At 35.7% G+C, this 72,089-nt stretch overlaps 1 protein-coding gene across 1 annotated transcript; it reads right to left on the bottom strand.

The window, feature by feature from the left end:
• Nucleotides 1–27,188: 27,188 nt before the first annotated feature.
• On the bottom strand, nt 27,189–30,492 carry LOC101711952 (nuclear mitotic apparatus protein 1-like). Its single transcript, XM_013076685.3, is given in 4 exon segments — nt 27,189–27,268; nt 27,271–28,653; nt 28,656–28,860; nt 29,116–30,492. Coding segments are annotated over 4 exon segments (2,901 nt in total). The 5' UTR covers nt 30,349–30,492.
• Between the last annotated feature and the right edge of the window lie 41,597 nt (nt 30,493–72,089).

The raw sequence follows: 72,089 nt of genomic DNA, 5'->3' as shown, positions 1-72,089 counted from the left end.
AGCATGTGCATTTTAGCTGCAGTAAAGCTGAAATGCTATTTTTTCTTCTTCCCTCTCGTTGGTCCAGTCTCTGGTATAAGCCACAAAGTAGCTGCTGTCTGCTGTACTCACTGTCCATATGAGGTCTGCTTGGGAAGCTGTTTTCTGACATCAGTGTCTCAGAACTGAATCTCTCCCTTCATGTAACAAATGTGTACTGCACAGCTTCCCTCTGCAGAAGCTTGGTGGGGAACGAAGAATCAGTAGTAAGACTCTACTCATAGCTCAGTGAACTCACAGCTTAGGGGATAGAAACATGGATCAAATATCTATTTAAATTGATAAAATTATACATATAAGTGTACAGCTTGATGTTTTGAAATACACACTCCTTGTACAATGACTAAATCAAGGTAATTAACATACACATTACTTCACATATTTATTTTTGAGTTAAGAATACTTAAAATCTGCTCAGAGATTTTTCACAGCATTGCTATTTATTGAAGTGCTAGCATTTAAATAAGTTTTCTTAACATACTTAATATTTTATTTACTATATATATCACTATTCTAAGTGCCAGTGATAAAAGAGTAGAAAAAATATTGGCAAATTACCTATGTTGCAGGAAATTGCTTTCTGGTCCATAAAAAATCACAAACACTGATACATATGAGAAAGAAAATTGCAGAGTACAATTACCACATACACTAGGGGAATGCAACCTAAACTAGCAGTTCAAGATATTTTTGAATTATGATGACTAAACTGAGCCTTGTAAAAAAGATGTTAATTCAGTAAAGGGGATGAACAGAAGAAAACATTTTCCGTGGTGATAACACATATTAAGGATCTGAACGAATGAATAATTGTGGAAAAAATCCAAAGTAATTAAAATATTAGCAATGAATTTTGAATCCCTGACCAATTACAATTAATTAAGTGACCATGGAGCTTGTTTCTCTTGGGACTTTTTCCAACTTTCATTATGTTAAAACACACTTGCTGTATTCAAAAATTAATATTAATTAGGAATTCTGATCAAGAATAGGAAAATGTAGATTATATTTAGTATAAACTCAATGTAAGCAAACACTTTACGCTGTCGTAATTATATAATATTTCTTTAGGCTAAAGGATAATTTAACATTTCTACATTTTAAACTTAAATATAAAGAAAGCACTTTTTTGTGAGAGGGCATTCAGAGTTAAAACTATTATGACTTTTTATGATCCTATCAAAATACATCTTCATTGAGTAAAATTTGAGAGGTACAAAAACTATAAAAGTGGAAGTAGAAATTAGTAATTATGCACCAACCCAAGTAATATATACATTTTGTTGGATTCAACTTGTCAAATTAAAAACAATAAACATTTTTTTTTGGTACCAGGGATTGAACTCAGGACCTTGTGCTTGCCAGGGTGGCGCTGGAACCACTGAGCTACCCAGCTCCTAAAAACCATAAACATTTTAAAGTCTACATATATTTAAATTGAATTGCCCAGGTATAGAGAAAAATTAAAATCATACACTACATATGTTTGAATGTAGTGTATGTGTTTGTATTGTCTGCTTTTCTGTTACTGGACACAATATCCTATATCACAACTTAAAGCAGGAGAGTTTTAGTTTAGATTTTTTTGTTTATTTGTTTGTTTTTTTGGTACCAGGGATCGAACTCAGGACCATGTGCTTTAGACGCAGGCACTGCACCACTGAGCTAAATCCCCGGCCCAGGAGAGGTCTAATTTGAGTCATCTTTTAAAGGGATTCAGTCCATGGTTGGTTGGTCCCAAAACAGGAACATCATGAAAAAAGGGTGTGGTGGAGCAAAGCTGCTTGTTTCATGGTGGTTATGAAAGAGAGAAGGGGAATAGCACCAGTGAGGAAGGAGACGAGGACCATATACAGATCCCAAGGCCATGCCTTCCATACCCACCCACACACACCCAGAAGTGTACTCCACAAATCTTCCCAGGAAGATCACAAAGCCAATCAATTTGACACTCCACTTAACCTCCACAGTGTTAGCACGTTTTCCACTGCCAATAACACAATGCAACAAGCTGGGTAAGTGGTGAAAATCAGAGGTTTAGTTAGATCACAGTTCTGGTCCAAGGTCTAGGGGTGACTCCTGGGGATGACCTTCTTCCTGGCACCATATGGCAAGAGACAGAGAATGTGTATGTATGTTGGTGTCTCTCCTCATCTCTCTCTCTTACAAATCCACTGGAATTCAATCACAGGGGCTCTGCCCCAAGGACTTTATTTAATCCTAATAACTTTCCTAATGCTCCACCCTTAAACACTAGTCAGAGTAAGTTGTCACCCTTTTATTTCCTCACAAAATGCGTGACATTTCAAAGCATGAAACCTTGAAGAACATACTAAACCCATATCCAAGCTATAGCAGTGTGTTTATGGGTGCATAATTTAATTATTTACGTATATTTTATATAAGAAACTAGAAACACTGTCAGGTTTTCTTTTTCCTATTATTCTTTGGATTTAAATGATGACTGAAGTTTAGAAAATCAGAAAATTAAATTCTAAATCTGTCACTTTACTTTTTTGAAAACATAAGCATTCATATGAGTTTTCATTACAACAGTATTGTGAATTGAATTTCTAGTATTCTGATTATTCTTGAGGGTAATATAAAATATAATATTAGCCTTATATAATACATGGATGGTGCATTCATTACAGATATAAGATTTAATAGAATTGGCTGAGTAATTAATTATTCTTAGCGTAATTAATAATTCTTAGAATAACAATATTTAATTATACCACCTTTATTATATTCTGATTTCTTAATTTTTTTTTAGTTTCACTATAGTAGTTTGTTCTTCTTTACTTACACATGTTCATTTTTCCCCCTAAAGATACTCAATGGTCTAGGAGTCAAAAAGGAATCTATAAAATATGCAAGAATTTATGAGATGGCACCTAACATTTTCATTGATGACAATGGAGAAGATCACTTACTAAATTAAGAAACTTTCATGATGTGCTAAAGATGCTGTGTATAGGTAGTTTTATGATTTGGGTATGATTGATCATATTTCCCCACCTGCCTTTCTGCAGTGATGGATCCAGGTGACTGGTGTGTCATCCAAACAGGCTCAGCGTTGTTATTACTACCAATGTGGATATGGAGTGAGTTGTAAGTTATAAAGTTGACCCTTGGAGTTTCTACTGATTTTTTTTCTACCACATGGAGTAAGTCTGCCAAAGCATAAATAAATTTCAAGACAGAGTAGAACAAAATAGAAAAGAATGGTTTAGTGGTTTCAGGACAACACTTCAGCATTTGAAATCAGCAGAATTTGAACCCAATATATAATCTTGGACTTAGTTCTCCAAACCAATACAATTGTGTACATGTATGTATGTATGCGTGCATATATGTGTCTATTGTTAATCTAGCTTAGATAGGCTTCTGATAATTAAAACAAAGCTGAAAAGATTCCAAAGATCAGATCTATCAACTTTAGAGTAGCACATCATTTTTATACTACTTAACTTCTTTGGAGAAATAGAAATCATCTGAAGTTACCTTGACACAAAAATTTCCATAGTTTTCTTCAATTCTATTCCAGCTATGAAAATAGGCAAGTGTATTAAATATTAATCAACCTAGTAACTCATACGACTGATTCAATACCAGTTATGAATTTATTTTCCATACTAAGAATACATATGGTATCTAAGTCTGCTGGTTTAAGATAATTAAATGCTGTCTTGAACGATTGCTCCCTACTCAGCTCTGCTCTCTTGGGAATTACTTCATTCCTTGGGAGATTTACTTCATATGGCAGAAAAGATGGTCAACTGAAGCTTCACATATATATGTCACATATGTCAGCTTCAATCATAATTGAGAGAGGAAAGAGAGATATCATGTTTCATTGTACACTTATTTGTGTAGCAATAACAAAGCCTGAGCTTATTTTAATTATCCACAATTCACCTGGGTCAATCACTATGGGAATTTATTAACACAGTTAATTGAATTCATATCTAAGGAAGAAAATATTTCAATCATCTCCATAAATTTAAATTCCTATTAAAGGTAACTGCATTCTGGATTAGCAAAATATTAATTAAATGGAATGAGAAATTTCAGACATTATAAGAAATAGTTATCTTGAATTAATAGTAGTTTTATATTTTATGTTGAAAATTAAGAACATGTATATTCAATTCTAGAGCAAGAAAGTTTTTTTTTTGTAATTTAGACCACATTGAATGAAACACAAAATAAATAGTAGAAAAGATGAAAATCAGTATTGTTATTTTCAAACTACATATCTAACAGATGGAAAGCAAGGAATAGCCAAATCAAAAATTATTTGTTTGAAAAAAGAATAAATGAAAATAGTTACTGTTAAATAGTTTAAAAGTAGAATGAAAAAAGAGACTGCATTCACAATAGAATCTGCTTTATAAATCTCCCAGGAATAAATTTTAAAAAGTGTTTCCACAAGTTGAATACTGTCCACTTTCTATTGGACTACTTCCTAGAACTTTTATCACCAAACACACTGTAGTACACCGATTTTATTACTGCTTCTATTACTGACCCTGTGGGAGCCACATTGTATTTTGCATTACAGTTTAGCAGTGCCCTTCCATCCCACCTCTTGGCTCAGGCACGAGTCTTGTTTGGTGAACAGGAGGTTCATCAGTGAAAGGGCACAGCCTGCAGAGATTCTTACATGGCAGGACTTCCTTTCTTCTCTACCCCTGGTCTTGCCCTTTCCTGCTTTTCTGTGATTGCCATGGAAACATGCTTAGGATAGTAGAATGATATGAGTGATACATATTATATAAGAGACAGCCAGAAAAGAACTGAATTTTTCCAACCTAGGTAGCCCAGGCCACCCTGGGATCAACTGACCCCAAATATATGAGAAGGCTTAGTCAATGTCTAAGCAAGCACCTTCTACCCACACTGGGCTGATGTTGATGTCTGATTGAGTACATCCATGACCAGAAGGCAGTCTCGATGACCTGGAGACTTGCAAGCAATAGTAAACTCTTACTCTTTTAAATCACTGAGTTTTGAGTATTTCTAATACATTAGCAGCTAATTTATTATTCTGAAGTAAAACATTTGTTGGTACATTTTAGATATACATAATGAAAACATTCATCATAGGAATTTGTTCCTGTGCATGATATATCTTGCTTCTTACATTAAGAGCTAAACAGATGTATTGGAAAAAGAAATCTTTAGATTTTAAGGTGAGGGAAGAATGATTCTTTTAATATGTGATGATGGTTAATGATTTTGAAAATAAAGTGACAAGTCAATTAATCAAATTAGAAACATATCTCACACCTTAAAACACATTAAATTTTAGGTAAGTCAGAAATGTTGAAGGTTGGGAGCTTTCTTTCTTTTTTTTGGTACCGGGGATTGAACTCAGGACCTTGCACTTGCCAGGTAGGTGCAGCACCACTGAGCTACATCCCTGGCCCTGGAGCTTTCTTTGTAAGCATGATCTTACAGTAACAAATTGAGTAAAAAATATCATATTTGATTAAGTGATGAAATGACAAACTTCTACTCCACAAAATTGTCCTGGCCAGGGAAGGGTAATGGTGGAGTTTTCCCCTGTTTTGGAAAGTGCCCTGCTAAAAGCACTTCATCTATTGAACCTGAATGTTGAGCCTGACAAACTCATACCAAAGGGAGGAAATGGTATTTCAATAGTATATATACGGCCTGAAAGATTATACAAGTGTCAATTGATTATTTTTGGATGATGGCAATGAAGAGTTTGTTTTTCTTTACATCTTTGTGTATTTCTGCCCTTGATTTTAGCCCAAAGGCCTAGAAGTGATGTATTTCTGAAATGTTTCACAAGAGGTACATCTTGCTTTTGCTACCTTCTGTTTTTGGTATTTGCTACTTTCATAATCATTCAGTTGTAAATGACGTATTTTTTGTTTTTTTTCTTAATTTTTTGTGGGAGGAGCTAACTTCCAATATTTTTTAAAGAATGAATCTGAAACCAATGTATATGACAACACTTACTGGGCCTTGTGGAGACCACCAGGAGTGGCCTAATATGGAGCTGATTTAAAATTCCTTCCTTTGTTTCATGGGGAGTGATATACAGGACTCTCAATATCTCTACCGAATTAAGCTTATTAATAGCATTGCTCAAATCTTCCCTACCCTTGCTATTTTTGTCTGCTCTGTCCATCAGTTACTGAGAGCTGTGTGCCAATACATTCTGTTAATGGCTGTGCAGTTATCAAACTCATTGAAATTTCATCTGTCTTAGCTGTTTAAAAAGTATATTGCATAATTGTTATATATTCAGAAACTGTGCAGCACATACTTCTCATACCTCAAATTTTCACTACCAACTTTATTTCAGCTGCTATATTACTGAGAAAATAGAGACAATCAGAAGAGACATTCTACATTTTCTCTCCATTAAATCTTCAAAGTTAACTGGTATGGTAACTTGTCTTCCTTCATATCACAATGAGTCATTGTCCAACTTCCCCGGAACTGATAGTCACCCCACTAGAGAACACAAAGACTTGCCACTTTAATTCTATCTTTCCTTTACCATCAATTACTTCCTAGAGTTTTATTTTTTTCATACCTTAGAGTCTCCTGTTATTCTTTATGTGAATTATTTTCATTGCAATGAAGCCCTTGCCTTCTCTGCAGCCTTGAGCTAGATATGAATGGGTCTTACTGTGATTAACATTTTGCTGATTCTGGAGGTTTGGGATAGTTTGAGGGTTTTTTTTCTTGAAAAGGGCCAAAGGGTAAAATATCACAGTATGGTTCCCCTCTCACTTGAGTTTTCATTTCTAGTTATTGTGTTGCAAATACATAAAAGAAAACATACTTTTTCAACCAGAGAATTTATATTTTTTTAAAGACTACTGGATCAGGTTTATGTGAGGAAAGTTTATTCTTTCTGTAAAATACTTTCTTCCAAAAATGATAATGTTGACTTCACTATGTAAATGTGCACTACTTCTTGGATTAGTGTTCATTGGAAAGGCTTAGGACCTTAAGCAATGAGGATAGGACTGTCTTGAGGTATAGTCTCTTCTGAGCTGTTAATTTCTATGTTAGTAGAAGGAGGGATACATGCTAGTTAGGGACACACATCACACACGCATATATGCACACATGCATATGTAAATGGCTAAGGACTGGTGAAGAAAGTTGGAGTTGAGGAATTTTCAGTATCCTACATAAATTTGATGATTCTTAAACATTCAAGTTTTTTTTCTTAGTCTCTTAAAAATTGTTTTTCACCTAATCTGTTTTGAAGACCATGGCCATTGCTGATTTCTCTTCTTTCACTGATACTTAAAAAGAATTATTGATTTAATAGACTTTTCAGAGGTTAGCACTTGGTGAAGTATAATGATTGAACTAGCTTCTGAAGTTACATAAAGCTGGGTTCAAAATTTAATTTCTCCACTAACTGCATAATTTGAGTAAAGCTAGTTTCCATTATAGAAACAGGTCAATCTTGTTGATTGTAGAATTCTACCTGTAACAGTTTCATTAAAGAATTGCATGAATTAATAGACATATAGTGCCTAGCACCATGCTTGTTATACAATAAGGACTGTAGTAATGCTGTTTCACTTTTTTCTGCTGAGTATCTACAGAGACAAGAGGTAGAGCACAGAAGGGTCACATTAGGATCCCATTCAGGAGACTTGAAAAGTATCTGAGCCTTTTTCCTTTTCATTCCTCCCCACCTTGACTTCCTGTCTTCTTTCTCAAGTGACACAGTCAGTTAAGACTGTGTTAAGAGCCACCCTTCTTCCCTGTGTGCGCAGTTTCTATCCCAGTCCTTAAGTTTAAGGAATATGTTTGACACCTCAGCCTGTACTATGGGTCTCATTCAGACCCTTGTTTGATTAGAACAATTTTTGAGATTGCACTAATGGAGGAAATCTCTGTGTTCCATTTTGCTCCATCAAGCTGTCACAGTGTCATTTGTAGAAGGCCTATATCCAAAAGGGTACAGAATACTTTTCAAAGTATCCCATGTTTTTCTTTTCCCTTTGTGCAGTCTCATTTCTCCCATATTCCACAAGTTTAGGAAAGACATGAAGGCCACAAATCTAGACAGAAGTCTACATGTTGTCATTATAAGCTGTCATCTGGCAAAAGGGATCCCCTGCTCTTCTACATTGCTGCCCCATTGTGTGTCACAGCCCATCTAGCTGGCCCAAAACAGCAGCTGTTCTCTCCATCAGGTGTAGGACTGGGCTGTCTTTTTTATTGGCTTGCCCTAGCTGGAACTGCTGATCTGCAGAGCAGAGACATAGGATACAGTGCCTTCACTCCATCTTAGACAAAGAAGGAATTCTGTAGAGATAATGAAGACAGCCAGTCTCCTTACATCTATTTTGGAAGCTGTCACTAGTTCCAGGAGTTACACTAGAGGGAATATTTTAATAACTGGAAACCAGCTGGTAGGGGCTGTAATTGCTTATTTAGAATAGAGGTGTGAGATGAAAATTAGTGGTACATTGTTCTAACAATGTAACTATTAACCCCAAAAAGATTCCAATAGTTATGGTTGGTTCCTTTTCTTATCTTTGGACTTTCTAGACTGAGATAACATGTATTATTCTTGTTTGAAAAATAATCAAATTAATAGTTTTAAATTTTCCCCAGTTTAATAGTTTTCTGTGGTGGTTATAAAAATATTATAGGCTTGGTAGCTTAAGAATGCATTGTCTCATGGTTTTGGAGCCCTAGGAAAGTATCCTTCCTTGTCTCTGCCAGGATTCTGGGACTGCTGGCATTGTTGACTTGTGGCAACAACACTTCAGTTGCTTTCTGTGTTCTGTTCATATCTCTCTCTCTCTCTCTCTTTCTCTCTCTCTCTGGTTCTCTGAAAAGCAGCCCCACTCTGCTTCTCCTGTAAAAACACTTAGTATAGCATTTAGGGCACTCCCAGGTAATCTGGGACAACTTCCTTATCTCAACATCTTTAATTTGATCACATGTATAAAATTCAAATTTCCAAATAGGATAACATCATTTATAAATTCCAGGAATTAAGATTTGATGATGTCTTGGGGCCACTATGCTCTGTTAGTAGCACTGTTAAATGAAGGTAACTATGAGTCAGGATTTTAAATATGGTGCATTTAAAGAGAAAGAGAAGATAAATTTAAACTATGCCTTCAGGAAAATAGCAAAAATGTGTTTCAGTCCAGGAAAAAAATAAATTTGTGAATGAAGTTGTGAGAGATGGCAGCCAGCAGACAGAAGAGAAAGAAGATGCCAAGAATTGGGTTCTGAAAGCATTCAGATAATTCCCATTGCTAAGGAAACCACTTCACAATTTCCTGTCTCTCAGTTCTGAACAGCTGCTTTACTATTATAATTTGGTTTCACTGAAGAACTTTAATTGATAGGTGAAGAAAAACCAGACTACCAAAGTTAGAATGGAAAGAAAAATTATGGTGATGCAAACTACATAAAAACAAATTATTTAAAATAATTTATAAAACTGGTGCTTTAAAAAGGAGATTATTGCTCTTCTTTTTCTTCCTAAAAGTGCCTAAAGATGGTAGAAGTTACTGGAAGTGATTGCTTAAAACTGATGGTTTTAAGTTTTCTTTGGATGAAGTAAAAATTAAAGTGTTATATTAACCCATTTTTTTCAATCAGAACTACCAATGTCAAATGAATGTTTTATTTTTTGACCTTTTTCTTCTTCTCCTAAGCATCTAACTAAAAGAAATCAAAATGAATGTATTAAGAGAAACCTCAAAGTGCCTCCTAATGAATGGGAAGAAGTCTTCAAAGTTTGCTAGCACTGTCACAAGAATTTGCTGATTCTAAGAGAATATACTTTTACTTTGGGCTTTGTCAAGAAAAGTTCTATCAGGAGGTTTTTCTTCATTCTCCTTTTGCATTTTCTTTGTTTTGCTTGTGGAGCAGAAGGATTATATGTCCAGCAGCTTCCCACACTGCTGGGGACATGTTAGCCTCTTTCCTTTCCTTTTAACATAATTTTTACAAAGTAGAAGGTAGTTATTAAATTTAATCATTGTAGGGTATTTATAGATGCTCTCATGCATATATAATCCCAGACTAAAATCTGGAATTAACTTATCTTTTACTCAATGAAAATTCAAAGTATAGTACTCTGGTATAATCTCATCCAGTAACATTTTTCAATTGCAATGGGAAAATGATGGATCCAGTTACATACTGTACTGTCCATTACGATAGCCACCCTATTAAGCACTTAAAATGTAGTGGCTGATGTGACTGAGGAAATGACTTTTAAATTTTACTTAATCTTAACTAATTATGAGGTTTTACATGGGTCTCACCAATATTATTTTTATTTATTCTTATTCCACAGTATTAATGGCTGTGTTACTGCTGTCTACACCCATTGAGAGTAAGAAAAGAAAATGGATCCTTGTCTATTTTTTTTTGGTTTTTTTTGTACCAGGGATCGAATTTGGGACTTTGCACTTGTGAGGCAGGTGGCGGAACCACTGAGCTAAATCCCCAGCAGGATCCTTGTCTATCTTGAAGCCCAGTTTTAAAGCTTGAAAAAATTCAAAGTACATGTGTAAAGGGACCTCGGATGGTGCTGTGCACATACCTGATGAGATCATTTCTTAGGTAACAAACGTTGCAAAAGTATTTTAACAATGTGAAAGAAATGGTGTTATCATTTATTTAGTACTTGCCTGCACGCATTACTAATACATCTTGATAATTAAATTTGCCTTCTCAGTATCTCAGCTTTGTCCTTGCCAATGTTACCTGTGTAAGCCAGGACTTTAGGAAAAGGACAGCTACAAGCTAAGCAAGTAATCTTCAGTTCTGCTCTTGAGTATAGTGTGGGGTGGAGCTAAGCCCTAGAGTTCTGGAAATCCCAATAAGAAGCATGTCAACTTTACCTTGGCTTGTGCTCAGCCTCTTGTCCCTCTGTAGATATTCATCTGATGAATCTTTGCATTTCTATATTACCAAAAGTTACCCGAGCTATCACTATATCCTGTTCTGTGGTATAATGTTCTATTTTTTTTATTTAAATGGACCAGGATGGTCTAACATAGATTATAAACTTCTAGATGGTAGGGATCGCACTTCTCTCATAGTTTAAATTTAGTATCAACTTAAGCATCACAGAATTTTTCACACTGAAAATATCATGTTGCCCTCTTCTGCTGTGAGGAGTGGCACTCCAAGTTGCACAGGAGCAGCATTTTATTCCTACAATTGATATCCATTAAATGATCATGTCCAAAGTAACATGGAAAAACTTCAAATACTTTTTAGATTTAGAGTGTAGCAAATGAAAGAGAAATATTCTGTGGAGAAAGTAAAGCAAGAGGAATAAATGACAGAGAACATGTGGGTCCTTCCTACCTTGCCTTTAAAACAGTTTTAGTGCTAAATAATCTAAAAATCCAAATTTCCTAATCCGGATTCACTGGTTTACAGTGGTATATTCCTCCTTGGATCAAATTCACTATATATTATGAGGCTGACACAGTATGTTGCTTATTTTAAATTGTGACTATGATGCTGAGGGTGGGATATAAAAAAGAACTCAAGTGTTTTGAAAATAATTCATATCCACTTTTAAAATCTTAGGAACACCAGGCATCCCTCCACCCCCATTCCAGGGTCAGAATCCCCCCACTCTTTCACACCTGCAGTGTTCAGATTTAGAGGTGCCACTCTCAAATATCAGGCACTTGAATATTGGCATTTAGCTGTGGGGATTAATAAGAGAAGTGAAAATGAGTGTTAATTGATTCTCCATTTGAGAATTCCGAAAATAATTAATGAAAACCTTTTTCATAAGAAATATGAGATTACCAGTTAATTTTGTAAGAGAAATGAAGAGGCTGTCATATAATTCTTTGATTTGTTTTGTCCAGGTAATGGAGGATAAGTGACCTCTACCAGCATTTATATAAGGAAAAGAAAAACAATGGCAATATCTCAAGTTTCATTAAGAAGTAAAGAACTTACTTTAATATATATGTGAATTAACATGAAGCTTATAGTAAATGTTCATATCTAATTATTACTGTAAAGAAAGCCACAGAATCCTATTAAATAGCTTTTAATTTTCATTACTCAATGCATGTGCACTTGTACATACATAAATACATACATGTTTATATATAATTAGTATCTATGTTATGTGATACATTTTACATATAATAGATGTTTTATGTATTATATATATGTAGTATGTAGTAGTTTGCTAGGTTGGCTATAACAAAGTACTTAGAGTGAGTTGCTTAAACTACAGAAAAGTTTTCTTCTTAGTTCTGAGGCTGAAGTCTGACATGGTGCTGGCAGGGTTGGCTTTTTCTGAGGCCTCTTCTCTTAGTGAGCACATGGTTGCTTCCTTGCTGCATCTTCCCTTGCTTGTCTGGTGGTTCATATCTGTGTTTTCATCTCTTCCTTTCACAAGGACACCAGTCACATCAGATTAGGACTCAACCTAATGACCTCATTCTAACTTAATTACCGCTCTAAAGACTCAATCTTCAAATATAGTCACATTGTGAGGTACTAGATATTATATATTTAACATAAATTTTGGGGAGATACAAGGCAACACATAACATGTTTCCTCAAAATTTAGTTAGTTTAGAATTTTTTACCTTAAGAATTTTCTTATACTTTCATATGGGCAATATTTTGGAACAACAATTTAAAAAGCAGAAACAGAGTTTCTTTGATGAGCCATCAGGACTCATCCTCAAAGGCAGTCACAAGCTATTTATCAATAGCTTGTTTATTCTCTCAGAGATACAGATAGCTCTGTGTTTGTACCATGCTAAGTGAAAACAAGCAGTGTATCTAGTATGTTTCTGTTTGTATTTTTAAAGTAAAATACAAACATGCATGCACTTATATGCATAAATTATTTTGTCATGGTTTTAGAATTTTAAAAATTTGAATCTTTGACACATTTGGAATTTATTTATGAGAAGGTAAGAAGTTTGGATACGCCTTATATTGTTTTCCAAGTTCTTTTTTTTCTTAATTATATTGTATCAGCACTGTTTCTTGAGTAATCTATCTTTTCTTCATCATTAGAGAGTCTATCCTCATCATTTACTGAGCTTTCATATTCATATTCATCTTTATTATGATCATTCTTTTTTGCCCATTTGTGGAGAGGTGATTGTCTTGAATTTCTTCAGTAGGTCTCTGTGCATTGCCTGCCCTTACACCAGTTTAGACCTGTAACTTGTCTTTCTCACTGCAAGAAGAGTTAATGGGGTTTCACTGTTTCTAAGGTCTTCAGATGAATTTTGGGTAATGTGCAACTTGCCTGGCAGATGAAATTTGCATAGACCCCACAAGAATGAAGAGCAGCAGGGTAGTTCCAGCACATTCCACAGTAAAGTTCCAGCACATTCTACAGTAAAGTTCAACTGTGGCTAGCCATGTCTTCATTTCCATGAGGTTGTCATGAATTGTAATCACTCCACTCTCTTCCTGTGGTTTTCTGCTCTGTGATGGTCCCAGTAACAGCCCCAAACCTCCTCTTGACATCATTGACTTGGATTAAAATTAAGGATTTTGTTATTATAATTTTTTTTCTTCCTTCCTTCCTTCCTTCCTTCCTTCCTTCCTTCCTTCCTTCCTTCCTTTCTTTCTTTGGTACCAGGGATGGAACTCAGGTCCTTGTGTTTGCAAGATAGGCAGTGTAACCACTGAGCTAAAACCCCGGCCTCATTATTATAGGTTTTTAAGTGATATGTGTTAAAGTTAGTTTTCCCCTTATTTTTAAGATTTTCCTGTCTTTTACTTTTTTTCAGATTTTCCTACCTTCATTGGTTTTTCTCTTACATATCAAAGAACATTTTCCAAGTTTCAAGAACATTGTTATTTTTGAAATTGTTTTTACTGTATAGACCATTGTTTATTCTGTCAGTATAAGAGAAAGCTTACAAATTTGAGACTGACTCTTGTTAAGAGAAAAAGAAAAATAGAAGGGTGCGGCAGTGGCTGCCTTTACTTGCTAGGGGAGTAAAAAGGCCTGTCCTGGAAGATGTTTGTTCTCTAGATAACAGGACAGAGATACGGGTGTCTGGGGACCAGATGTAGATCTTGTCAAAGGGAGATTGCATGACATTATCTTAAAAGGAATCTCACTGAACAGTGCTGCTTGGAGAGCAGATGTGACCATAAGAATTGGGTTGTCAGGTGCCAAACCCCAAGAAAATGGTCATAGATTGTGAGTCAGAGGCAAGACACTGTCCTTATTCACACAGTGTGTCTGCAGTGGGTGCTTCCTGTTCCCTTATCACAAATGCGTTTTCGGGTCATCAGCCTCAGCTCTTATGTGCTCTACTGTTGTGCACTGGAAAAAGTAGGGCATTAGGGGAAAATGGTGGAGTCTTGTTGCACTTGCATAATTGTGTTTAGGATTTGGTTCCTCTCAAATCTTTCCTACTTGGAATGGTCTTGTAACTTTGCAGACAATCCTCTGCTGGAAACATTTGTTTGATATCCTTGCTTTCAGTCAAAAGGCAGGCACCACTTGACCACTTTTCAAGAGTGTGTAGAGGAACAGGTAAGAGGGTAAGGAAAGTAGGCAAGTACCCTTCAACCAACAAAGGCTTTCATAATCTAGGCATTGGTAAGCTGTAAACTGAAAACTTCATAACATTGGTGAATGTGATGTTCAAATTTCTAAAACTTGACTGATTAATCAATTACTAACTGATTAATCAAGACCTACATAAAAAAACTACCATATATTGATGGACTAGCATTTTTTCAACCCAAATGACTAAATTGGCTTCAGGAAATATAAAGAAACTGTTTATGTAGAAAAATTATTTTTATAAAGAATCAATAAAGCTGATGATGGCAGCGGTTTAAAAATTATTCAGGAAATTAAAATATAATGAATGGTTAAAATATCTTCATAAAATTATATGAGATTTATAGCAAAATCTAAAGAAAATAGACACAAAAATCTAGTCCAGTTTATATTTATGTAAAATGTTAAAACTAGCAAATAGTCCATTGACATATTAATTCATTCATGATGGAGTTACAAAGTAAACACATATTATAGAACTGAAAATACAACTCAATATTAGGAATAAAGTAATAAAAGTCATTGGAATAGATCAAAATAGAAAAACCAGAGATATATTTTAAAATTTATTTTAAATAAGAATGTTGATTTCCAGGCCTGGGGATGTAGCTCAGTGGCACCTTGCCTGCCTGGCAAGTGCAGTGTCCTGAGTTAGATCCCCCATACCAAAAAAGAAAAAAAAGAGTATTGATTTCCATGACAACTTATAATTAATTTATGTTAAATTGTGTATCTGTCATCTCTCTAAATTAATATTTGTTTTGCATTTTATAGGTTTTGCATTTTTATAGGTATATTTTATAATGTATCTATTGTACCCTCTAGAATTTTCTGTCACTTCTCTGTAGCATTTGAAAATTCATCCACTTTCAGGTATTAAAGATTCCAATCAAGTCTAATTTAGTTCAGTCTCATGTCTGATTTAAAAGTTCATGGGCCTACAGAGGAGCAGGTGGTAGAAAACTTGTTTGTCCTTCCACTCTTCTGTGCTCTTCCCTTCGACCTTCCCATTAGTTGGATACTTCTGAGTTTTTCTTTCTGTCTTGGATAATGTAAACTCCCAAGGTTGAACTCTAAGAACTTTTACTTACTTGATTTTGGTCCACAGGCATGAGAATAAGCTCTGCAGCCGTTCAGCAAGTGTCAACCCAGGATAGAAGTTGCAGAAAAACTTTATCTCTGTGTGGATCTCTGGAACTATCCTCTTATGAAGCTCAGTGGGAGGTGGGGCAAACCTGCTCCTCTTATCTTCATCCACAGGCCACCGAATAACCATGGCCACAGATTCATTGAAAAGCCCAATGTTTTACTGATGTGGGCTAGAGAAGGTGACAACCTACTTCTGGGCAGTCCTTAGAGAGATCTGATGGTTTCTTGTTCACTTCCTGCAGAATGTAGAATTCTGATCTACTATCTCTTCTTTGAGGAATTAGTCAACTTTCTAAAGTTTTCTAAGAAAAATCTCACTCTAACTTGCTGGGTTAAATTCATGGTTTTCTAGAGTTTAAACAAAAAATCATATTTATATTTTTTGGTCCTGATCTATGAGTTATCTTTTAGCCCATGGATAAAAATCTTACATTTTTCTGTCGCTTTGGGGTTATTCTGGCATACTTTAATAATTATGTAATTCTGGTAATTTCACAGTTTCAGTATCATCTTATTTAAAGCCTCCCACCCCCACAGCATGAGCAAATTCAAAGTCTTACACTCATGCCATGCAGAACAGGGGAAGGCAGGTCCCCCTATTGCTGCCGTCCCTCCCTTGCTCTGCTAGAGCAGGCTGCTTTAGCCAAAAGGGCAGGGGGTGGCAGGGCAGATCTTCAAGTGATCCTTCATAAAAGTCAGCCTGCGAGGCAAGAGGATTCCTAGTTCTATGAAGATATGGGATGAACAGCAGAGCCTTGAGCCTGGAGGGCAAATGATGAGAGGAAACTGCTCTCGTCAGGGAACTGCACAACGGAGAAAGGCTTGGGGAAGTCTGCAGGCACCAGAATTCAGTGAGAAGTCATCAAGAAAGAATCACTTTTAAGTGACATGCATTATGAAGTTGAAAAAAAATAAAACTAATCATGAGGTAAAAGAAAGTCCAGAATTTAGAAAATACTTTGAACTAAATGACAGCAAAAATTATATATCAAACCTTATGGCTGTGACTAAAGCAGAACTTAAGAGATTTCTAGTCTTAAATGGTTATTTTGGAGAATGGTTTCTTAAAGCTAGGAGAAATTCAAAACAGTACCAAAACTGAATTGAGAGGCAACAGAAAGCTTAAGTAAAATAGAGTTTCTTATATGATTAAAAATATCTCTACTCCCATGTTTGTTGCAGTCTTATTCACAACAGCCAAGATAGAATCAATTGAGCGTCTATCGGTGGTTAAAAGGATAAAAATGTGCATATATGTGCAATGTGATTGTATTCAACTTCCAAAAGGAATGAAAACTTATCATTTGCAGCAACAACATAGATGAATGTAGAGTCCATTGTATTAACTGAAACAAACTAGGCACAGAAAGACAAATACCATATGATCATTCTTATATGTGGAACATAAACCAGTTAAATTTATAGATAGTAAAATGGTTGTTAGCAGGGCCTAGTTGGGGGCAACCAGTAGACAGAGGTTGATCAATGGATATGAAATTTCAATTAGACTGAAGCAATATATTCAAGAGGTTTAACATGTTCGCCAAAGGTCTGTAACTACCTTTTCAAAGACGTTTGTTTTAATCTTTATTTGTATTGGTACATGCTTTCAGTACATAATCATCACATTCACTCTGGGCCGTTGGTGCATATATGTAGCATAACTTGGTGGAGGAATACAGGATTTCCTCCGGAGCCAGTAGCAGGTGTGGTTCCTGCCAATTATGAGATTAGGATTCCACAAGTTTGGGTTCTTCTGTTGTAACCTAACTCACTGCGGGTGTCTGAACCTCTTCATATTACTCAGTAGGAACTGGAAATTTGGGAACTGTTACAAATGCTAGTGATAAGGCTAGTCCTATTATTGTCAGTAATGAAAGTATCCTTTATCTCTTATCTACGAGTCTCATGTCTTCTGCTGCCATCTATGACATTGTAGCAGGGTACTCTGTTAACAAATAGGGTAAAAATTTCAGATTCTTCACAGCTTTGGTCCAGCAGTCACATTTTTACAAGTACATGCTACAAAAATAAGAGTAAAAATGCCTAAGTATATAAGAAAAATCTTGGCAAAAAACTGAATAAAATCTAGATATTTATCGATATTGAAACAGAACATTTTGTATTCTAGTTCTTTTATTAAGCAGAAGTATAACAAGTGAATTTAATAGAGAGATTCTGTCACATAAACTATAAATATCATAGCAAAGAAAAAGCATTCTTTACAAAAGTAGTTATAAGGTGACTTGCCCTTTTTCAACCAATTTCAAGAAAGTATATACTATCTGCAACAAAATATGAAAAAGTACATGCTAAAATGGCAGATTAAAACAGCAATTAAGAGGCACATACAGAATTAAAAAGAGAAAAGCAAGATGAGAAAAGAGTGCACAGATGTGCCCTGTTAAGGATTGAATTGTGTGGCCACAAAGTTCATGTGTTAAGGCCTTACTCCAGATGTGACTGGATTTGAAGGTAGGGAAGAGATTAAAGTTAAATGAGAACATACAAGTGAGGCTCTAACCCAAGACTAAGATGGAAGAATGACTTCAGAATCTTTTTCAGATGTGTGTGTGTGTGTGTGTGTGTGTGTGTGTGTGTAAGCCTTCTTTAGATTAGAAGTCTGGAGGAAGATGTAAGATTTTCATGAAATAGAGTGGTGATCCAACAAATAAATTTTGGGTATATATTTTATAAGAAAATGAAACAAAAATAGCAAAGTAGTATTCTAATAAAATATTTAGAGGGTAAAGCTAAACTGCAAAGATTACTAGTAAAAGGGCTCCTTATAAGCAAACATTTAATTACAAGAGACCAATCACTTTTATTTAGTCTAATAATGCTGTATAATTTCAGGGTTAAAGAAAGAATAAAGAATCCTTTAAACTCCTAGCAGCCAAACTGTGTGCTGAGATGATTTGGTATATCTTTATTAACTCTCAGAGGCATTTGGGGTGTTTTACACTTTTGAAGAAGATACTGTGATACTGGGTATCTTTCAGATGTTGTGCATTGTAGTATTACAAGGTAGTTAAAAATTTCAATTTTAGATTTCATCACATTCTTTTTTATGATGTCATATCTATGTAAAATGAGATTTTTGGTGTGTCATTTGATAAAATCATTGTGGGATGAGAAATGACTCTTGGGTTGTCCTATTGATTCCAAGATTTGAGAAGTTGTACTCTGATCAATAGGCAAATAGGTTGTATTCTTATGCAATTATTGTTATTAAAGAATTTTAAAACTATACCAATCAAGGAAGTTTGGAAACTCCTAAGTAAGTAGAAAGATATTTAAGCAGAAAAAAGAGAAGAAAACCAAACCAAACCAAACCAAACCATTTATTATAAAAATAAAGAGTAATTTCAAACTCCTCTCATATCTGAATGGCTAAAGAAGTTTATATTAGTATGTAACCAAATTAATCTCATTTATCCCCGTATTTTTACATGAGAGCATGTTTATTGTATTTTTCTTTTTGTGATCTTGGGGATTGAACTCAGGGTCGTCTGGATGCTAGGCAAGCCCTCTACCACTACATCTGCATCCTTGGACTCGATGACATATATTTTCTTAGTTCTTAATTGTCTGCAAATGTCATTTCATTGAATGGAATTACTAAATGATACTAGTAGAAGAGATACTTAAATAAAATATAAATCGAAGTTGCTAAGCAGTAAGGGAGTTTGGTATAGAAATGTATCAAATGTGCAATTGCAAGTGGTTTTAAATCCATTTTAAAGGACAAATGCATTATTTTCAAAAAGATAAAATATTTAAAAACACATTTAAAAGTAAACTATATAGATCTGCGACCCCAGTTTTCAGTTAGAAAATGTTAATATAGTTAATACAAGCTTTTATCTATTAAATCACTATTGAAATTTTAAAAATATTTTATTGTATACTATGTGCTTCTAAGGATTTGATTTTCTAATGTGTAAAGATTTTCCACAACATTTCATTTACACTTTACTTTATCTGGAAAACAATTTTTAAGTCATAGAAAAGTAAATTTAGCACCACTAATATATTTTCATAACCTGAAAATAAAAGAATCCAAATGAATATGATTTCATTTGATATTTGAGATCCTCCCAAAATATGTAGGAAAATATGGAACAAAAAAATCTTTTTTTAGTGTTAGTCATAGCAATTTATGAAATAAAAATATTTTTGAAATTGAAAGTAAAAATTAGTAATCTTTCTATCTACTTTAAAGTGATTGATATACTTTGGTATTTTTATAACATGTGCTTTAATAATTTTATAAGTAGCAAATTGCAATTGGTTAAACACATGCACTTGACCTTTATTCTTATAGAACTCACCATTTTTTTTTAGATTTCTAGGTTATTATTTGAACAAAAAATGTTCCATAAACTACAACAAATTAATCCCAAATGGACAGATTTGTTTTAAACTCGATGAGACAAATGTCAAAAATTTGTCACAAAAATACTAGAAAAGTAAAACATTAAGATAATTATAAACAGGGCCTTGCTGGAGTATATTTTTGAAGTGGGCAGAAATAAAATCATTCTAGCAGATGTTGACTCTTTTTTCAGAGTGGACAATAATGTGATCTTGCTCACATTAGTAGAATGTTAAAATCCCCTTCTGCCTACCACCCTGTGATTCGTATATGAACAACAGAGAACTGGGTGCAGTTGGTGCTTCCCTATAATCTCCGCACTGAGGAGGCTGATGCAGGAAGATTGCCAGTTCACAGCCAGCCTGGCAGCTCAGCAAGACTCTGTCTCAAAATAAAAAATAAAAGGCTGGGAATGTAGCTCAGTTTGAAGGCCTTGGGTTCAATCCACACATCCAAAACAAACAACAAAAAATCCCAGTGGTTTGCAGTTAGTGGATGAATCAGGTTCCCAAGCCTAGTGTTTCTATGTCAGGAAAAGTATCTGGGTTCTGCTGCTGCAACCTTTGTTATAGTGTTACACGATGCCGCTCTAGGAGATGCATATCTGCATGCTGTCCTGGGGTACATCTGTTTGACTGTCTTGCTTTATTTCTTAGGCTAAGTAAAGGGCATAAACAGAACATTAGAAAGAGAAACTTTGCCAGTTGTTGTAATCAGCTGTGGGTGAGAGCGGGAATCCAGCAGCTCTTAACCTCAGGAATGAGTGCAAATTCTAGCACCTGCCATGTGTTTCTTTGATTAAAAAGAAAAAAAGGTCCCTGGGAATACACATACACATCACTTTCTAAAATCTTGTAGTTTGGTGAAGCTCAGTTTCACAGGGAATTTCTTGCTAGTGTTTTGAGATATTTTACGGACAAATAAAATCTGGATAGATTTATTGTGTATTTTGATGTGCTAGTAAATGGACCATTAAGTCAGGCCCACATTTTTGCCTTCCCTTTCATAATGGGGAATGATCCCAGAGCTTGCTCACTGAGCTGCATTCCAAGCCCTCTCCTTCTTTTGAGACAAGGTCTTGCTATATGTAGTTCCGGCTGGCCTTGAACTTACTATGTAACCCAGTCTGGCCTCAAACTCATGGCTATCCTCCTGCCTCAGACTCTTGAGTTCTCAGCTTATAGGCATGTGCCACCACAATGGGCAAGAACTACCTTTAGTGGAACACTCCTTTGAGTGTTTTATAGGCACAAAGTACATGTAGATATTTGATATATTAATTTCATGTGGGCCAGTGCTTCTCAAACTTTAATGTACCTAAGAATTACTTAAGAAACTTGTTAGAGTGTTGCTTTGAGGTCAGTAGGTTCTTCATGAATCAGTAGATCCCACTGCCCTGTGGATCTTCAGTAGCAAAGTTGCTAACAATCAGATTCAGGACAATGAACAAAATTAAGTGTAACTAAAAATGAGCAAATAGAGAAGGAAAAGCCTAATGAATTAATATGAGAGCTTGACTACTAGCCTAACAACTATAGGAATTTGGTCTGCCACAATCAGAATTTTAATTTAGAAAAATCCCCATGGAAGTTGTTTGCAATATGTATTAGGGAGGAATTTTTCTAGGGCCAGGGAATGTAACCAAATGATAGTAATCCAGCTGTGCAAAGGAAGGGATATTGGCAGCTTGGGGCCCAGGTACTTCAGAGACACTGAGCTTGCCATGGATATCCTGAATTATGGTGCACTTGGATGATTCCAACACATTCTCCTCACATATGCCATGTTGAATAGTGTTGGATGATGGAGCTACACACATTGAGGAGCATATGTGGCTGCCCATGAGACCAGCCATCTAGAAGCCTTTTGACATTTGCAGCTTTTTGTTACTATCAGTTTCCTTCTAAACTAGACCCATGCATGGGGGAGTATTATAACATGTAAGTGAACATTTTATTTTATCATCTACATGTCTTTTAATATAGCTTCCAATGCCTAGTTAAAATACTATAATAAAGACAAGACATTTTAAGGATAACCAAAAATAGTATCTAGATCTCTAGCAAATATGAGTGACTAATGTTACTGTGCCATGAAAACTGCAAGAAATACACAATTCCAAATAAGTAAAAATGCATTACATTCATAAATATAATGTCTTTCATTTTAACACAAAGAAAGATCTAGATGATTTTTTCTAATATAAATTAGGTTTCCTATGCCAACACAATATGGAGGTTGAGCTAATATTTAAAGAATATTTAAAAGAAGTCACATAAAGGCCTTGGATGGGCACTCATAGAAAATTCATTTACAAGGAGAAATAAAAGAAAAAAAATCAGACACAAAGAATAAATAGCTTAGTCTTCCTTACACTGTGTACAACAATGTCTAGCACATATGTAGGAGTGCTGAACTGATACACTTATTTGAATAGATGCAAATCTAGATATTTCTCCCCTATGGGTGACCGAATTTCTCTCCTTGCTTACTTGCCATTGTTTTTAGTGCCAATGAAGTACAAGAGTGGTGTGTGTGTGTGTGTGTGTGTGTGTGTGTGTGTGTGCGCGCGCATGATCTTGGGGTAGGAGGAGATTTTAACATAAGGGAAGTTACTGTTATTGAGAATGTAGAAATCTTTCATGGAAGAGAGGGATGGGTGAAGGGAATTCAGACAGCCTGCACAAGGACTGTACTTAGGTTGACATTCGGGAACCTAGGGAGAGATCACTGCTCGGTATGCAATAGGGCAGCCACAGTATTTGAAAGTGGTGGTAATGTGTTCAGGTAAAAAAAACAAAAACAAGTAGAAGTAGTGTTCTTTTATGCTTAGTCATCTACAGTTTTCATGTAGCCTACAGAGGGTTTAGAAATTTCTAATAAGATATGGAAAGAAGTCTGAGTTTGTAACCTGCAGGACTCTTAGAGGGTTTCTCTAGAATTCAACAGTGTGACTTCAGGTCAGAGACAAAAGTGCATGGCCTAGACTGAACATGAAGATATGGCTGAGAGATGGTAGGCTGAGTCATGATGGGTCACTAGGCTCTGAGGGCATTAAAAGAGAAGCCCACCAGTCAATAGCTATTGTGTGAGTGGATGCCTGTAAGGTGCCAGTGACCAGGGAGGAAAAGGATATTGGATATTGGGAAGAGATAAAATGTTGAGTAGAGGCTTGGAGCACAGGACAGGGTCTGGTGCAGAGATCCAAGAGATTCTGCCATGGTTATGCGTAAGGATCCCCATGCATTCAGATGCCATCCCTGAGAGGGAGTGAAAATTAAAGTACAATTACCGTAAGAAAATAGTTATGTCTTAAAAGTAACCATGGCTTACATTGTTTTAAATAAAGAACTGGTAATTTCTTTGTTCTTTACTTGATTAAAAGCTAAACAAATGTGACATTTCAGGTTCCAAGTCAAGAAGCTTTTATTTTCTAACCTTTGAATTTAAATTTTCAATTTAAATTCAAATTGCACATCAGAGAAAGTTAAACATGATCTTTCTTAGCACAATGATGAGTAGATAATTATTGTCATGCCTATTTTACATAGTAAAGATAAGTTATTGCATTCTGAAATAGACTATAAGGCCTAGGGATATTATAATAACTCATATTTCTCAAACTTATTAATGATCAGATTCTAGACAGTGCTGTTAACTTTAGTGTTTTTTTTCGGTAGCATGTTGATTTGGATAAATTTTATATTATAGAGCATTTTAAATATTTTAGAACATCTTTCCAGGGAAATTGGTTTGCTTGTAATGTGTATGTTTTTCCTGGGCAGGACTTTAATTTTTACGTCAGTATGATCCTAAAGATACTCAAGAAGGTGTATAATTGACCCCTTCTAGAGGTTTGATAAGGTTACTCCTTAGCTCACTGGAAAAACTCATTAGCTAAATGGATCCTCACTGTACTATGACGTGTTTACTTTGCTCTTTTATGTAAGTTCAGCCTGTTTAGTTCTAGCATTAACTCGATTTTGGTGGTTTCTCCAAACCTTTTTTTCAGAGTATAAAAATGTTCATTCAGGCAGTTAACAATCCTGTGAAAAGACAAATCAAACCACTTTCATTTTATTTTTATTTTAGTGGTTTATTTCTAAAGTGGATTTTCTGAGAGTCTTTTTCCTATCTGTGAAATAACAAAAGCCACGGAGAAACAATTTTTAAAAATGTATGAAGTAATTCTGCTCACTTTAATCTCTTGATTGTATATGGTTAATAGTTCTACAAAAAACTAAAATGTAAAAGAACTCTCAAATAAATTGGAAGTTTTCTCTATACTTATTTATCTAGCACAGTTTTAGAGAGAGTATGCTCTGCATTGTATTTGTTCAAAATCTTTTCTGCATAGAAACACTAGGTATATTGAATAGAAATAAGATGGTCCAGAGATTACAAAGCTGTTGTTCAGATTTCATTTTCTTTCAAAAATAAATGTTTTAATTCATATCTGTCAATTATGATAGATCTTTCTTTGCAGATATGAGAAAGATCAGTTCATGTCACATACTAAACATGGTGTAAATTTTGCCAACTGCGTTTCTAGGCACCAACACCAGAAGGCACTAAAACACTATGCTTGGTTGTCTGCCTGCCAGTCGAGGGGTTCACAGCCCGTTCTGCATGCAGTGCAGGCTCTGCACTTTCTGCTCAACCGAGACATTGACAAGCAGAGGCAAACTGTAACTCCATTTGAATTCGGAGGATGTTTAAACATTCAGAATCCTCTGTTTTCTTTCTGTACAGGAGAGGAAATTCTTCCTGAGGTGAACCCAATAATGCATTTTGTTCCCCTTTGTCTCTTATTCTTCACAGCAAGAATTAATGATTGGGTACCTAAACCAGAAGGGCAGAAGTAACTGGCTGTATTTTTTAAAAATAACCACTGGGCATCAATATTAGGAAAGTTGCAGGAAATAAAGATCTTCAGAGGCTCAGGAGTAAATTTACAAAGGATTAGAAGTGCACACTCCTGGAGTGTACTGTGGGAGAAAATTTAGTTTTGAAGAACTATTTTCTTCTTTTTCTCTGGTGCTATTCTTTCTGAAAGCAAGTGATAGATTTTGAGATCTTGTGTTATGAAAAATGCAAACCTTTTAAAGAATATATTCTTCTGTCACACTCCTTCACTTGGAATATAGAATGAGTGATAACTGCTGTGCTTTGGATGGAAAATGTGTAATGGAATCACAAAGTTAGGCATAATTACATAATTGCTCTTTTCAAAACAGATGTATTTAATAGTGAAGCTACACACATAGAGCAGAGATAGACAGACAAATAGATAGATTTTGCTTCTGACATTTATGAGGCCCTATCATCAGAGATCTATCAACACTTATCATCCCTGAGGGACTATGCTCAGGCCCTGGACAGAGCTGGGCTCTAGCTTATCATGAACTCTGTGATTATATGGTGTTTTGACAATGAAAACCATTTAGTAGAAGTGATGGAGATGTAATCATTAATACTAATTCATTTAACCATATTAAGATGTTGACCACATAGGGGTAAATTTGTTTCTTAATGATCTTTTATATTGCATTTGGTATTCTCAGCAAACTGTTTTTTTGTTTTGCTTCATTTTGTTTTAGTTTTGTGTGGTGTGTTAAACCTAGGACCTTGAACATATTAAACATGTGCTCTACTACTATGGACATTCCCAGCCTACATCCCCAACCAGAACAATTTTTTTAAAAGAGCAGACTAAGTAATAAAACATAAAAAATGTATCACTGTATTTTCTGTACATTAGACAAAATAAGAGAAAATGTGAAAGCATGAACTTGTGATATCAAACCAAATTAATAAGTTTAATGATTTCTGCAAGAAATATGATAGTTGGAAATCGCAAAGTGATAAAGGGATAAAATTTTAGATTACTCTTCAAGAAGATTCTAATACCTATTACTTATAAATTTTTTGCATGTAAATTTAGTCACGTCTCTCAACAATGAACCAAACAGTAATACTTAAAATTTCTACAATTGATAATAGGAAAAATAAACAAACAAATTATGAATAAGAAAAATGGTTAACCTATGCTTCTGTGAAGTTTGTTGGGAAGGTAATTGATGATAACACTGTGATGACAGTTGTTAAGATGAAAATGACACAATTTCTATTTGATAGTAAAGAGCCTTAAATTTATTTCTCAGTTCTTCACTCAAAAAATAAAAACTCTATAAGTGACAATTTGCCAAGTTTTAGGAGTAATATCAATGGAACTTTATTTATTTTAATATAATACCACTGAAAAAGAAAAAACATTTTCAATTGTTTATTTTAATCTGCTTTTGGGGTGGTCAGTTTCTTTTTTCTTTTTTTTTTTTCTTTTTGGTCAGGGAGAAAAATAGAGTTTATTTACAAGTAATAACATTTTAGAAAAGATCCATCCCCAGCCCTTAAAAACCTTCCCATTACTCCAAATCCCACCCCAGTGCAGTTCTGGGGAAGGTGGGGTATGAGCTGCTGTTGAAGGCTGCCCCTCTTGCCCCAGAGATCCAGGACCTGTCTGTCCTGCCATCTTCTGGGCAGCTGTGTCCTTGGGTGGAGGGGAGCAGATGGGACAGGGGCTCACATCAGGTTGTGCCCAATCCTGGGCTGCAAGAGCAAGGGCCTCTGCTAGGCCAAGCCACCAGCTGCAGGAACCGGAGCCTGCTCCTCCAGTGGTCCCTTCTAGATCCAGAGGCTGAGAAGAAGACTGGCTGGGCCCAAGGATCCAGCCACTCATAGCCAGCCTCAAATCTGGTTATGATGGAGAAGTGACTTAGCTCCAAGGTAAGATCAGGAGACAAGGGAGGGAGAGGGTCCCATGCTGTCCAAGTTCCAAGCCTCTTGGGCCAGCTCTGGAACGTGCCACAGAAGGCGCCAGTGAAGGTCCAGGTACCAGGCCAGGGTGTGGGTAGGCATCACTGTCTCTAGGGGTTTGGCCCCCATTGGCCTGGAAGCTGAGAGAAGGCACTGAGAGGGACAGAAGGAAAGGGACCAGGCGAGGTCAACACTGGGGACACAGGTGGAGCCTCTCACTGCTACTGGCCCTTAGTGCTTTGCCTTGACCCTGGCCTGAGGAGTGGCGGTGGCGGCACTGGCTGTGGAGGTAGCAATGCGTGGAGAGCGGTGTTGGGGGAGGCTTTGGCTGGGGCCTTCTCTGAGACCCCTCGCCGAAGAAGACTACTCCCCAGCTTCTTAGGTGTGTTGAGGATGCTGAAAGCCATTGACTGGCGCCGATCAGCCTGCTTAACGGCTGGAACTGCTTTCTTCTGGGTCTCAGTAGTGCTCTGTTTGCACCCTTCATGTTGGTCCCCGGGAGTTATAGGGCGTGGGAAACAGCTGGTGGCCTTCTTAGACTCGGGGGTGCCAGGACCCTGGTGGGTCTCTGACGACAGCCGTTTACGCTGCTGCCGGGTAGTGATACCAGCACCCTCAGCTATCTGGCCTGGCCGCATGCTGGCTTGGTGCAGAGTCTCCTGAGGGTCTCCGGTTTTCATCTCCTCGTCTGTGATGGTGGCCAGGCCAAGGGAGGGGCTGGACTCCAGGGGATAGCATGTCTTCAAGTGCGGGGGGCATACTCGGTTGCGCTGCTGCAGCTCTGCAATCCGGTTCCAGTCGTCCAGCTGCTCAGGCTCATCCTGGCAAGTGCCCATGTAGAAGCTGTTCCTTCCTGGTGGGGCTCCACTGGACATCTCCGCCTGGGAGCGGTGAGTAGAGCTCCGAGTGGTGGGCCGATAGCCGGGCAAGCTGAGCAGAGCCGAGTTGCCATCATCTGGAGAGCCCAGGCGGGCTAGAGACTGGGTAGAGGAAGTGGCTCGCAGCCCGGCCTGAGAAGCAGGGGCAGACCGAGTGCTATAGAAAGATGAACTGGCGCTCTCTGGTTCCTCCACATCTAGCTTCTTGGTCATGGTGATGTTGATGATTTGCGTGGTACACCTTCCAGCAGAGCACGTCTTTCAGCCTGAGTCCAGGAAGGGTTCCCCCAGGGAGTCCAGACTGCTCTCCAGGGGAGCCGGGCCCCGAGCAGGGATGGGGGTGAAGTAGAAACTCTCCAAGGATTCTATCTTGGGGGGCAGGTGCTGGGAGATGGGTGAGGCTGGCTCTCCGGGGACACTGGTGCCATCTGGCTGGGTACGAGGCAGCTTGCTGGTGATACTGAGTGGGGTCCCCTCCTCGCAGCTCAGATCAAGGCTGTCGATACTCAAGTCCAGCTGAGGTTTAGCCTGGGGTTCGCGGCTCTTTAAGGCATCCAACGCCACCTGGAATTTACCCAGCTCTCCAAGCTGCTGGTCTGCATGGGCAACCCGTGCCTCCAGGCTGCGAACCTGGGCAGTGAGATGGCGGCAGGTCTGCTCAGCCTCCTTGGTCTTCAGCCCAGCCTGCTGCAGGTCCTGGCCCAGCCGTTCAGCTTCAGCCCACAGCTCCTTGTTCTCCTTCTGCAGCTGCTTGAGGGCCTGCAGCTGCTCCTGTAACTCTTGGTTCTGCTGGTTTTTGGCATCATAATGGGTCTTGCTTTCTCCATCTTCAGCTTGTAGTGCTCAGCTGCCTGCTCCTTCTGGCTCAACTGTGCCTGCAGCTCATTCAGCTGGGTCTGGAGGCGCTGTGCCTCCTGCTGGCTCTCAACCCCCTGGGCCTGGAAAGCCTTCAGCTTTTGTTGCTGCACCTTGCTGGCTTGGTCACAGTCAGCCAGCTTCTTACTCAGCTCTTCTACCTGGGCATTCTGCTTGGCACCTTGAGCCTGAGAGGCTTGCTCCAGCTCCTCCTTGGCCTAGCTCAGGTTGGAGATGGAGCTCTGCGGGTCAGCAATCAGGCTGGCCAGCTGCTGCTTTTCTTCTTCGAAGTGGCTCCGCTCACCCAGCAGTTGGGCTTCCTTCTGACCCTGCTCATTCTCCAGCATTTCCACCCTGGCTTGGAGCTGGGTGTTATTTGTAGCAAGAGTGGCTGCCTCTTGCTTCAGGCTTTCCAGCTGCAAGACATCACCTAGCACCTCGCCGTTCTCCTGGCGTGGGCTCTCTGGCAGCTGGGCCAAACGTTCTTCCAGCTGTGAAAGTTTTCCCTGAAGAATTTCATTCTTCTCTTCAAGGAATTTCTTGTCCTGCAGGGCTGTGCTGAGCTCCTTCTCCAGATGGGCCTGCTTCTCCACCCACTCCTGAGTGGCCTTGCTGTGCTCCTTGGTCAGTTCATTGAGGGCACCCTGGAGTTGTTGCAGGTTACTGGCAAACTCCTGCAACTTAAAGGACAGGTCCCCATTCTCCTCAGAAAGCTGGTTAATCTTGCGGTCCATCTGGCCCTTCTCCGTCTTCAAGTCCTGGCACTGCTTCAGAGTCTCATGTAGCCGAAAAGTGAGGCACTCATTCTTGCCTCGAAGCTCCTCAAGCTCCCTGGGCTCCAGAGGGCTGGCTGCTTGCTTCTCGTTCAGCAGAGCAAGGCGGTCAATGCGCTGCTGCATCATGGATATCTGGGCATCCTTCTCGGTAAGGAGCTTGCGGTGCTCGGCCAGCTCCAGCTCCAGCTCATCTCTCTTGTTTCTCTCATCTGCAAGCTGCTTCTTCAGTCGTCTCATCTGGAACTGTGGGGTCTGCAGGATGTCATCCATGGGAGAAGCTGGAGAACCTGAGAGGAAGTTGTTCCCACTGGAAGAGGAAGCAACCTTCTGTAGCTCTAGGAAGTGAACCTCCCTCTTGGCCTGGTGGCTGGGTGGGGACAGGTCTTCAGAGAAGGTACTGGAACAGGTGGAAGAGACAGACACTTTCTGCAAGAAGATCTCTAGGTCCTCAGTCAGGTTCAGCCCATCCTCATGGTCCAGCATAAACTTAAGGATGACGGCTAACTCAGCCTGAACCCTATAATCAAACTGTTCCCAGTCCCGGAGGTTTAGGGAGCTCATGGAAGAGTGGTATAAGAGCAGCATGATTATCTTGGCCAGTTCCAGTTCTGACCCCTCCATCGCATTCTGCATGGATACAAGGCATTCTGGGGAAGAGGGACGTTTTCGATTTTTCTGTAGGAAACCGCACACAAAATCCCATCTCTCTGGCACCGGCTGCTGCAGGATTTGCTGCCCCTCTTCAGTGCCACAGATGCTGTCAATGATCTTGATGAAGACACTGCAGTCCTGGAGCTGTGGAACGGCTTCCACTAGGTCAGCCACACGCAGACTGTTTACCCAAGAGAGGAGTGCAGCTGCCCGGGTGGTGTGGAGTGTCATCTTGGTGAAAGCAGACAGTCACCCCAACGCACCTAGAACCCCCTAATAGATTCTACCCGCTCAGGATCGGTTACGAAGGACTTCCGCTCGCATCTGCCTCTTCAGCACCCTGGTTAGGCCTGGGCATCCCTGCAGGAACCCAGGCCGCACACCAGCCATGGGCCCGCGCCGGTTACCTGGCCACGCACTCCCCCCGGGTGGTCAGTTTCTTATGACAGGTCTTTTCGATGACCAAGACAGGTTTAAGCTCATCAACTTATAGTTATTCTTGTAAATGCAAACTTTAATAATCAAATTAAATTGACACACAATTTTTCTTTGAATTAATTTATTCTATATATATATTAGACAATATTTTTATACTTTGATGAGTATATGAATTGTGGAAAATATGTTTCTATTTTCATAAGCCACCTACTCTAACCTGTACTTTGTATAATATCAGGAACTACATGTGGGGAAACTAATCAGTGACAATAGACCAAGGGAGTAGTAGCCATTGTTTCTGAGATTAGCTGAACTAAAAAGGATCTCATAACTATTATCAGATGTGCACCTGCTGTGAAAAAGCAATACCCAGTCTGAGATCCACCTTCCCTTGCTGTGAGAAAGCATCACCATTTTTGGAATACCCATCACCTGCCTGTGTAAACGACTCCTAAGTCAGCTTCCCAGCAAGATAGCCTTGTGATAAGAGTCCTCTGTCTTTGCGACTTAGGTTTTTAATAAAGTGGCCTTCCTTGCTCAACAACTAGTGTCTCAAATTAATTGGCCTGTTGTGTGGCAAGGAGGTGGACTTGGGTCTGATAACTCAAACACTTTGGAAAATTGCCTGCCAGTATTTAGTAAAGTTGTTCATGCACATGTCCTATGGCCTAGAATTCAAGACCTTGGAATGCAGCCTAGAAACTCTCACATGGGTCCCAGGAAAATCACAGATAATATTCAGAGTGGAAGTTTTCATAACAGTCAAAGCTAAGAACAAAATACAACTTCTCTCAACAGAATATTCAGTAAATTATGATATATTCATACACACAGAGGTTACAGAACAATGATATAAGTGAATTACAGTAATTGACACAGAAAATTCTTATACCTCAGTGGAAAGATATACACAGGTGATTCTATTTATATACAAAAATATACACAGGTGATTCTATTTATATGTTCAAACATTAAAATGTATCGTATTATTATTATTATTATTATTATTATTTTTTGGTACCGGGGATCGAACTCGGGTCCTTGAGCTTGTGCAGCAGGCGGTGAAACCACTGAGCTAAATGCCCGGCCCTGTATTGTATTATTGTAAATATAGATTTGGTAAAACTAAAAAGAAAAAACAAAATAAAGAAATAATCACCCCAAATGATAGGGTACTGGTTTTCTAAGAGTTAGGAAAGGAATGTAAGGCAGGAAGCACAGGGCTTCTGTGGGATGTGCATGCACCTATTATTTTGTTTTGAGTAACTAAACCCAGTCAGTATTCCTTATACCTTTCCACCACCAGCTGATTATCTAAGCCTCTTTGTTCTGAGTTAGATTTAAAAGTAGAATTCTGATCATTATTCAACTTATACTGCAAATTGATGATGACCACAAGTGTTCCGTTTATCAGAAACACAATTTGAGTAAGGACGTTTGCAATCTGGTTCATGGTACTTTAGGGGCAATCTGCAGGAAATGGCTAGCTCCCTATAACTTTCTGTGGTCAGCAGATGTCAAGGCCTTTTTGAACATGGTGATGCCACATCAACTGTCCTCTGCCTCCTACTTTAGATGTGCAGAGAGCTCTTTAATACTTTCTAAACATTTTCATGTATATTTCATAGGCATCTTCATAATCACATGCGAAAACAAGCACAAGAGTTATTATTATCCACTTTCATTAGCTGAAGCACAAATAGGTCAAGGGGAAAATACAGTGATTACATTGATTGGCATTATATATACCAACACAGGTAGGCTTTAAAAACAAAATGGAGTTAAAAAACCAAAAGAAAGTAAGATGTATGAGTGCAGAACAATTTATGTAAGATGAAAATAAATATATCCAAAGCAATATTACATATAATAAAAAGAAATATACAAAAATAAAATTATAAAAGTAAAATATATTAAAATGCTTGCCTAGAATAGTGGAGGAAAGAACAAGAATGGAGAATACAGAAAAACTGGGAGTAGAGAAAATAAGCAACAGATCTATTACAGATGAAATTAGAAAGTAAAGTTTTGATTTGGAATGAAGGGAGAGAGGTTGTCTTTTGAGTTTTCTTTGTTGTTGTTTGTCTGTTGTTAATTTATCAGCTACATTGTTGAAATGACCAATGTTGGAAGCTGGGACCCCAGAATAAAGTAAAATTAAAATTAAAAATGATTTTTCTTTAGTTTATTCATCTTATTATATAAAAGGCAATGGAGTAATAATTGTAGAGGGACTAAAACTCCAAAACATAATTTTGCCCTTGAAGACATTAGACCAAATTTGAGATTAAAATATATAATCATAAGATATTAAAAATATAATAGCAGATTAAAATAATAATTTATATTAACCCTAGGATCCATCTCTCAGTGCTGAGCTAAAGTAATGGTCAAATAATTAACTTCTTCTAGCAATAATTACTAGATCTCCCTATTTTTTTTTCAGATTTCCCTATTATAATTTTCTTCTTTCCTTGAGTTACTGTAAAATTACTTTGAATGGAACTTGGCTTGAGGTCTAACTTCCAGTAATTTTTCTTGAGTTTATTTAGAGGGAGGTGGATGTGCAGTATAGCGTGGCTGACTGTGGTCAGTGTGGACAGTGTACAGAGGCTCAGGGACCTTCCCCTGATGGCACCCTTATTTTGATAACTCAGTACACTGTGCTGTTCTTGTCCTTAAGCGCCCCCTGAACCATACCTCCTCTCTTCTCCTCTTATAGTATCAGAAATCTGGCTCTTCTAATTACCAAGAATGACTCAATTTCTCAAGAATGACATCAGATTAAATAATGTCTCAAAGGCTAATGCACTAACCATTACTTATATTTTCTTTATAATGAGACTATAAAAGCCAACAAGATATGTTTTCTAACAAATTCTTTCCCTGAAAAATTAGATGCTTAAAAGTTAGAGCTTAAAGATAAGCTTGGTGAACAGGGATCCAAATGAATTAGGTGATTTTACACAATTTTAATATTTTGTGTCACTGGGCTAAGAAAGCTTGATAATCACCTTTCACAAATTGGGTCTGTCTACTAGGCCTGGCTGCTCTTGTCTTTGGGCCAAAGCTTTTTTATTTTCTGGGTAGTTCAAATAGTACTAAGGGTTTTTACCTTGATAATAATTCATTTTATACCATTTTTCAGCTGTAGAAACAATTTTATCTCAGATAAGATAATGAAGTCAGTTAAGTGACAATCAGTTTTGTGGGACATAGATATATTCGTTGTTCATTAGTTCACCTATCCCTCCTCCATTAGGTACTGATTTCAGAATGTGTACAACCACCTCTGAAATAAATTTTGGATCTTTATTAAATATCTAACCTGGTTCAAGGCTTTTAATAAATCCTCAGTTAATACATCTATATTTGATTTACAGAAATATTGACCAAGAAGTTTTTATTTTGAGTGCATATCATCTCTCTACATGAAATCTTTTCTACTCACAGATATTCTTGAATCTTGACAATTTACTTTATCACAAAATTTTTCTGTAAACCTCCTCTGTCATGTTTTTAATTTAATATAAGAATTAGATCTCTTGCTGTCACTCACTATTTTTATAAATCATAAAATGCTACTTTCTGGTCTCCAAATGACCTTTCATCTTCTTTTTCCTAATAGCACTTTACATTGTGCACTTAGTTTCTTTTAAATCCCAGGCTATGAGGAAATTGTTCTGATCTAAACAGTGAACAAAAAAATCTTAGTTTCTCTAGTCTTTGTTAACTAGATTTTCTTTCGTTTCCAATGAAAAAAGTGATATTTTTAAAAAGAAGAAAAAATTAAAAACAAAACAGCATAAAAAACCCAGCATAGTTAGTAAAGTATTTGTCATATTTGGACTTTTCTCCCTTCTCTTTTTCATTGCTCTTGTGGTATATGCTAAATTATAATGATATATTAGCATTAGTAATAAATTTAATGTAGATGGTGAACATTACAGTTTAGGGTTGTGCAAATTTTAAATATGCAGTGTAGATATAAAGGTTGGTGAGTTTTTCAAAACATCACACACCTTAACATTAATTATTTTCTTGTGATTAATGTACACTACTTAATAAAATGTGTTAATGCAGGTAAATTTTCCAATTAGTAAAATAGTTGGAAAAGTTGACATAAATCTATAAGACTTTCTACTTTGCTCTTCCATTTACTTTCCATAATATGGTCTTCAAAGAAAACTGCTATTAATAATTTCTTTCCATTCTTTCCAGAAAACTCTATGTACTGGTCTGAACATTGCCTTAATTGCTTAATTTGTGGTATTGTAGTTGTATGAATGGTTTTCCTGTGGCAATTTGAGAAGTTTATAATTTGCTTTCAATTCTTCCAGTGGAGGCCTTTATGCCATTATTCAAAATACCTAACTTCTTTTATTGCTTTACTGATTGTAGACAGGCTGTACTGTCTCCCCTTTGGGAAAAATGAGAAAATTCTTTTTTTTAAGAATAAAGTTAAACTTTACAGTTTTTTACATATATACAAAGAATTACAGTACATGTTTATGGGGACTCCTAGCACAGGGTTCCCCTCTTTTTCACTAGGCGTTTCAGTTCCAGTTGACAAATGAGAAAATTCTTACTGTATCTTTCAGTTTCCTTTTCTACGCCTGTCTCTTCTTTCATATAATTTAATTATAGTTTTAAATAATGCATATAAGCTTCTCTCTTAATTATCCAAGTTTAATTGCTTCCTATTGGATTCTTAAAAATAAAGATAAGTAAACAGATGAAAAATAGGCAGGCACTTTCAGGTATTCACTCTTTCATTCTTTCCTCATCCTCAAATTTTGATTATTATATTTTTATATTTTCAAACCTTATACAAACTTCTTAACCTATGTTATATACTTCTTTCAGCAGAAATAAAAATTCAGTGTTTTCCACTAGTTCTTTTGCCATGATTTCTTCTTTCATTTTTCAGTTAGCTCAATTCCATTATAGCGTTTTTTGAAAGTCTGAATTGTGCTTAATATATTTCCTGAAAACTTCCATATTTGAGAACATTTGCCTTTTTGCTCATTTCTAAATGGCTACCTATAAACATTTTGGGTTAAATTTTCTTTGTCTTGAAAATATGGAATATTTTTGTTTTCTTTTGATTCTGTCTGTCATGAAGAAATGCCAAGTCTATTTGATTTTCTCTCCCTCATAAGCAATTTCCCTGTCTTCTCCCAGATGACCTCAAGAGTTTTTTAATTTAACAACCATCAGGACATATCTGGGTGCTAATCTTTCTGTTTCATTATTTTCTTAAAGTCTCTTTTTATCTACTGACTTAGGACAATCTAATTTTTGCAAAAAACTTTAAAAAATATTTTGTAATACATGTTATGTTTTGGAATTCTTCGCATTAGGATGCTTTAAATTATAAAATAAAGTTACAGTATAATTAGGATTAGATTTTTATTTTCATCCATAAACTTTTCTAAAATTAGTTTGATTCTTTTTATTTATATTCTGTAAAATTATGATTTACTCAGTTTTATTTCTTTTTTTTTTCTTGCATGGTTCTGAGTCCAGGGCCCAGCATCACAAAAAACAAAACAAAACAATGTGAAATTCTTTATTGATGCAGAGAAGGAAAAGATACTCTTTCCATGTGGAAGAATGGAAGAATGAGAAACCAACCAGGATACCCCTGCTGGATATCTTCCCCAAAGAGTCAAAGACATCATATTTCAGTGATGCATACCCATGTGTGTAGAAACACAACTCTTTTTTTAAAATTTAATTTTACTGGTACATTTTGGGTATACAATATAATGACATTCATCATCGAAAATTTGGACCTTTACATAATCTCTCTTGGTTCTTATTTTTCCCCCTTCCCCAACCCTTGATTCAACACCTCAGCCCCTCCCTATCTACAAAGACTTTGTTTCCATTTTTTCATGTGCAAATATTCAACTTCCTTCTTTACTTTCCCCTACCCCTCCCACTTCCCCTTCCCCTTTGCCCTTTTTCTTCCTATTTCACATTATCTATTATAGCTTTTAGTCCTTATTCACACTTTCAGTTTCTCGCACTAGAGAAACTATTCAGAATTTAAACATGTGTGTCCTATTTATTTCACTTAAGAGTATCACCTCAATGTGCATCCATTTGGCTATAAATATCTCTAATTGCTAATTTTTTTATGGCTGAGTAGTACTCCATTTTATTAAAAAAAAAAAAAACCACACACACATTTTCTTTATCCAGTCTCCAGTTGATGAGCAATTGGGCTGTTTCCAAGTTTTAGCTCGGGCAAATTGTGCTGCTATGAACATGGTTGAACATAGGTGAACATATATCACTGTGGTATGATTCTTTTAACACTTTGGCTAAGATACCCAGCACAGGAATAGCTGGGTCAAATGGGACTTCCAGTCCTACTTCTCTGAGGTATTTCCTTGCTGATTTCCACACTGGTTGCACCAATCTACACTCCCAGCAGCAGTGGAGCAGGGTTCCTCTTTCCCCACAGCCCCACCAGCATTTGTTATTGGTTTATTTCATGATAGCAGCCATTCTTTCTGGGGTGAGGTGGAATCTCAGTATTGTTTTTCTTTGCATCTCTCACATGACCAGTGATGTTGAACATTTTTTTATGTTTATTTGCTATTTGTACTTCTTTGCCTGAGAAATGTCTGTTCATTTCAGATGCCTATTTTTCGATTGGGTCTTTAAATTTGGGAGGTCTGATTTTTTACATACTTTATAGATTCTAGATAGTAGACCTTTGACTGAGGAACACCAGGTGAAAATTTTTTCCCACATTGTGGGTTGTCTCTTCACATTGGTGGGGTTTCTCTTGCTGTGCAGAAGCTTTTTAATAAGAAGAGATCCCACTTGTTGATTTGTTTGTGCTAGTTCACAGGCAGCTGAGGTTTTTGTTCATAAAATCTTTCTTACACCAATGCCTTCAAGAATTCTACCTAACCTCTGTTCCAGCTGGTTCAGGGTTTCTGTTTTAATATTTAGATCTTTAATCCATTTTGATTTTAGTTTAGTGCATGGTGAGAGATACAGGTCTAGTGTTAATATTTGACAAGTTGAAACCCAATTTTTCCGCACCATTTTTTAAGGAGGCTCTCTTTCCTCTAGTGAGGATGTTTGGCTCCTTTGTTGAAGATGAAGCATCTGAGTGTGTCTGGCATTGTTTCAGCATCTTCCAATCTGTTCCACTGATGCTTGGGTCTGTTTCTTTGCCAGTACCATGCTGTTTTTATCACAGTAGTTTTGTAGTACAGTTTCAAGTTGGGGGTTGTGATGCCCTCTGCCATGTCTCTGTTACCTAAAATTCCTTTTGCTATTCTGGGTCTCCTCTTGATCCAAATGAATTTTTGGATTGTTTTCTCAAGGTCCATGAAGTGTGCTGCTGGGATTTCAATTGGGATTGCATTGAATCTATACAATAGTTTTGGAAGTATGGCTATTTCCACTATGTTGATTCTTCCCACCCAGGAGCAAGGAATGTCTTTCCATTTTCTGATGTCCTCTTCAATCTCTTTGTTCATAGTGCTATTGTTTTCAGAGTAGTGGTCTTTGATTTCTTTGGTTGATTAATAGAAATTTCAATTTTGTGGATGCTATTGTGAAAGGAATTGATTGCCCCATTTCTCTCTCAGTGAGTCTGTTTTTGTGTACAGAAAAGCTATTGATTTTTGTATGTTGACCTTGTATACAGCTACTTTACTGAATTTGGTTATTAAGTCTAGAAGACTTTTGGTGGAGTTCTTGGGGTCTTCTATATAGAGTATCATGTCATCTGCAATTAATGACAGTTTGACTTCTTCATTTCCCATCTTTATTCCTTTTATTTCTTTTTCTTGTATAATTGCTGTGGCTAATGTTTTCAAAACTCTATTGAACAGGAATGGTGATAGTGGACATCCTTGTCTTGTTCCTGATTTTAGTGTGAAGGATTTCAGTTTTTAACCATTTAGTATGATATTGGCTGTTGGGTTTTCACAGATAGCTTTTATCAGATTGAGGTAGAAACTGTCTATTCCAATTTTTTGTAGGGTTTTTATTATAAATGTGTGTTAGATTTTGTCAAATGCTTTTTCTGCATCCATTGAAATGATCATATGGTTTTTGTCCTTGGCTCTATTGATAGAGTGTTTTACATTGATTAATTTGCGTATGTTGAACCATCCCTGCATCCCTGGGATGAATCCCACTTGGTCAGGGTGTATGATCTTCTTGATGATCTTCTGCATTCTATTTGCCAGTATCTTATTATGGATTTTTGCATCCATGTTCTTTAGTGAGATTGGCCTATGGTTCTCTTTTTCACTTGGGTCTTTCCCTGCTCTGGGGATCAAGGTTATGCTTGCTTCCAGGAATGAATTCAGGAGTATTGCTTTCCTTTCAATTTCATTGCAGAGTTTAAACAGTAGTGGTAGTAGTTCTTCTCTAAATGTCCTATAGAATTCACTGGTGAAGACACAGGGACCCAGGCTTTTCTTAGTTCGTAAGTTTTTAATTACGTTTTCAATTTCATTGATTAATATTGGGGTTTTTAGAATTTTTTAGGTCCTCTTTGTTCAACTTTGGTAATTCATATGTATCTAGGAATCTGTCCATTTCTTCTGTGTTCTCCATCTTTTTTGCATATAGGTTCTTGAAATAGGTATTGGTAATCCTCTGGATTTCTGCTGGGTCTATTGTTATTTCATCCTTTTCTTTCCTAATTGCATGGATTTGGGCCTTTTCTTTCCTTTTTTGGGATAAGGTTGGCTAATGGTTTGTCAATTTTGTTTATTCTTTCAAAGAGCCAACTCTTGGCTTCATTGATTTTTTGTATCATTCTCTTATTCTCCATTGCATTGATTTCTGCTCTGATCTTTATAATTTCCTCCCTTGTATGAGCTTTGGGTTTGTCCTGATCTTTATCTAGAAGCTTGAGGTTCATAATCAGGTTGTTTAATTTGGCTTGCTCTGTTTTCCTAATATGAATACTCACTACTATGAACTTCCTTCATAAGACTGCTTTCATCTGTCCCTTAGATTCCAGTATGTTGTATTATCATTGTCATTTAATTGAAGGCACTGTTCGATTTCTTCTTTTATTTCCTCTGTGACCCATTGGTTATTCAGAAGTGTGTTGTTCAATTTCCATGTGTTTATGAAATTCTTGCGGTTTCTTTTGCTAGTGATCTCCAATTTCATTGCACTATGATCTGATACTATACAGGGGATAACCCCAATTCCTTGGCAGTTACTTAAACATGTTCTATGAGTGAGTATATGGTCTATTTTGGAAAACAACCTGTGTGCAGCTGAAAAGAATGTGTATTCTGATTTTGTGGGGTGGAACACTCTGTATATATCTGTTAAGTTCATTTGTTCAAGAGTTTGATTGACTTGTAGTATTTTGTTACTTACTTTTTGTCTAGTGGATCTATCTATTTGTGACAGTAGGATATTGAGGTTCTCCACTACTATTGTATTAGGGTTTATTTGATTTTTCATGTCAGTTAGTATTTGTTTCATATAGTTGGGCACACTAGTGTTTGGTGCATATATGTTTATGATTGTCATCTCTTCCTCTTCAATTGTTCTCTTTCCAAGGACGTATTGTCCTTCTTTGTCTTGCTTATTCAGTGTTGGTTTGAAATCCACTTCATCTGCAAATAGGATAGCTACTCCTGCTTTTTTGGGGTTCCTGTCACATAGACTCCAATCAGTCTGATGTTATTCTTTGCATCATCTAACAGCTGCTGGATTGATTTCTCTTGGTCCATTACAGTTTTAGAGAAATTTTTCTTTTTCTGGTCACTAATTTCAATCTTATCTTCTATAACTGAAATTCTGTCCTCACATTGGCTCTTTCTGCTGTGTAGACTTTCAATGGAGATTTTAATCTCCTGGAAATCTGTTTGCATCTGTTTTATGGATTCCATTTGTTTCCTATGTTAAGACTCCACCATGTTCCTCGGCCCCTCTATTTTTTTATCTGTGTCCTCTCTATATTTATTATGTCTTGCACTATGGGCACAATCTCTGCTGTTATTTGGGAAATTATTTCTGATTTCATTTTTTCCAAATCCTCTTTTGTTGATGGTTTGGGGAGTCCAGGTGGTTGAGTATCAGAGTGTTCCATCTCCTTTCCCTTTGGGGTTGCTGTAGGTGATCTGCAAGTCTGGTTTTGAGGCTTGTTTATGTGTTTTCTCATTTCAACAGGGTGGGGTTTGCTTCACCTCCTCTGCACTGGGAGTGGTGGTATGGAGGCCTGGAAGCCTCTTCCTCTGTGTTGGGATTGGTCCTACCATTTCTTTTCTTTCTTGATGGTTCTAATTAATCATTTATATAGTAATTTTGCTTTAATGTTCATTTTTCTCTACTCTGAAATTTTCACTTAGTCATGATGATTTTTTTTGCATGTGCTAATGAATTTGATTGAAAAATATCTTGTTAAGACTTTAAATATTACATCCATCAGAGCTATTGGTCTGTGGTCTCTCTCTTTCTGTGTACTTTGGGTTTTGGCATCAGAGTAGTACTTGCTTTGTAGAAGGAGTCTGGAAATATTTTCTCCTCTTCAGTTTTTGAATGGTTTGAGTAAAGTTGGTATGAGTTAGTCTTTAAATGTTGTTTAGAATTTAGTGGTGAAACCATCAGAAACTAGAGTTTTCTATAATGTAATACTCTTTATTACTGATTTAATCTTCTTCCTCTTGATTTAATGGATAGATTTATTGTTTCTTCATGATTCAGTCTTGGTAGGGTGTGTGTGCAGGAATTTGTCTGTCTTTTCTAGATTATCCAGTTTATTTAGCATATAATTGTTCAAATGATTTTTAAAAACAATTTTAATGGCTGTAACAAAAATCTTTAGAAGCATCTTCTCATTATTATAAAAAATTTATCTTTGGAAAAAACATTTACTATTTTAAAAAAAGACTTGGATAAACCCTTTAAGGTATCTGTAAAGACTATGACAATTAGAAAAAAAGACAAAGTGTTCAAAAATGTTTTAGATATATCTATGAGGCAGAAAACTTGGAAGACAGTGTTGAGTTTCAATGATTTGTACATAGTTTCAGCATTTGTTTAATGAATCTTTTAGCCAAAGACATTGATGTTTCAACGTAAAAAATCATGTTCAAACTTCTAACTCTGTCATAACTGTAGTGTAGCAGCTGTTCTGAGGAAGGAAGAAACAAGCAACATCTGTCTCCCTGAAGTCTAAAGCATGCAGTCATTTCTTTGTGAAAGTCATAAAACAGCCTTTTCTATGCTGCATCTCCTTAATGGTGCTTCTGTGAACTTTATGCATTCATTTCAGTTCTCCTAAGGGTCAGGGACAAACATTGCATCATTTTTTTTTTTTTTTTTGCTATAACTATACTTGCAGTCCTCTTGGAATTGGTATGTGATGCCTCTTGAAGTAGTAATTGGATTAAAAGTGGGTACAAAGTAGAACTGGGTTCAACTTTCCAAAAATTTGTTTCTTTCAGAGTCAATATTTTTTGCTACTCAATGCTAATTTAAACACTCATAGTTTAGAGCTTTTATTTGTTCCCATTCGTTTGGAATCTTACTATTGGGAAGAGGTTACTGGAAGGTGAGATTTGGGGCTTTGAGTACCTGTAATTTTGAGCATAATTTTGTCTTTTCACGTAAATCAAAAATAGACTTGGGAATATCTCTCCCAGGACATTGTGAGCCAGTTAAGAACAAGGCCAAGACTTAGCCACTTCTTTGCGCTCATCTATTTTGTAGTGTCTGTGCTGTCTCAAGCCCTCATATATATGAAAAAACAACTCTGGCTTAATAGTTTGTTGAATTATGCTTTATTCTACATAATTTATAAAAATATTAAATATGATGGAGAACTTTAACCCCTGCCTTTGAGTCACTTTTTCCTATTTTAATATGCCTCTTTTTCATATGTAAAGAGTTAACTTAGATAGCAAAAGAGTAGAGAATAATAAATACTGGTTGACCCATTATTGGGTAATCAAAAATAAACTAGTGGTCTGGAATTGTGTCAAGTCTTCAATTCCAACACAAAAAATGTATGTGTTAATATTTTTCTTATTGTTTCCTTCATCAAATTATAAAGACAAGGGTTTACTTTGGCTTATAGTTTTAAGCAAACATGACTCAGTAGACACACTGCTTTTTTTTTACAACTCTGGTGGAGCCAGCACAACACGGCAGGAATGTGCAGTGGGGCAAAACTATACCCTCATGGCTGGGAAGAGAGGAAAAAAAAGAGAAGCAGAGTTCCACACAGTCCTCTTCCAGGACACACCCCCAGTGACTTGAAAGCCTCCCACTAGACCTCACCTCTTAGTTTCCTGGACATCTCTATAGTGTCAAGTTGAGTATAAAGTCATTAACAAAAGGCCTTTTGGGGACATTCCAGACCTAAGCACATGTAGCATCTGGTGAGTGGCTTAGAATGGCACCCTCACAGGCCAGAAGCAGAAGAGCAAGCTAGCTAAAGGCTGAGCAAGGCTTCTTTAGAGAGACCCCATCCTACTACTGAGGGAGCAGCCCTTATGACTGAATCACCACTGAGTGACTCATACCATACCATTGGCAACACTTGACTTTGGAGAGGATCCATTCAAGCTACAGCACTCTGATATTTCAGTCTTTAGTTCAACGCCATAGTCCTGTACAGTTAGAGGACTCACACACGTTGATCCAGGTATTTTTGCATCTCTTTTTATAGATGAGTCAAGTGCTAATTTTCTAATTCCATATTTTCACCACTGATTGCCTTTTATAAAGCTTTGCCTATACAACATGTTATTTTTCTAATTATTTGTATTTGCTTTTTTGGAGACCTTGCTTTGACAGCATCCTGAGCAATTACTTTATTTCACAATTTGCTTCAAAAACAGTTTTATAAATGAGGATTTTCTTCTTATTATTATTTTTAGTAGTATTCAAAGCAAATAATTAGGTTACAATTAGCTTTTGCCTTATTTTCTTTTATGCCATTGTTTTCTTTGTTGGCCTAAATGATTTTTAGCCTTATATGTCAAAAGAAAACAAATCTTATTTTCTTTGACTTTGGGATCCCTTTGGTATATTCAATTTCTTCCTTACTTGCATAGTCTTTTCATCAACATTCTCTGTGAATATAATAAAGCAAATGATTCTTTTTTCCTTTCAAAGAGTTTGACTTTGCCAGTTTGCCATGCTGAGTTTTCACTGAATTTATGAGCTTTCTAATGAGTTGTATAACATATAATTTTTTATAATTTATGTTTTTAAAACCATCTTCAGTTTTCTAGATAAGTACTCATTTAAACATGCATATCCTATAACCTCTTTCTCATATTGTTATGTTTATATTTTTAATATAATAATAAGTTTTGCATTTCATTTCAAAGAATTAATTTTTCCTTGTTAGAAAAAAATTAATTAATTGTGAGGTAACCACTCCATAGCTTTTCGTGTTACTCAGTTTTCTGCTATAGCAAGTACCTGGCATAATAAAAGAAAAAGGTCATTTTGACTCACAGTTTTGGAGGTGGCAGTCTATGGTTGATTGCCCTGTTGCTTTTGGACCTGGGGTGAGGCAGCACCTCATAGAAAACAGTGTGTGCTGGAGCAGAGATGTTCCTTTCATGGCTGGAGCATGAGAAAGAGAGAAGGAAAAAGAGGTTGCTGTCCCAAGATATCCTTCAAGGGGATGCCCCCAAAGACTGAAAGGCCTCACTCTATGCTCTACCTCTTAAAGTTTCTATGACTACTCAGTGAAGCTGGAGGCCAAGTCTTTAACACCCATTCCTCTGGGGACATTTAATATTGAAACTATAGCATTCATCCCCTGCCCCTCCTCTAAAGGCTTATGTCCTTCTCACAATGCAAAGTGCATTATCCCATCTCTGGAATTCCCAGTCTTCTTTGAGAGCAAAGCCAAAGTCTTAGCAGTGAGCCTCAGTAAAAAGAAAAATGAAGTTACATACCTCCAAGACACAATGGCACAGGATAAACATCCATATTCAAAAAAGGAAGAAGAAATCCCGGCCCTAAATCCTATAGCCTCATGTTTAGCATCTAGAGTACTCTGTGGTTGTACATGGTCTCCTATGGGCCTGGGCAGCCTGCTCCCTCTGGCCCACATAGCCACTCCTCCTGGCTGGTTCTGCTTACTGCCTACAGCTCCCCTAAGCAGTTTTTCCATGTTCCTGGCATCTCTCTCTTCTGGAAGTGTCCACTGCAGCTTCATCTCCATTTTCACAGCTCCATATATAGTTCTATCAGGGGTTGCTCCCAGGGACTACTGATCTGCCCTCAAGGTATGCTTCCTATTGTTTTGGTGCAAATACTTAGGCTCACTAGCTCCACCCTCTTTGTCAGTCACTTTCAACATGTTTTTTGGTCAAACTTCAAGTTTTCCAAATTTTTTTATTCTGCTCCTCTTTGCTAATAGTTGTTACAGCAAATTTGACAGTGATGCCATGCTGCTGCCTGGATGCTATTCTACCTGGAGATTTCCTCACCCAAATAAACTAGTTTATCATTTTAAAGCTCAGCTTCACAAAAACATTAGGACATGGACAAAGTACATCCAAATTCCTTGCCATTGAGTAACAAGGGTTGTCCTTAGTCCAATTCCTAATAGAAATCTCATCAGTGTAAGCTTTAGTGTCTACATTTCTGCCAGCGATCTTGTCTTCTCAGCCCCCATCAGAATTGCCCAGTAGGTTCTGTTCAAAGCATTCTAGGGTTTCTTTAGCCTTCTTCTCCACACTTAAAAATTTCTCCTGCAAACCAGTTGTCAAGGATTTCCTACTTCATTTGAAATTTATAGTCACAGCAATGACTCCACTGCTTGGTACCAATTTTCTGTGTTAGTTATCGGTTACCGTAACAAATACCTGTGATAATTGACTTATAAAGAGAAAAGGGTCGCTTTGTCTCACGGTTCTGGAAATTCCAGGTCATGACCACTAGACTCCATTTCTTTTGGGCTTCTGTCAAGGTAACATATTGTGACATGGAGCATGTGGTGGAACAAAGTTGCCGCCTTCATGGTTGTGACATAAAAAATTGAGAAGAGTGAAGGCTGAGGTCAAAATATCCCCTTGAAGGGGACCCTGCACCCTAAGTGACCAAAAGGCCTCCTACTAGGTTTCACTTCGAAGTTTCCACCACCCTCTAATAACACCAAGCTGGGGACTAAGCCTTGAACACATTGGTCTTTGAGAGACATTTAAGATTCCAATTTTATCAGGTTTTATATATGCTACCAAAAATCTTTACCAATATATTTCTTGTAAAAACTTGTTTTCTCTAATTAGTTATTTTTTGCTTGATTTAATATCTCTCATTTCTATATAAAATTATTGGAAGCCTGATGCCTTCTATTTGATAGAGGACAATTTAAACAACAAAAGGTTAATGATAGTGAGGAAGATTGCAATCCATCAAATAAAATAAAATCAGTGAGCCCATCCTAACATGAACAAATGAATGACTGAATAAATTGAAGAAATTCTTATCTGCCCTATAATTCTAATTAAAACATAGAAGAAATTTTAGTATTGGAAAATCATTATTTGTAAATCATTACAATGGTACCTCCCAAGAAGAATTGTCAATAGATATTAAAACAAGAAGGGAATGATATTATGGGATATATTATATTTACACAATCTCAAAGAAGTTCCCTACAAAAACACTTAATAACCACAAAGGGAAAAAATGATAGCTTTCAAAAGGGGAAGCCTGGAAAATACTACTTTAACCAAGTGATGAAAGTTAGTGTCATCAGTAACAGAAGAAATTGATATAAATATGCTTCCTTATATATTGCTTTATGAAGGAAAAAAATAAACAAATGATAAGTCAAATGGGATGGAATATTTACATCTGAGGAATTTGGGTGAAGTACATAAAGGAATTAATTTTTCATAGTACTTTTGGAACTTTTCTGGAAGTCTCATTTTATTCCAAAATTAAAAATTTTGTACTTCTTAAGAGATTAGATGAAAATGATGAAAGAATGAGAAGAGAAAGAATGAAGATTTGTTTTTAAATTAATATTTTTATTTTAAAATACATTTACATTCTACACATTTTACACATGAAGGATACTTAAATTCACTTCTATAGCATTTACTTAATGTTTCCTATTTTAACATTATTTACCTTTTTGGGTTTTTTTTTCTTTAGGAATAAAATATTGCCCAGTGTTTTCAGTAACTAAAACATTAACTACGTGGGGAATATCCCTGTTCCAAGTCCTCTGTTTTTTGTCCTGATCCCTGCCACCCTCAATTTTGTTGCCATAAATGGTCTTGATAATTCATTTCAGGTTTGCACCGGACAGTTTGGTCTTGCCAGATGACATCTAGGTATTGAGGAATTGTATTGTGTGGTGTTTTGTTTGAGTCACATGGTAGAGTTGAATTAATAGCAAATTCTGAGCAAATCATTCTTGTGTATATTATGAATCCAGAAGTGGCTTTAAGAAGATAGTTTAAAATTTTTTTTTCATATATGTGAAATTATTCTATTCATGTATAAAATTATTTTAACAAGGAAAAAACAAACACAATGTCTTACATATTAAAAGAACAGATTTTCAAGATAATCTTAAAATTTTAACTAAAATGATATTAAAATTTACTGTTTCATGGGAATTAATTGAATATTATCTCACTTAAATTAAGAAAACATAAGAGTGTCATGGACACAACTTTAAAGAGGAGCAAAAAGAGGTTTCACGATATACTATTAGCTATCATTTAGATAAGTTTCCCATCCTCTATAAGTGTTAAAAACTTGGTCATCAACCTGTGGCACTACTGGAAGTGGTGGGACATTTAGGATGTGAAACTTAGAGGGAAGAATACAGGTTCCTTAAGTGTGCCCTCGCAGGGGATATAGGGATCCCAGCCTTTTCTTTGCTACTTTCTTTCCCAGAGCTAATGAATTGAGCAGACTTCCTCTATCACTTGCTCCTACCATGATGTACTGTGCTGCCATAGACCCAAAGCAACAGGGCCAACCAACCATGGACTGAACCATTTGAAAACATGCGCCGAAATAAACATTTCCTCTTTTCAAGTTGATTACCTTGTATATTTTGTCACAGCAGGTTTTTAGCAGTGGTGACAGATGGAGGGCTCACAGGATTTTGGATCTGGATTGGAACCATTGAAGTTAGAACATTCCAGGAAAACATTTCTCCGATATTTTCAAAATCAGTTGTCCTTTAAAATGTATTCTTTTTGTAAACTTGTGCCTGGAAATTCACTTGTCTTAAATTGTTTGTTCTTTTGTTCCTACTGCCTACTATTCAAGTATTCATTTAAAATCTGGCTACTTTCCTATCTCACTGAAGGCTATTTAGGTTGCTACGATTCACTGAAGGTAGCCTGGGTAATTTCCCCTCCCTAAAATTGCATACTATAACTGTGATACTATAATAGTTATATAATTATTCAGTATTCTTATTTTATCATGTTTATTAGATATTCCTGTAAATCAGATTATTTTATGGATTTTATCACAATGTTGCTGACAGACAGCCTTCTACCAAATGCACAGTAAAGCTCCTGAGGCTTGTCCCCATTTCTTTGTCTGTAGAATTACTATCTACACTAAATCCTTAAGGGATTGTCCACATATGTATTATTAAATAGGTATTGTTAAACAGGGAAGGAGCTGTATTTCTGCATTTTCTTTGAAAAATTGGTCACATGATTTGCGAAGCTATTTCTCCTACTGTGTTCCACAGAAAACCTTGGAGAATTAGTAGTATATGATCAGAAAAAGAAGAAAAAAAATGGAGCAAAGAGGTTCATTGTATTTTCTCCTTCCTTTGGTGTGTTATTTGTAGAGCTGGGCTAAACATAAAGAGCTGAGATGGATTTTCTTTTTCCCTGCTGCCTCTTTCAGACCTGTAAATAAAGCATGTTGTTATTGATCTGCAGCTGAACTACCTGGGGCAACCATTTTGATCTATAATTCTCAGCTACCCAGGTTTATTTCTTCTTTCTTTTCTTTTCTTTCTGATATGTAAATTGAGCAGGGGAGTGCTTGCAATAGCCTCACAATTTATTTTCAAAATGAAAGTGGAATAGAACAGAGTGGGCAGTAGAATGAATGTATTAGAGAGGACTGGCTGTGTGTTCGTGAAGTATTACAACTCCTCACACTCTTGCTTCTAAGATCACTTACAGCTCCTTGTTACAGTGTGCTTGACTTGGTAACAAAATAATTTCCCACACCCCACAGACATCCTCCTTTACTCTTTGAAGGCCTTTCCTTTTTATCATTTTGTTTGATCCTTAGATTAATTTGATCTATGAAAAATGAAGCTCAGAAAGTGCTTAGAGAACCGGTTCCAAGGGCAGTGTGGCTTCACCCTTCACCCCTCTCTCCTCTGCTGAGGTTGGTGTACTGGCAAGAGCCCAGTTTTTCCCTAGTTTTGAGGGAGTATTTGCTCTAAGTCTCCTCAGAATTCATAGCTCAGTGAACTAGAAGACATGGTTTTCTCTTCCTAACAATGAAAAACTAGTGCCGTATGGGTTGATTCTAATTTCCTTATTGTTCAAGTGAGGGAAATATTTGTCTTATGAGCACAAACATATTCAGTAATATTGATGGGAGATAAAAGGCATTAGATTCTAAATTCTTCTAATCATGGAATTTGTAATGTAGCAAGGAAGATGAGATGGATGATCTAAGAGCAAATAACTGAAGACAAGTGGTTGTTGTTAAGAGTGTTACCAGTAGCAAGACCCTCCCCTTGTAACAGTCTTTTCTGACTGTCTCCAGTATGGACAGAAAGTAGAAGATAGTGTAGTGTATCAGACAGGATTGTAGCTCATGGCAGAGTAAATAATTGTACGTGTGAGACCTTGGGTTCAACCCCCAGAGCATACACATGCACGCATCACCAGGTAACATTTTTCCAAGTTTTAAGGTTATTATCAGAACAATCAGATCCATATGGCCCTGTTCATACATGCCACAAAACATAAATTTTACAAAGAGTATTATATACACGAAGGCTTTTTCATATTTTATAATTTTCAATCTCCTCAACATTAATCATCCTCAGCACAATCATCCTCTTTATATAATCAAATTTTATTGTCAAGAGAATCGTTTGTTTAGGAATTATCCTCCTCCCATTTTCTCACTGATACATAGCATCTCAAATAATATTTCAAATATATAACTTCCCTCAACCCTTGTGCATTTGGTACACATTATATTGTAATTTCTATGAGTACAGTATTTCCCTTAATATCTGAAATCATATAATTTTCAAATGTAAAAGAAAGGGAAGCTAAGACCTTACCTAAAGGAAAAAATGTATATGGGTTAATTGTGACCCCTTAAAAAATATGCCCACATACTACCCCCTGGGACCTGTAAATGGGATCTTTTTTGGAAAAGGGGTCTTTGCACATAAAATTAAGCTAAGGTTCTCTTGATGAGGTTATTCTGGAGGAGGGTGGGTCTAATCTCAAATGATGAGTATTCCTATAAGAGAGAAGAACCTGCAATCATGCAGAAGTTTAGAGACAAGAATGGATTCTCTCCTAGAACCTGAAGACAAAGCACAGCTCACAGTATTTTGACTTTAGATTTCTGGCCTCCAGCACAGTGAGAATAAATTGTTACTGTAAAGTACTCAGTGTATGGTAATTCATTATGGTAGCCCTAGGAAATGAATACTGAAGGTGTTTTCAAAAGATAGAAAGCATAAAAGCCTTGCTGGATTGAAAGGTGAATGAATAAACAGAAATATCTTATTACAAGAAAATTGGGGAAAATAGAATAAAGCTTTTCTCCCCATTAGTATTTATGCCCGCCCTCCTTTCTTTTCTCCTCTTAAAGAAGTTACCATCACTTGTCATAGTTCTTATTCTCATATTTTATCAGGGACCTTAATTCCTTTCTCCATCTCCATTGTTTTTACCCTCTTTTTAGTTTTTCTTATTAACATTTAAACATTCCTTGTGAATCCTGTCTGAAAATACAACCCAAGCTTTGGCAAGTTGCCTTGAAAAACTGTAGATATATGCCACATAATGGCAACTAGTCAATGAGGACTACATCTAGGATGATGGTACCATAAGATTATAATAAAGCTGAAACATTGCTATCTCACAGAGACATATTGTGCAATGTATCATACTTCTGTGTGTGTGTGCTTGCCCTGTGTTGCTGTGAAAAAATACCTAAAACAATTACAAGGAGGAAGGGTTATTTTGGTTCATGGTTTTAGAGGTTTCTTTCCATTGTTGATGGGCCGTATGGCTTTTGGGCTTGTGAAAAGACACAGCATCATGGTGGGAGGGCATGGCAGAACTGCTCTCCTATGGCATCTGGGAAGCAAAGAGAGAGAGAGGAAGGGGCTATGGTCCCAATATCCCCTTTAAAGACATTCCCTCAATGACTTAACTTCCACTGGGCCCCACCTCCTAAAGATCCCACTACTTCCCAATAGTGTCACAGATGAGGGGGCTTTGGAAAGCACTCAAAATCTAAATTACGGCAGCATTTGTGGTGATGATAGTGCAAACAAACCTAATATGCTGTCAGTCATATAACAATATAGCACACATATGTACAAGTATAGTACAACTATGTGCTTATACAATACTTAACAATGATAATAAACTGGTTTAAGTAGTATTTATATTTAATATAGAATTCATATGTACTATTTATTTATAATCAATTTATATCTATATATTTAAATTTATATTTAATATAGAATACTTTCATATCTATATAATTTATATTTAACACATATTTATATTTAGTATAGAATACTTTTATATATACTTATTTATATTTAATATATAATATTCATATTTAATATATCTAATGTATTTATATTTAGTATAGAATATTTATACTTATTGTATTTGATATATTTACACTTAATATAGAACATTTTTACTTATACTTAATATAGAAGTGTGGTCATTTTGACTATTTTGGTTCTGCCTATCCAGAAATGGGATAGTTTTCCATTTTCTAAGGTCCTGAGCTCGATCCGAGGTACCAAAAAAATAAAAAATAAAAGCACTCCATTTTCTGATGTCCTCTTTGATATCCTTTCTCAGAGTACTATAGTTTTCATTGTCGGGGTTTTTCAGCTCCTTGGTTAGATTAATTCTTAAGTATTTCTTCTTAATGCTACTAATGATATTGTTTTCCTTATTTCATTCTCAGTGAGTTCACTATTGTTATACAAGAACTCTGTTGTTGTGGTTTTGTGTTTTTATTTTGTACCCTGCTACATTGCTGAATTTGGTTATTAATTCTAGGAGTGGAATTTTCTGGGTCTTCTACGTGGAGGATCCTTTCATCTGAAAATTATGATAATTTGCCCTCTTTCATCCTTGTAAGTGTTTCTTCCTCTTGCCTGATTGTTTTGGGTAATGTTTCAAGAACTATATTGAACAGGAGTGGTGATAGCAGACATCTTTATTTTGTTCTTGATTTCAGAGGGAAAGCTTTCAGCTCCCCCTTATTTAATTTGAATTGCTCATTGGTTTGTCATAAATGGCTTTTATCAGATTGAGATAAGGTCCTTCTATACCTATTTTCTTCCGCATTTCAATCGCGATTTGATGTTTTATTTTCTCAAAGGTTTTTTCTGTGTCAAGTGATGATCCTTTGATCTGTGTACTTGCTTCTGTTTATATGTTTATCTGATATATTCTTCTGTTTATATGATATATTACATTTATTGATTTGCATATGTTGAACCATCCCTGTATCCCTGTGCTGAATCCTACTTGGTCATGTTGTATGATCCTTATGATGATTTATTGACTTCTGTTTGCCAGTAACTTGTTGAGGATTTTTGGATTTATGTTCATTAAGGATATTGGCCTGTAGTTCTCTTTTCTAGTTGGGCCTTGTACTCCTTTTGGAATGAAGTTAAAGCTAGCTTCCAGGAAAGTCTTCTGGAGTATTCCTTCCCTTTCAATTTCATTACAGAGTTTGAGGAATAGTGGTGTTATATTTTCCCTAAAGTTCTTATAGAATTTGGTAGTGAATAGAATGAGATTTGGAGTTTTCTAGGTAGGTATTTTTAAATTGCTTCTTCAGTTTTATTGCCTCCTATTGGATTGTTTAGGGTTTTAATATCTTACTGTTTCAGTTTGGATAACTCATATATATATATATCTAGGAATTTATCCATTTGTTCTGAATTCTCCAATTTATAAGAATACAGTTTCTCAAAGTAGCTGGATTTCCTCAGTGTCCATTGTGATTTTGCTGTTTTCATTTCTAATAGGATTTTTCTGAGTATTTTCTTTCCTTTTCTGAAAAGATTAATCAAGGATTTGTCTGTTTCATTTATTTTTATAAAGAACTAATTCTTTGATTCATTGATTTTTCTTCTCCTTTTTAGTCTACATTTCATTGACTCTGCTCTGATCTTTATAATTTCCTTCCTTGTACTAGCTTTGGATTTTGATTATTCTTGTTTGTCTATGACCTTGAGGTGCATCCTTAGGTTATTCATTTGGACTCTGTTTTTTCTCATGTGGACATCCACAACTATAAGCTTCCCTCTTAGGACTCATTTCACTGTGTCTTATAGGGTTTGATATGTCATAGTGGCTTTGTTGTTTGATTCTAGGTACTGTCTTCTTTCTTTGACTTCTTCAGTGACCCATTGATTCAAGAGGGTTTGTTTAATTTCTATGTATTTGCATACATACTTTCTGTGGTTTCTTTTGCAATTGACTTCTAGTTTTATTGCACTAAGATCTGATAAAATGCATAGGATCATTTCAATTCTTTTGCATTTACTGAAGCATGCTTTGTGGGCCAGCATATGGCCTAATTTAGAGAAAGTCCCATGTACTGCTGAAAATGTGTATTTTGTTGTTTTGGGTGGAACATTCTTTAGATATCTATTGAGTAATGTGAGGATCTTCAAAGTAAAATTATTATTATATTAATCCACAAATTTTAAGGAGGACATATGTTTTCTTTTCTTTTGGTAAAAGAGCTAAACTTACCAGAGCTAAAATTACTGGTTCATATGGTAGGTATATTTTGAACTTTATAAAAGTTGACATGTAAAGAAAGTTTTTATACAACTTATAGTAGCAATCTCTGAGAATTCTATTTTCTCTACATCTTCTTGAATAATTGGTATTGCCATTTTTGTTGAGTATAGCCATTACTGTGTGTGTTTAGGGTTAAGTCTAAATTTTCTGATTTTATTTTCTCAATACTGAGTGCATTCATTGGCCACTCTTCAATCTTCTTTAATGAAACATATTTTTCTTGTACTTTTATTTATAAACCTTTTGCCTATTTAAAAATTTTTATTACAAACCTTTCCTTCCTCATGTCTAAGAATCTTTCATGTATTCTAAATTAAAGTTCTTGGTGGGTTACGTTACAAATAGTTTCTTGGCCTTGCCTTTTTATTTCATTAATGATGTGTTTCAAAGAGAAGAAATATATTTTGTTGGAAATGAACTTAAATCTTCTCCAAGAAACCTTTACTACCTCAAGGTGGTGAATATTTTGTTTAAAGTTAAAATTTTAGCTTTTGCATTTTAGTCAATTATGCACTTAGACTTAATTTAGTAGGTTGAAGGTTCCTTTTTCCATATGAATATCCATTTATTCTTTCTTACTTTCTTCCTATTCAATTATCTATCTCTTATGTGCTCTCTTAATCGACATGGCTGATTTTTGCACCAAGACCTTGTTCTATTTATTTTGTGGCTTTATAGTGTATCTTGAAGTTTGGTCATACCATTCTTCTAACAGTGTTCTTTTTTCCGAAGTTGTTTTTATTAAGCAACTTAATTTTCATTTCTAAGGAATTAGTGTATCTATTTTCAGTTTCTACAAAAACAAACAAGCTGAGATTTTGGTTATGATTGTGTTGCATTTGTATGCCAATAAGGAGACCGCTGATACTATAAAACTTTTGCCTTTTCTAGTCTATGAAAATGGCATATATTTTCATTTTATTCAGACTACTTTCAGAAATATCTTATATTTTCAGTGAATAATTGTTCTATATTTTGTGTAAAATCAATCCAAAAGTGTTTCATAGTTTTTCAGCCATTGTAAATGATAATATTTTATGTATTTACATTTTACATTTTTAATTGCTGTTAAAATTCTATTGATTTTTAATATTATTTATAAGCTAAAGACCAGTTAAAATCATGCAATAGTTCTTGCAGCTTGGTAGTAGAATTGGAGAGATTTTATACATAAGAAGAATTGATATATTCTGATGTCTTTGATATTCTATTAACTTATGAGGCATTTAATGTTCTATAAAAATCATATTAATAAACTGCACACTGAAAAGACTTAGAAATAATAACTGACTGAGTAGAAGTGAATTGTATAGTGTCTATATTTTGGCCTTTGTATCTCACTAAATAGAACCATATATTTTTGGAGAAGTGGCTTGAAATAAAGACATACGTGGAACATACTGTTATAACGGACATCAAGAAACCTTTCAAAGACATCTTAGGTAATGTCAGAAAATTTTCAGAGAAAATTTGTTGAGACATCTGCTAGTCAAAGATGGATGATATAAACATCAAGGGAGAGAATATGTAAATAAATAAGACAATAAATATATGTAAATCATTGAATTTATAGTGATTAAAAATAAAGAATTTGTCATCATTATGTGATACTACTTAACCAATTTATTGTGAACACTCATAATTTATCAGAAAGGCTCACCAATTCATTTAGATTTTTAAATGGAACTTTATAATTACATATTCAAATAATAGATGAAAGGAAATTTATCTTTAAAGGGCTATTTCAGTTAGCAAATGAAAAAGAAATGGTGGAATTGGAATTTTATCCTAATGAGCAAATGTATCTAGGTACTCTATTATTAATGGTTATAAAGAAAAAGATATCAAGTTATTTTTGGATTCTGATGGAGTGCATGCTTCTACATAATTTTCTTTTATAAAAAGAGCTAGATTGGATTTTATCAAATCACTACAATCAGTATTTGAATAAAATGAAGAAATACGTTGTTATGGTTTAGATCTAGATGTCCCCCCAAAGCCTCATACAGTCATAGGTGGAGCTTTTGGAAAGTGATTAATTATAGCTGACTTGCTGTTAGAAAGTGGGGCCTGGAAGGAAGAGGCAGGTAAGTCAATGAGGGGGTGGCCAGAAAGAGTTTGTCCTTTTCTGGAAAGCTCTTTGCCCCCTGCACCATGACATAAGCCCTTTTTCCTCTCCTTTTCAGCCCTGCCTGGAGCTAGCTGACTGTGGACTGAAACCTCCACAAATCATAATAAAATAAACCTTTCCTCATTTAAGTTGCAAATGTTGGGTAGTCTGTCCCAGTGATGAAAAAAGTAACTAAGACAGATGTTAGATCTTGAATACAAGATACTAAATGGAATCGATAACTTTTATTTCCAAAAAATATATGGAAGGCAAATAGATGGAGAATATAAGAAGATGAGTTGGTGCTAAATATATTTAGGTGGTGGATATATGAAAGTTCATTATACTGTTCTAATTTTATGTGCTTTAAAATTTTCCAAAATAAAAAAGGTGCTTTAAAATATTATAAAAATATTTCAAGCAAAAAAAGCTAATTTTGATTAGATTTAAGGCTTATCAAGAAAAATCATTTGGATCTAGCAATAAACCTAGAAAAATAAAACTTGATTGTGAAATATTTACATTAACTATATTTAAAATTCATGATTAACCACACAATTCAGGAGTTCCACAGATTCATAAATTCTTAGATGTATATTTATTAAATTTCTGTTATATACCAGACACATAAGGGTATCACTGTTGCCAACCTTTATTCTTTGAACATTCATATAAAACATACTCATATAAATTGAATAAAAACTCCTGAAATTTGAAAGTATTCTGCAGCAATTATAGGCAACATAGGGAATGTTGGTGAAGGATACCAACATGATTTTATTTTATAGATGAAGCAGAGTAGAAAAAAGAAGAGAAAATTTAGTGTCATTCAGTTTTGTGTGTGTGTGTGTGTATGTGTGTGTGTGTATGCTTTAGAGAAAGACAGAGACAGAGAAAGCTGATGAAGATGGCTTGTATTTTTATTAAAACTGAAAACCAAATTACACACATATTCTAACATTTAAGTATTTTTTTAACTTGGTGCTATAAAAGTCTCAGCACTTTCACTTCTTTATGTGGTTGCTTTTCTCAATCATAAATATACAGTTGAAAACACAGCACTTTGTTTCATGTTGTATTTACGTTGTACTATCTAAAAAGTTCCAAATATGGTGCCAATTTCATTGATCTGTTTTCTCGAGTATTTAGTCTGTAATTTTACTTTCTAACTATATATATAAGATAGGGCAAGTCACAAGTCATGGATAATAATGTGAATTTGCCTGTATATTAGTGCAGGAATCATTTTTTCTTCTTTGTGGAATTCTATTTCATTAGAACAGAATCAAGACAAAATATTTTGTGGTATATTAAATATAGATATAATTTTCTCTGAATTTTTAACAGTTAATAGTATAGTGTCATTTACCATTTTAGGTTTCTTGGTCTGGTGACAGAATTATTTTATGTACTGCAGTATATAACTATGTCCTGTAGATTCACTTCAGAACATCTAAGCAACTTATCACTTACTCTCAGTTATGCCTTTCTTCAGCCCCAAGAGTAAATTTAATAAGTCTTGTGTATTGGATGTAAGATCTAAAATGTTTGCCTGCCACTCAGGATTTTCCATCCTGATTCTATGTCTTTGAGAAACTCTTACCAGATTCTTATTATTTTTAATCTCAGAGTATAGTCTTATTCTTGTTGTCTACCATGTTTCCAGGTTTGACCAATCATAGAACAGGAACCACTGTCCATAATGCTTAGATTGGCAAGGGGACTGTCTCATTTGAGGGCAGCATGAACTGACAGAATATAGACCTGAAGCTCACAGACACCAACCATTCTGTTATAAGGCAAGTGCCTACACATGTAAAGTTACTGTGACAAACATGGAAAAAGTAGAAGAGAGATTGAAGTAAAACTCATGACCAAGAACAACTCTTGGCTTATAGAGAGTCTCAGTCATTCTTGGGAAGTTAATATTTTCCTTTTTTCTGAAGCTGTTTTAAGTTTAGGTTTACATATACAAACATCAAAATGTCCTTGCTGATATGTACATGTGTGCTTATTCCCTAAACATTATTTTTAAATATGATCTCAAGCATATTTAAAATTACATTAGAAAAGAGATGTGTATTTTACATTTCCCAAGGGTATAGTGTTTCTGATTATGTTTGTAATATTAGTTTTGCTGAACAGAAACAAATAAAGAAGGTGAAGTTCAGTGCCAAATAACCGTGTGATAATCTGTGGGTTGAACTGTGTGGGTTAAACCAATTTGACATTTCCTTGAAGCTTTTCTAAAAATATTTATTTGCTCATGTTCAAGGTGAAAATCAAAGTGTTTACTGAATATTTATAGAACTTTTATTTTACCTAACATTTTATGGAAATGGATTTATGATGGGCAAACTTTGAACAGGGAAAGATTAGTGATTTTAAATTAGGTAGAAATTTATATAATCTCAGCCATTTTTGTAGCTAATGATAAAAATCAAACTTCAACTAGGTTTATCAAAAGTGTAATGTTCTGAGTTGGGTAAATAGGAAGGAGGGTTCTGCCTTTAGGATTGGGCCAAGGGTTTAAAGAAGATTCAACAGTCTAATTTATCTTTTTCTTACTCTTATTCTTTCTCCATCTCTTCTCTTTGATTCTATAAGTGTTTTGGCTTCCCTGTCAACTAGGGTTTCCCCACATGGGTAGGAATAATGCTATTTGCAGTCCCAAGTCTACATCTTTGTTGACCCTAAAAGCAAGAAAGGCCATCTCTTTCCCAGTATTCATTTATTATACAATATTTGGCTTTTAATAAATAAATATCCTTGAACCAACCATTGGGAGTTGTGGACAGTGATAGAACCCTTAAATCAGTCTTGCTTGGACATATATTCAGTGAGGAACCCCTTATGATTGACAACACCATCAAAATCAAAGTGGGCAGAAGAGTTTTCTTCAAAGAGAATTTGAATGTTATTATAAAGAGTATTGAAAAAAGAAGCTAAGCATGTAGGACTGATGTTTACATATGATGCAATTTTACATATGTGAAATTTTTCCTTTAAATGAGGTTCACATTATATATTAAATCTTTTAAAGCATTATATAGTTGCTATAAGTTAAGAAAAACTGATTTTTCAATAATGCTAAAAATGTTTCTTCTTATGTCTCTTAGTTATTGAAAGAAATTTAATTTAAGAAGTTCATTCTTGGGCACTTTTGGAGTACTTTATGGCATGACAATTTGCATTGAAAGTCATATTAATTGAATATAAAGTTTATAGTGAAGGGTTATTTATAGTACTAAGTAGTAAAAATTTTTGTGACTCATAATAACACAATAAGGACCAGGCTGCTATACACTGTCACCAGCAAACAAAAATAGATTTCTCATATTAATAACACAAACCCAAACTAATGACTATGCATATGTTTAGCAGAGATAATCATTGTGTGCTAAATGATACATATATTTTATTTTTCCTGAAAAAATGATTGATAATAGATTGTCATGTGAAATATTTTAAATAGCTGAAATTTTAAAATTATATATCAAGTAAACTTTGTTTCTTATCACAAATCCTATTAGTTCAAAGTAAATCCAAAGGCATCATATTTATAAATGTATTAGAGTGCAACATACTGCTTTAATATAATTTAAAATTAATTGCATAATAAAAATGACTTTTGTAAATTTAATTAAAGGAAAAAGACAATTTGCCTGTAATTTTAAATGATTTTTATTAGCATTTATTTAACCCTCACATTAAAGCTAATTTCATTTCATCAGCTTTAGGAAGGTTTCCTATTCCCCAGGTAGGGTTGATAAACAAAGATGAAATAAAATTTTACAATAGGTGGGTGGTTGGAAATGCTTGGATGGCATCCCAGTTTGGTCATTTTTCATTGTTATATTATATTTTTTAGAGAGGCATTCTAGCTTTCCTGTTGTTAGGACATAATACCTGGAACCCACATAATAAAGGAGAGGTTTAATTTGGATCATAGTTTCAAGGTATTCTTTCCATGGTAGTCTGATTCTAAGGCAGAAACACTTTGGTAGAAGAGCATGGTGGAGCAAAGATGCTTAGACCATGGAAGGCTAGTAGCAGAGAAGAGGAAATATGCCAGAGAAGGAGGGTCAAGGGGCTAGATATAGTTCCCAAGGTCATTCCTTCATGATTCACCTGCACATACTCAGAAATGTGCTTTACTAATCAGCTTGGTAGCTCCCAAGTCATTGAGGCTGACACAGTTAAGTTTAACCACCATATTTCTTTCCCTTGACAACGTGACACACAAATACATCTCTTTAAACCATATCTAATCTTTAAATAAACATAATAACAAGCTGATCATTATAACATGTTACAGCTATCCTATGCACAATTGAAAATGTTACAATCCCTTCTTCAAAGTCTCAACAATTCTGCTCTAAGTCTGAGTCCAAGTCTAGAAGTCCAAGTCTGCTCTGAGACTCAAAGTAAACATATATATATATATTTATATATATAAATATATAAATATATATATATATATATATAAAACATAATCCCAGGGTACAATGGTATAGGGTAAACATTCCTATTCCAAAAAGGAAAAATAAGAGAATGCAAAAGAATCATACCAAGGTAGAACTGAAATCCAGTAGAGCAAACATAAAGTCCTGTATCTCCATAACATCTTGAGCACATGGTGATGAGATGTGAATTGCATAGGATTTGGGCATCCCAAACCCTATAATGTTGTTAGTTTCAGCACACATGGCCTCTCTCTTGGGTTGGCTCTGCTCACAGCATGCAGCATTCCTTGGCGGATGTTCCATGATCTTTGTATGTCTGACTTTTTGGAGTCTCCATTGATCCTTTGGGTTTATTCTCACTGCTTAACTCATTTCCCTCCCAGGGGCTCCTTGCCTGTGCTCCCAGGTCTTCCTTTAAAATCCGGGGGGAAACCTCAATGACACTAAAACTTGTTTACTGCATGCCACTAAAACTAGCATCATATGGATGACAATAAGGTTTGCCACCAGCACTTTCTATTTAGATCTGTGATCCATTTTGAGTCAGTTTTAGGGAATAGTATAAAGTTTCTATCTAGAGTCATTGTTTGAAAGTTTAAGTGTTCCAGTACTATTCATTGAAAAGGTTATTTTTTTCATTGTACTGCTTTTTTGGAGATTAAAGATCACATGAATATATTTTCAGGAGTAAATATCTGAACTCTATTTGGTTCCTTTGTATTGTTTGTATACCATGTCTTAGTCACTTTCTTCATCAATGAGACACAATATCTGACACCCACAAATTAAAGGTGAAGTAGTTCATTTTGGCTCACACTTTCAGAAGCTTCCTTCCATGGTTGGCATTCTCATATGCAGAAATGGTGTGCTAGATGATGTTGGCATGGGGAAAAGCTGCTTAGATAATAGCAGCCAGGAAGCAGAGAGACCAGAGAGGAGCCAAGGAGGAAATATATTCTTCCAGGTTACAACCCTAGTAATCTGCCTCTTTTCAACAGGCCCATTTCCCAACAGCTTACACAGCTAATGAATTCACCAGTAGATGAATCCCCTGGTAAGTACAGTGCCCCTTGATCCACCCACTCACCAAATTCCCTGCCTCTAAGTGCATGAGAGTTTTGGGGGACATCCCACTTCTCAATCATAACATAGCAAAACCACACTGTCTTGATTATTCTAGCTTTTTGTACGTATTGCAGTTGGATAGTATCAGTCCTCTAACTTGCTTCTTTCTTTCAATATTATGCCCATAGTTGGTCTGTTATTTTTCTATATAAAGTTTAGAATCAGTTTTTCAATATCTACAAAATAACTTTCTGAGATTTTGATTGGGGCTATATTGAATCTATAGATCAAATGGGAAAAAAACTGACATCTTGACAATATGGAATTTCTTATTCATGAACATTGAATATCTTTATTTATTTTGTTCATTGATTTTTTTGTTTTTTATTAGTACATGATTTCAATACATAAAGCTTGCATTCCTGGTTGGATTATCAGAGTTTTGTAGTTTTTCTCATATAGATCTTGCACATATCTTGTTACATGTATACCAAAGTACTTAAATTCTTGAGAGGTAATGTAAATGCTCTTATGTTATTAATTAGAAATTCTACTTACTCATTGTTGATGTACAAGAAATCAATATACTTTTATATATTATTTTTGAATACTGCAATATAGTTACACTTGCTTACTAGTTTCAGGAGGGATTTTTATCAATCTTGTGGATTTTTTACATAGATTATTTTATCATTTGGAAACCAGGCAGTTTTATTTCTTCCTTTCCAATTAATGTGCCTTTGATATACTTTTCTTATTTTATTTCACAAACTAGAATTTCACATATAAATTTGAAGAGGAGTTAACAAGAATGGATAAATTGCTTTGCTCCTAATTATAATAAGAAATATCCAATTTCTCAATAACCACTAAATATGATGTTAGATGTATGATTTTTGTAAATAACCTTTATCAAGTTGAGTCAGTTTTCTGTTTTTCACTAATATGCTAAAAGCTTTAGTGGATAAAGAATACCCGAGAACATATGGATAATGTTAGCAGAGGTGGAAATTCAAACTCAGATCTCAAATTCTATACAAAAAAGCAAAAATAATACAGATAAAAACACCGCCAAAAAATGAAGGGCTTATTAGATTATACCAGGATTCAAACTTACCAAGCAAAATAATGCTAATACTTACACATATAGATCCATATAAAATGCAAACCTAAGAATATCGTTTTTCACTGCAGAAAATCAAAGATAAGGAAAAAATGCTGAAAGAAGCCAGAAAGGAGAAAACAGCTATAGAGTAGAACAGATAAAAATTATACCCGACTTCTCCACTGAAACCATGGAAAGGGAGAAGAATGAAATAATAGAATTGTGGAAAGAAAATCTCACCCATCTTAGAATTCTATGCCCTCAGAGTTATCCCCTCAAAAGGAAAAGAAAAATAAAGACTATCTCAAACAAGAATTGGGACAATTTGATGCCAGTAGATATGCCATGCAAGAAATATTAAAATAAGTTTTTAGAAAGGAGAAAAAGTGATATGAGTCAGAAATTTGGATCTATATAAATAAAAGAATAGCATCAGAGTAGGAATAAGAGAAAAACACTAAAAATTTTAAAGCACACTTGAATTTGTCCCCCAAAGTTCATGTGTTGGAAGCAGTTCTCAACACACCTATGGTAAGAGGTGGGAATTTGGAGATGGCAGAGCCTTCATGTCTGGATTACGTTGTTATTGCAAGAGTAGCATCCTTATAAGAATGCATTAGGACCCTTCCCTCTTCTCTCTCATACTGTCTCACCATGTGATGCTTCCATCCTGTTATATGACAGGGAGACCCTTGCCACATGCAGCCTTTCTCGATGTGTGCTTCTCATTGTGCTTCAGTGAGCCAAATGAACTTCCTTTGTGTATAAATTATCCAGTCAGTGGTATTTTACTGTAACAACATAAAATAACATGCTATGATAAGCTCTTGAGGGTGAATAATGAAAGTGGACTTATTTTGGGGCTATTCACAGACATCAAAATATTGCTTTGCATAGATATTTGTTGAAATTAATGAATGAAGGAATCTAGTTTGTCATGTTTTACATTCCACTCTAACTGTTCATGCCATGTCAACTACTCTTATTTTCTGGTAGATGATAGAATCTAGAAAGAAAGCACCAAAGTTATTTTTTCAGTGGTACACATTACTAAAAGTCACTTGAGTAAAGTCAAGATAGCAGGTTCTTTTTTTTTTTGTATTAAATTCTTTTATTGGTACATTGTAGGTATACAACACAATTACATTTCTAATTGGGAATTGTACCTTTATATAATGCATCTTGGTTCTTATTTTTTCCCCATTCCTAGCCCTCCCTTCACACCCTCCACCCTTCCCTATTTACAAAGACTTTATTTCCATTTTTTCCATTTCTCATCATTTTTTCCTTTCCCTTCTTTCCTTTCCCCTGCCCCTCCCACTACCCCTACCCCTTTGGACCTTTTCTTCCTATTTTACATTATCGATTATTCATTCTAATCATTGGTACATTTTAGGTATACAATATAATGACATTCATCATTGCAAATTTGCACCTTTACATAGTCTCTCTTGATTCTTATTTTTCACCCTTGCCCAGCCCTCCCTTTAACCTCTCCATTCCTCCCTATTTACAAAGATTTTGTTCCTATTTTTCCACTTTCTCATATTAATCCCATTCCCTTCTATTCTTTCCCCTAGCCCTCCCACTTCCTTCCCCTTTGCCCCTTTTCTTCCTATTTCACATTACCTATTATACATTTAGTCCTTATTTACACTTTCAGTTTCTCACACCAGAGAAACTATTTGGTATTTACAAGTGTGTCCTATTTATTTCACTTAAGAGTATCACCTCAATGTGCATCCACTTAGCTCTAAATGTCTCTAATTTCTCATTTTTTGTGGCTGAGTAGTACTCCATTTTATTAAAAAAACCCCACATTTTCTTTATCCAGTCTCCAGTTGATGGGCATTTGGGCTGTTTCCAAGTTTTAGCTATTACAAACTGTGCTGCTATGAACATGGGTGCACATATATCACTGTGGTATGATTCATTTGGAGCAAGAAGAGACCCAGAATAGCAAAAGCAATTCTAGGTAACAGAGACATGGCAGGGGGTATCACAACCCCCGACCTGCAACTCTACTACAAAGCTACTGTGATAAAAGCAGGATGGTACTGGCAAAGAAACAGACTTGAGGACCAGTGGAGCAGATTAGAAGATGCAGAAACAACGCCAGACACACTCAGCCATCTCATCTTCGACAAAGGAGCCAAACACCCTCACTGGAGGAAAGATAGCCTCTTTAATAAATGGTGCTGGAAAAATTGGGCTTCAACTTGCCAAAGATTAAAACTAGACCTATATCTCTCACCATGCACTAAACTAAAATCAAAATGGATTAAAGATCTAAGTATTAAAATAGAAACTCTGAACCAGTTGGAACAGAGGTTAGGTAGAACTCTTGAAGACATCGGTGTAGGAAAAGATTTTATGAACAAAACCTCAGTTGCCCATGAACTAGCACAAACAATCAACAAATGGGATCTCTTCTTACTAAAAAAACTTCTGCACAGCAAGAGAAACCACCAGCAGGGTGAAGAGACAACCCACAATGTGGGAAAAAATCTTTACCTGCTCTTCCTCAGACAAAGGTCTACTATCTCGAATCTATAAAGAACTTAAAAAGATCAGACCTCCCAAATTTAAAGACCCAATCTGAAAATGGGCATCTGAAATGAACAGACATTTCTCAGACAAAGAAGTAGAAATAGCAAATAAATACATGAAAAAATGTTCAACATCACTGGTCATTTGAGAGATGCAAATGAAAACAATGCTGAGATTCCACTTCACTCCAGAAAGAATGACTGCTATCATGAAATCAACCAATAACAAATGCTGGCAGGGCTGTGGGGAAAGAGGAACCCTACTCCACTGCTGGTGGGAGTGTAGACTGGTGCAACCACTGTGGAAATCAGTCTGGAGATACCTCAAAGAACTAGGACTGGAAGTCCCATTTGACCCCGCTATTCCACTGCTGGGGATCTTCCCCAAAGAATTAAAAGATAGCAGGTTCTTGAAGCATGGTTTACATGTGACTTTTGGCTATTTCATAACTACAGTGTAAGCAACAAGAATTCTAATTTCAATTGCACACAACAATTCGGAGATGTTTCATTCTAATTCTTAAGCCACATCTAGAAAGATACCTGGGAAGCAAGTGCCTAGTGCATACTTATGAAACTGAATGTTAGCCTTTGTGTAAATATTTTTAATGCAGGATGGACAAAAATTTTGCAATATCTGCACATTTGATGAACTTTTGTTCTCATATTTGAAAACTCAGAGGTTAGAAGATTTTAGCATGTAAATATCAACAAACTAATTGTACCAATAAAATTGGAGAAAACAGGTCTGAAGTTGTGACTTAAGATTATCTAGTTAATGAGTAGAAACCAGGTATCAGAAGCCACATATTGTGGCTTGTGTCTAGATGTTCCCCCAAAGTCTCATGCAGTCTTTTTCAAAGGTAGCTAAATCTAGAATGTGTGATGTAAGGATTAAGGGCATGCGATTACCAACCACTACAAGTGAGTTATTGGTTTGGCACCGCCTTAATCCTGATAGTCTGAACAAAATAAAAGAGACAGAAAGACACTGTTAAGACTCTCTTATTAGATTTGCTACCTAGTGTACACCATGTTGCTTCTTCTCTGCGAGGCCTGTTTGCCATCCTTGCCTTGGAGCCAGCCAATTATGGGCTGAAGCTTCTACAAACTGTAAGCCAAATAAACCTTTTCCCCTTTGACTTTGAGTGTTGGGTATTCTGTCTCAGCAAGGAGAGAGAAGTAACTAACACACCAGGCTTCTTGCCATCTGACCCAGAACTTGTTCTGCTCTATAAAGCTCTGCGATCTAAGAGGCAAATCACTGAGTGCAGTATTTTCAACAATAGTTATAGTTATATATAGGCCATTTTTACTTATTCTTACTTTATATCAAGGAGACATAAGAATAGGATTTCTTATTTTTTCAGTCCAGAATATTTTCTCAGTGTCTCCTATTTGACTCAATCATGTACTATGATTATGGACTGAACATTTAGCAAGTTACTTGTGACAAAAATTTCTTCTGTAATTGCTATGGAAAGAAAGGCCTCCTGTTAATTATCTGTGATGTGGTTAAGCAGGGACATTCAGGAAGATTTGAAAACTATTAGAAGCAGTAACAACTCACTATTGCTCAGCTTTGAAAAAATCATTCTAAGCAGGAAAGTCAGAGGTAACCTGCTTCTGGATGCATAGAAGAACTGGAGGCAGGGAAGACATCTGATTTTATTTTAACATTGGTTAACATTGAAGTTGTTCAATGGAAGCATATGCCCTGCTTCCTAGCACAGAGACATTCTTCCCAACTACCTGTCTGAATCCACAATTTCCCCCAAAGGAGCCATTAATATTGGTGGAGATGTTTGACTGCAACATGTTTTCCCCCTGAAGTCTGTAGCCCTGTGTTTTGAGGGATGCTGTGCAGTGCTGGCCATAGCAATATCAGCCTAAAAAGAGAGTTCTTGAACTGACAGACAAAACATTATAGTCTTTCCATAAGCAAGACTGAACTCTTTGAATGACTAAGCTGCAGTTCTTTTACTAATCACAGACCAGGGGTAAAGACATTCTTATGATGAAAACTTTTTGGAATAAGAGATGAAACACAAGTTGGTATTATTCTGGTCATCAAATTGGTAAATATGTACAACTTTTGGACCTTGAAGGGAAATTCATATTCACAAATGCTATTGCAAGTTTAGGTCGAGACATTTTGTATATTATAGTGTTAGCTTTGAACTATTTTGAAATAATATCCCAATAGATAGTACAAAGAGATAGACTTCATTTGCACTTTTTATTGTGATTGCATATATCACTTTCATCTATTTGTTTTAATATTTGTGAATTCATTGTGTGGATTTTTATCAAGAATACTTAAAATTGATTAGAGAATTTCTAAGTTCTTCAGCAGTTAGAAATCTTTACATCAATTATTACTTATCTCCATTATTTTGATATTCCCATGAACCTTAAGTAATTTAAAAAGGAAAGGAGAGTTTTCTCTCAAAATATTTTAGCTAAAGGGCTTGGGATTTAGCTTAGTGGCACCACTCCTGCCTTGTAAGTGAGTGCAAGGTCATGAGTTCGATCCCTGGTACTGCCCCCCTCCAAATGTGTATATATATATATATATATGCTGCTACCCATTTAATCTTAAAGGTGATATATAAATGAAGTCAAATTCTGGTAACTATATAATAAGTCATGTTGTATGTTTGGGCTATGTGCTGGGCTATTTTTCAGGGAAGATTCGGAAATGTGTTACATATACCATTATGAAATTACTTAGGGAAACAACGAAAGGTTTTTGAGAGACAGAGAAGGTGATTAGGAAGGTAGTCATCATTGAATGAGAATTGTGAATGAATGAGTTATTGTCAACATGAAAGAAAGAAAAGATAATAAAGGAATTAAGAATGGCAGGAAGTGTTCAGAAGAACATGGACAACTGGTTTTGATAAATCAGAGGTGGTGATATCAATAACAAGGTGACTCGAACTTGAAGCTGATAAATATTCCTAAGCACACATAAAAAAATACTGTTTTGTCCAAGAAGCATGACTTTTCAGAATGTTGTTAACTGAAAAAATTATTTGCTATTTTCCCATGGGTAGGGATGACACAACAATCTATCCTCTTTCATTTGGGAAATTTCTACTGGATTGATAATTTCCAAGCTTCCATACAGACTCTTAATACAGGCATAGAGAGTGGTGTTCAAAATTGGGGTACAAAATGATACACATGGGTTTAGAGATTTTCTTTCAATGGTTATTTTAATTCAAATTGCTCACTTTATAATTTTATAGTTGTTGCCAAACCATTAAGAGATATTGTCACTGGAATAGTTATGTCTTTTTATGCTATTTAATCTTTCTATTTCTTACCACATAATACATATCTGAAGTTGATATAAGCCTGACATTTTTATGATATAACTTTGTCTTATTATTTAGAAATCTTCTTTGACAATTTAATGAAAAATACTTAATATCTTAGGTTCTTTTAATGATTTTTAGGGTGTTTTTTGCACACAATGTTCCATGTCAAACTATACTTTCAAATCTCCTGTTTTCAGAGTAAGAAAATCTTTTGGATTGTCATAACACATTCAAATACATCTTTGATTGAAAAGTCATTTTTACCTAGAGAATTTCTCATTTGTTTACAGTTTTTCTTCTACTCAATTCCTTGTGACAAATTTCAATTGGCAAAAATAATTGAAAAAACACTATATTCTTAAAGTTTGATTATAATGGTGTCTTAAGGCCTGCTAGTATCTAAGCTATAAAATATGAATAACAATTCAAATGATATTTTGCTATTAAATAATTATTTTTATATTAAAAACATCCATATGAGACTCCATATCAACATGGAGTTTATTGGGTGGATATTTTTCTTAAAAACTGTAAGCTTCTCTGAGTCAACTTAATTACACACCCCTGTGGCCTGTGAAAATAATACAAGTTTTTGTACATATGTGAATCTGAATGTCAGTTGGAATATATGATTGGTCTTAAAATATGGATACTCTCAGAGGACTTGTAGAACACGTAACTGTCTTTGGATTACATTGCTTTGGCTGTGTAAAAGAAGAAAAGTAGAAAAGAGAGCCAAGGGTGTTGCACTGTTAATATGCAGAAAGGTTATACATCCATTTCTGTTATGGCTTGTATCTAGATGTCTCCCCAAGCCTCATGCACTCATAGGTGGGGCTTTTCAGAGGTGGCTAGATCTATCATATGTAAATGTGGATTACGAGTGTGTGATGCTATATTAAGGGTGTGTCATACTGGATCTGTCTACTGATTGGTTTAGCATAGTTCAAAGTGTGCTAAATGGATTTCCTGAACATAGAAGACCCACCCAGCATGTGAGTGGCACCAACCAATAGGCTTGTGGCTTGGATGGGATATAATGAGAAGCTCACTGCTGCTTCCTGTCTCCTTGCTTACCCTACCATGGACTGTTTCTCCTCTGTGATGTCACTATGCCATGCTGTCTTGTGTTGGAGCCGGTTGACTATAGACTGAAACCTCCACAGACTGTGAGCTAAAATGAACCTTGTTTTCTTTAACTTTGAATGTTGGGTATTTTGTCTCAGCAATGAGAAAGTAACCAAGACAATTTCCTAAAGAATAGGTGTTCTTTAGGTGAAATTCTACATATCAAACACATATGTACATAAAAGTAATAGGAGGAAACACTTCCAAGGGTAACTTCTACCTGTAAGAGTTTAAAGGCTTAATTGTGCAAGAAGAGTATTTGGCCTAACCTTCAGGAATAGCAATTACTGTCTTCAAAATTAAAGTGTGCACCTCTAGATATCATCAACATGTTTGAGGATATATGAGGACAGTGTTAGAGAATGCTTTACATTTTTTCCACAAGACTGCAATATCAGGCATATTTAGAGACTTGTCAGAATTTGAGATTCTCTGGCACCATCCCATACCTATCAAACCAGAATCTTTGGTATTGAGGCCCAGAAATATATTTTATTGGGATTCCTGGGAACTTTGATGCATGGCCAAAAATATGACATAGTGAGTACATTCATCCTGGGGCATGGTACCTATGCATACTACATCTTTATCCTTTTTACTTCTCACTCCTCTCTCCTTCCTTCCCTTCTCTTTAGATCTCTTTCCATTCTCAAAAGGTCCTACCATCCCTGTTTCCTACTATCTGTTCTTTATTTTGCTCTGTAATTATTTATACTTTGGGTATTTTTTATATAAGAGAAACCATGTGATATATAAACTCCTGTATATGATTCATTTCACTAAGGACTATAGTCTCAAGGTAAATCCATTTTCCTAAAAATGACTCAAATATATCCTTCTTTGTGGTTGAATAATACTCCACTCTACTGGAGAGACACTTAGAAGGAGAATATCTGGGTCAAATGGAATTCCTAATTTTGGTTTTTTAAGGAATCTCCATACTGATTTCCATAATGGTCGTCCTAGTTTATATTCTCACCAAAAGTGTTAGGAAGATCACCTTTCCTCTACAATCTCACCAGAATTGTTGTTTTTAGAGTACTTGATGGTAGCTATTCTTTCTGGAGTAAGATGTAATCTCAGTGTTGTTTTAATTTGCATTAATTTATTGGCCAAAGATGTTGACCTTTTTCATGCAATTATTGGCCACTTATATTTCTTCTGAGATCTATTCATTTATTCATTTCAATTTCCCATGTTTTAATTGAGTCTTTTATTTTGGGGAGTTTAATTGAGTTGCTTACATATTCTAGATCCTCTGTCTGAGAAGCAGCTTAGTCAACTTACATTGGGCAAAGTAGGTTGACCTAAGTATACTTCTTATACCTTACTGAAAGCTGTGAGAGGGCTGGGGATTTATCTCAGTGGCATCGCGCCTGCCTTGCAAATGCAAGGTAGTGAGTTGGGGAAAAAAAAAGAAAAAAAGCTGTGAGAAAATTGTTGTGCTGATTATTTAAACATCTGTACAAAGGATGAAAACAGTGGAATTCAACATGCACAACTAAGATCAAGAGAATATCAACTTATAGGCACAGTTGAATAGATTGAGGAAAACAGATGCCTGAATTAAGGGTGACAGAGGACTCAGGGAAGAAGAAATCTGAGTTCTTATTTTAAAAGAAAAGGAATTTATTCCCTTCAGAGACAACAAGAAATTTAAATCTGTTTTGGTGAAGTATTCAGTACAAGAAGCACCTGAATAATGAGTCTTGGAGAACCTGTTTCACCTGACAGCCTTCATCCCTTCTCATTATTTCCCTATTCCCCACAAAAGTATGAAAGTCTTAAATGGAAAGAATTTTCAGCTTGCTTTATTATATACTATAATTATGCAAAGAGGATAATAATATATTGAAGATCTGCATAGTACAGGGATATCCAGAGGCATTTAGATGGTGACTTAGAAGAAACCAAGTTTCATAAAATCTTAGAGAAACTGAAGCCAGTGATAGGAAGTTCTGGACTTTAATTTGGGCTTTAGATTTTTAGTTAGGAGTATCGCATGATAATGAACTGATATTCAACATTATACAAGCATCAACTATATTTCAAAGTCCTAATCTGCTTCTTTTAAAATTCATTTGTCTATTCTTACTTGAAAGCAATGGCCTGAAGTTTCAAATATATAAAATAATAATGTTGAGAAGTGAGTCAATTTGCAAACCATTTTATATCTTCTAATTTTTCCTCAAAATTTCCATAAACCCTCATTTCCCCAGTAGCGGATAAACTAGTCTAAAATGTCATTTGGAAAACACAAACAATTATAATTAAAATTCTGCATCTTCCCACTGTAGGAGGCATTTACCTAACTATGTCTAAACTTGCATGTCCCATCTTCACTCCAACAGAAATGGATGAGGTGAGAAGTGTACATTGTTGGGGAAGACTGTTATCTATATTCTGTTGTCCTTTACTTCTTCAAAAACTTCATCCAGAAATTACCTTCTCAGTCTCCCTCACCTGATGTCCCCTCTCTGTTGGGTCATTCTCATCTCCCTGTCACAGTGCTTTATCTTTGTCTTGTATGTCTTCTGTTTCATTTCTGTTTTCCCTTCTGAGCAATATTTCTAGAGAGACATGAGTGTACTCTGCTTTTTCAGCACCTATTCACCATTTTTATTAAAGTTAAAAAATGATATTCTTTTAATGACACCACTAATAGAAGTCAATTGTAAGAGGGTCAGAATACAAAGAAGCAAATTTTTAAAACTGCCAATAATTCTACTACTCAGAGAAAATAAGTTTAAAATTT

The sequence above is a fragment of the Heterocephalus glaber genome, unplaced genomic scaffold, assembly GCF_053883595.1.
Source record: "Heterocephalus glaber isolate CG9 unplaced genomic scaffold, H.glaber_assembly_v1.0 deba00001593, whole genome shotgun sequence".
NCBI lineage: Eukaryota > Metazoa > Chordata > Mammalia > Rodentia > Bathyergidae > Heterocephalus > Heterocephalus glaber.
The sequence above is the reverse complement of the archived record's forward strand: the minus strand, read 5'-3'. Positions and strand labels throughout refer to the sequence as shown.